Raw genomic sequence first — 72089 nt, forward strand, 5'->3', positions numbered from 1 at the left:
ATGGGTTTTGGGTTGTACCAACTTTGTATACCCGTGTTTCTCATAGTCCAGACGTCACCTTTTTTGTTCTATAATACACCCGTGAGGCTAAAACTCACCAAGTTCATGTTTTTCTTACATTTCATAACCCGATCTATCATTACATCGGTTTGCATGTCGATTCTAACCATAAAAACTTAACCCTTTGGCCGAAGCTTACCTTTTTGCTCCGAGTTCGGTTCAGATCTGGACAACCCCGAAGATCTAGATGTTTTCTTGATGTTTGAGATACTCAAACACCAAGATCTTCCTTGCTTTATCCCGGATTCGAATTCGGGTCTTGAGAGAAAATGTATGTGTTCTTGAGTGTGTGTGTGTGGTGGAAGGAAGAAAGTGGTGAAAGGAAGGAGGGGTTGGGTTTATATAGGGGACTATAGGCCCCACAACCCACTCACACTTCTAATTCCATTTATTATCCAAACATTAACACACCCAATTAAGTTAACGACACACAGTTAATTATAGAACTTTCTGTTATTTATAATTCTCAGAAAAGCGGATGTTACAATCACCTTGTACTATACCTGATCTTAGCCTTATGTGCCGTCATGTTTCAGAGCAGCGAAGAACTAAGTCAAAGTATAATATTTGGTAAATATCAAGACCTAATATGTATCTCAGGTCGGAGGTTATTATAATATTCGCCTTTACTAAAATTTACTTATGCTCAATCACAAAAATTCCATGTAGTAACTTTTGAGAGCAGGTCAGTCCAATATTTATATCCCATAAATATCTATGAACCTTGGCAGCAACCTCTTGCTCTATATTCATACCTTATGAATATCCACTAATCCAAGTTAATAATAGTCTTACATTCATACTTGTTCCCACAAAAATGAACGACTACGGACATTTAGCATAATTAACTTATTCATGGATTTAAACATGCTAAAATGGAACATAACTCAAAATGTCATAATCATAAACCATAATCATATGAATGAGTGAAAATAACAATTGTCCTACGGCACAAGTGTGACCTTCATGCTTTGGCCTTTCAAGGAGCTTCGTGAGTGGATCCGCAATGTTTTGATCAGTGTGAACTTTGAGAATACATATCTTTCCTTTCTCAGCTTCATCCCTTTTGTAGTTGAACCTCCGCTCAATGTGCCTCGTCTTTTGATGTGAACGAGGTTCCTTGATTTGAATAATCGCACCCTCGTTGTCACAAAAGATCTCTAGAGGGTCCTGAATGGTACGGACCACCCCTAGGTCAGCAATGAACTTCCTTATCCATGCAGCTTCTTGTGCTGCTAATGAGGCGGCGATGTATTCTGATTCTTTGGTGGACAATGCTACCACATCTTGTTTTGAGCCCTTCCAAGAGACTGCCCACCATTCATAACAAAAGCATATCCTGATTGTGATCGAGAATCATCTCGATCGGTTTGGAAACTTGCATCCGTGTAACACTTTACAACGAGTTCCTCCTCACCAGAACCGTATATTAGAAACATGTCCTTAGTCCTTCTAAGTTATTTCAATATGCTCTTAACCGCCATCCAATGGCTACTTCCTGGATTTTGTTGGTGTCTGCTTGTCATGCTCAAGGCGCATGACACATCCAGTCTAGTACATATCATTACATACATGATGGATCCTATAGCCGATGCATATGGGATTCCTTTCATTTTCTATTGCTCTTCCTTTGAACTTGGACATTGAGATGCACTCAATATCGTTCCTCTTTGAATAGGTACCAAACCTCTCTTAGAGTTCTCCATCTTGAACCTCTTCAAGATTTTGTCAATGTGTGTACTTTGGTTTAAACCTATCAACCGCCTTGATCTATCCCTATAGATCTTTATTCCCAAAATATAGGCGGCTTCACCAAGATCTTTGATGGAAAAACAACTCCCAAGCCAGGCTTTTACACCTTCCATGGTTGGAATGTCATTTCCAAATAGTAGTATGTCGTCAACATACAATACTAAGAAAGTGATGATGCTCCCACTAGCTTTCTTATACACACAAGCCTCATCGGTGTTTTGATAAATCCAAATTTCTTATCTTTTTCATCAAAATGGTGATTCCAACTTCTAGATTCTTGTTTCAATCCATAGATTGATTTCTTTAACTTGCATACTTTATTAGAATGTTGTGGATCAACAAAACCTTGGGCTTAACCATATAGACATCTTCTTCAAGATACCCATTTAGAAAAGCAGTTTTGACATCATTTGCCAAATCTCATAGTCATAATATGCAACTATGGCAAATAATATCCTAATCGACTTTAGCATTGCTACGGGAGAAGGTATCATCATAATCAATCCCTTGAGTTTGTGTAAAACCTTTTTCTACAAGTTTTGCTTTGTAAGTATCCAAGTTTCCACGCATATCGATTTTCTTCTTGAAAACCCACTTACTTCCAACCAGTTTGGAATTAAGAGGTGGTACAACCAAATCCCATACTTGGTTTTCATGCATGGATTGCATCTCAACGTTCATGGCTTCAAGCCGTTTGTCACAATCGGATTGTGACATTGCATCATGGTATGTGGTAGGTTCATCCGAATCTACCACATAGCATCCATCCATGAAAAATCCATATCTTTCGGGTGGATGACTAATTCTACCAGATTTGCTAACGTTTTATGTGTCTTGATCAACCATTTGATCATTCTCAACAACCTCTTGTTGATTGCTAGTATTAACCAAACGTGTATTAGCTTGGGGTTCTCGATCCTCCTCGAGTTCCACCGTTCTACTAATTTTTCCATAAGGAACTTTGTTTCCAAGAACTAGGCCTTTCAAGCAATAAACACCTTTTGTTCGGTTGGGTTGTAGAAATAATATCCCATATAGTCTTTGGGATATCATACAAAGATACACTTAGTGGATCGACTTTTAAGTTTGTTTTGGGTGTTGTTCTTAACATAAGCCACACAACCCCATACCTTTAAATATGATAATGTGCTTCTAGCCATCATAGATCGAATCATATCCAATAGAGTCTAATTCCTCCTTTCGGACACACCGTTATGTTGTGGTGTTCCTGGTGGAGTAAGTTGTGAGATGATCCCACAACTCCTAAGATGATCTTGAAAGGCATCACTTAGGTATTCACCTCCTATATCCGAATGAAGTACTTTGATGGTTTTATTGAGTTGATTTTGTACTTCATTTTGGAAGACTTTGAACATTTCAAAAGCTTCATCTTTGTGTCTTAACAAGTACACATACCCATAACGACTATAATCGTCAATAGAGGAAATGAAGTATCTTTCACCATTCTTTGTCATTGCCTTGAAAGGACCGCATACATCCGAATGTATGATACCTAATAAGTCTTTTGCTCTTTGGTTTGTTCCACTAAAGGGTTCCTCGGTCATCTTTCCTTATAAACAAAATTCACACTTATCAAATGAATAATCTTCATTTGATTCCAAAAGACCATTCTTTTGAAGTGTATGTATGCGATCCTTGTTTATGTGACCAAGGCAACAATGCCAAAGATAGGTCTTACTCAAATCCACTTTTTTGTTTCTTGGTGCTTGATTGGTACAACGTGTTATCAAAAGATGTGTTATCATGAACTAATTCATAAATGCCATTAAATGGAATTGCTTTAATATAAAAGACATCATTCATAAAAACACAAATACAATTGTCTACAAACTTTAAATCATAACCACATTGTCTTAAAAGAGAAACGGAGATAATATTCCTAGTTAAACTAGGAGTAACCAAATGTTTTTCAAAACAACTTCCAAACCATTTGGAGGCTTCAAAATGTAGTCTCCTCCTCGGGCTTCGACATCAACCTTTGCTCCATTGCCCATGAAGAGACTTATATCTTCTTTCTTGAAATTATCACTTCCTTTGAACTCCTGCAACAAATTGCAAATATGAGTTCCACATCCGGTATCCAATACCCATGTGTTAGAAGAAATAATATTAAGATCAACGTGAATCATGAAAGTTGTACCTAAGGTTTGCCCCGCATCGCTCTTGGCTTTCAACTCTTTGAGATAGGTTGGACAATTCCTCATCCTATTTCACCACAACCAAAATACGGGTCCTCCGCGCTAACCTTTAGCTTCTTTTCCTTTGGTTTGGGTGGTTCTATTTTAGCCTTCCCTTCGAACTTACCCTTGACGTGCCCCTTACCTTTGGCAACCTTTGATTTAGGTTCCGGGCGATGCCTTTTTCTATTTCCACCTTCATTGATCGTGCGAACCGGTAAAACCTTTTTACCCATTCCCACTTCAACCGTTTTGAGCATTGCATGAAGCTCACCAATGCTCTTGTCACATCCATTCATGTTATAATTCATTACAAAAGTCTCAAATTTCTTGGTTAGGCCATTTAGGATCAAATCCGTGGCTAACCCTTTTGAGAGGGGACAATTTAGCCGTTCAAGTCGATCAATGTGGCTTTTCATCTTAAGCACATAAGATGAAACCGATTGGGTTTCTTCCATACGACATGCATGAAGCGCTCGAACCGTTTCGAAGCGTTCCACCCTAGCTTGTGTAAGGAACATTTCCTTTATTTGGGTGATCATGTCGTATGCCCCATGATGTTCAAAATCCTTTTGAATCTCAGGAATCATAGTTCCCAACGTGAGGTAAGAAACTTGCATCGAATCCTCAGTGTATTTTATCCAATCGTTATAGGCATTAACATCGTCAATGTTATGTTCATCGGGAATTGGATCGTCTAATATGAAGGATTTCTTTTCTTGCTTGAGAACGATTCTCAAGTTTCGATACCAATCCATGAAATGTTATCGTTGAGACGATCCTTATCATGTATGGCTCTTAGTGATAGGTTATGAACGGGTGGGATAATTGTGTTAGGTGGATTGTTGATTGCGGCCATCTACATAATTTAACAAAGCTCAATTTTAGTATTTTCGATATCATTAATCAATTTTAATCGTTAATACCCTTTATGTCTCCTAGACAATTCATGATTAAAATCTAGAACCCAACGTTACATTCAAATAGTAGTTAGGTGACCCTTATCCTACTATTTAAATTAACAAGGTAGTCAACGTCTAACGATTGCAACCCTTTGCAACCTCTAGTTTTATGGGATTGGTTAAACATCTTATGTTTAGTTGGCATGTTTAATCCCATCAATAGCATTGTACACCATGCTTCGGTGACCCTATTCACATAGTTTCCAAATTAAGTCGTCCTATTTACACACACATGTGAGTTTACACATATAAGTGGTTAGGTGACCTTTATCCCACAAATATGGTAAACCCACCTCAAACTCACAAGTTTCCTCCAATGTGGTTAGGTGACCTTTATCCTACATTGAGTTCCCAAGTGATTCGAGTGTTGTATAAAAGGATGGTGTTTGACTTGTTTTATAAAAGGGATTTTCGTTTTATAAATTCTAGATTGGAATAAAATTTATTGTACCTTGTATTTGCATGCATTCAAATGTATGGTACTTAGTTGAAAAGTGAAAACCCATTTTCAAAATTCCTTTTAATAAAACACATTTTATTGTGAAATCATTAGCCTTTAATAAAACCAATTTTATTACCTAACGATTTCTAAGGAACCGATTTTATGCAAGTTGTTGATTTTAAGTTGTTAACTATCCATATTGCAAATAAGATAAAACAAAATGTAAATCAACCAAACAAGCATAAATTAAAACAACCACAAGTCCATAACCATAGCCACCTAATCTTGGCAACACTTGTTGACCGAAACAAGTGTGCCAAAAAAAGTCTCTCCTAAGGGACCAAAATGACACAAGGCTCGTGTCGGTGAACTCCACTTGATCCCGCATCCAAATGCTTCAAGTGTCCATTTTTGTGTTGTGACTCCTACTCTTTATTTGGGCTCCCTTTCTTGCATCTTCTTTTACAAAAATATATCATAATACATTTTTCTAAATAAAAGAAATACAACTAATCTACTTATTATTACAAACCAATATGAAATAAATAGATTACAAACCCAAATAAAAGAATATTACAACCATATTGAATAATCAAACAACCACAACACAAACATTCATCCAAACACAAGGCCATGGCTAGGTTATGAACATCCAATACACATCCAAATATGCAAGTGTAACAAGTCTAAAATGGTTCCCCTTTTAGCCTTCAAACTTTCGGCCAAGGCATAGAAAATCGAAAGTTTCGGGTTTTGTCCAAACAAATCAACCAATCATCCAAATGACTTAATTCTTCAAGATTACCACATGCATGTAAAGTATAATCTTGAAAAACCAAGGGGTAACCAAAAACCCTAAAACTTTTGGCCAAATGGTGAAACACATCATAAAACCTGAAAATTTTTAGGTCTATTGAAGCATGCATTCGTATAAGCGGCTCTTGATGCCATTGTTGGGTTTTAACAAGATTATCAAAGTCATATAATCTCTTTTTTATGAAAAAAGTAGCGGAAAGTTAGTTTTAAATCTTGTTATTTCGATGAATATAAAACCGATTTTATATGTAAACCCAAAACCCAGATCCATATACGAACTACATGCTTACCGACACAAACAACCATTAGAAGTTCGTGCATGTCAACCTTTCAAGTAGGCAAGGAAGATGAGGAAGAAGAGGATTGAACGGCTAGTCTTCAAGGTGAAAACCTCAAGCTTGTATACCCCAAGCCTCCAACAAAACACCCTTGTAGCTAGGATTTACACTTAAAAAAATCCTTCTTCTTCCCTTTGCCTTGGCTGAAAATTGTGAGTGAGAGGAAGAGAAGTTTCTTTGTTTTGGTCTTGTGTCTTTGAGAGAGAAAGAGTTTGGAGATCATAAAAGGGCACCACCCAAGTTACCCAATCAATCTTATTGCATGTCACTAACTATAAAACATGAAAGAGAAGTGGGAGAGAGAAGGGGGGGCAAATTTCGCTCCCACCCAAATTCAAATTCAACCTTTTCTTTTTTGCTTATTTTGTTTTATAAACTTATGTTATATTTTTATAAAAGGTAACATAACATAGTTCTAGTAATATGCAAATGTAATAAGTCTCACATATAGTTATTTAACCAACTTAAGTAACATTATGAAATGTCGTCTCTCAAAATATAAATCATCCATATGATTTATTTATTTCATAAGTGCAATATATTTAGAAACCCCTTTCCAAATATCGTAAGTGTTAATATTTATTTACTATGATCACATCATGTATAAACAAATATCATTGGTGTTTGTCTAGCTTGTTAGTGGGTATGACTCGACTTGGACCATAACGTACTAGCCACATCAATTGTAATATATATCTTGAGCAGACCGAGTCCAACAATTCGATCCTTACTCTGATACCAATTAATGGCCCAGATCGAATTAAACACGAGAATATTTTGATATAACTCACCAATTTTATTAATCAAGAAAATAACTCAAAACTTGATCAATTCTCCAATGACCCTTACATGAATTCTTTGGGGTTATATAGAGGCTCGATTACAACTAGAGTAAAATACAAACTCCTATTTATCTATTAAATAAAATCCCATCTCTATCTAATAAATAAAATAGATAATTATCTCTAATTTTAATAATTAATTAATTAATGAGATCGAAACATATCTCGAACCGGCCCCACCTTCCCGACCCATAACTCGGTTTGGAAATTAACTCCAACAGTTTTGGACATGGAAAATTATATAGTGTGTAACGAGTTGGATAAGACCAGTTATAAGCTGATCATTCATGTATAATTCAAAGTATACATGGTCAGTAGATGTAAATACCAATTAACCAATTCTTCAAATATCATATATGTTACTAATCGTAACCAGTTTTTAAGTGAAAAATCCTTAATATGTCTAACCGGATTCAATTATAAACCTATTTGGTTAATCTATACTCCGATTTTCTTTAAAAAAATTTAATTAACTACTAAAGAGTATACTAAACTCACTTATCAAATTCAAAAATGTAATAAACTATAAACATAGATAGATTAAAAAAATAATAAAAAGGACAAAACATAGAGAAATAAAAAACAAAAGCAATAAGCATAGATTAATAAAAAAGAAAAACGACAATATTTTTTTTATGGTATATAATCATCTTTATTCGTTATGGTCGCCTCGTCTTTAATTTTCTGCTACGGAGCCTTCGCCTTCATTTTTTAGTTTTCACCACCTTGTACTGTTTTCCCAAATGAGTTCACAAGGTGGAGCAGGACATGGCTCTGAGGAGAACTCTGCAATTTTGAAGTGATCCACTTCAATGTTATTATATATTTAAATATGAATTTTGTTTGTTACATATGCTACATGCTACAAGGCAAGGTGTTACATAATTATGTTATGTACTTTAGTACTAAAAAACAATCATTATAAATGATGTTACATATCACACTTTTATTATTAAAAAGTTATCATAAATTCTTATGGATAACTAAAAAGAACACACAAATGTTAATGTTAATATCCTATTAAAATAAACCAATCGAACATCCAAATCCGATCCCTTGCCAGCAGGAGGTGTGATGTAACTTTGACAGTCTACATGGTATCATTCTTCAACACAATTTAGAGGAGAGATTAAAATCTCATTTCTTAGGTGACACATACCCAAAAAAAAACCTTCAATTACCTTCTCTAAATACATTAAACTTTTACAAAAATGATAAACAAAGAACGAGGCGTCTATAGATGTATCAATAAACTCAGTTCCAAATCCTTCCAACAAAGGTCAACACAAATACCATAATGCTAAGAAACTCCTTAAATACTCTTCAAATGAGTTAAGGAAACAAATGGTTGACCAAAGGAATCAACTACTGGAATTGCTCCTCCTACTCCGTGGTTTAAAGAGTTGCTGGAAGCAACTATTCCAAAGGTTGCTGACACCTTAAAGTCAAGGCCTACTCATCAAAAGGCTTATGACAGTAGTTCAAAAGAAGGAAACTAATATCGCCCAAAGGAGATGAGTCACCACCATCTCTTCCTGGCAAAAAGTTTAATCCTAAAAATGTTGAAGACCTTATTTCTCATCAAGAGTAAGAGGTTTCAAGGATCATTTCTAATGAAGAAGCTACCAGAATATATCAACAAGAGCTTCTGAAAATAAGGGATATAGAACAACAAGCTTATGAAAAAAGCTTGGTTCGGTCTGAAAGACCAGTAGCTAACAAACAGCTATTGATGAATGAGAAGAAGGCTGCTCTTTTATGGCTTGAAGAGCATGCTAAGTACAAAGTCTCTATCTACAAGTTTAGAGATTGGACCTATGAAGAAATTCAAGAAGAATGTGGAAGAATTATGAAACTGATTGAAATAGAACCTTATTAGGATCATTCTAAACCTGATTATGATGTTATAAAAGAAAGAATAAATTAGGAGAAAGAAAGAGAAATCCTCAAAATGAAGATGGAATTAGCCTAGGCTAATTTCCATTCAAAAAGAGAAACCGCCAAATGGGGGATTGATAAGCTCATTTGTGCATATAGATATCTTATGCAGGAAAGAAAGAAGAATCCAAGTAAATACCCTTAACTAAAAGCTTTATCTAAAATCAAACTCCCCAAAAGGAAAAGGGAAGTACAAAGTGCTACTCTAATCCCCATAAAAACTCAAAAGGGGATTAAGGCAAAGAGACTAGCTTTTCAAGCCAAAAGAAGAAGGCTGGTTATTGAAGAAGAACTTCAAGCCATCAAGGGCATTCACAAGGATGCCAAGATGGAATTTGAATTTGATGTTCAATATTTGCCTCCTTCATCATCTTTGACAACATTTACTGCCCTATCAACTGAAGAGCAAAGTGTCAAAGTTATAGGTTATCAAATGGAGCAAACTTAAAAATAGTTTCGGCCTTTGTAACTTTGTAATGTGAAACTAGTATATCAAAAAGGGTATACTTGCAGTATGTACCCATGTTGGAAGAGTATGTGTTAAAGATGCGTATAGACCTTCCACTACTAATGGAAGAAGATGACTGGGTGCTGAATATGTAAAGTTCATCAAGGATTCAGCCATGATAAGACTATCAAGATAATACAATGGAGCAATACATTTAATGGTTTTGGATCATCATTTCATGGGGGATTGTTGAACCTAGCAAAGAACTTATGGCAAGAAACCAAACAACTGATGTCACAAACATTAGTTGTTCTCCATGTAATAGTTTGGACAAAACTGCTGCTCCAAACATCTGTCAACTTCAACCTGCTGATGCAAAGGAAAGAAAAAGTATGTTTCCAAGCCTCCATCATTAACAAGACATTTTAAAAGCAAAAGAGATCAGCCATCATCATCCAGACCATCAACCATCCACTACATTATTCCATGAGCAAGATCATCACAGCATCATGCGCCAAGTCCCAAACCATCTGAATTTAAATGAAGATGAAAAGATACTCCTCAAAGTTGGTTTTGGAATAGAACAAGGGGCTTAGCTGTGATAAGAATGACTAGCATAAGGGAATATCTTATTGAAAAAAGAGAGCCACATAGAAGTTTCTCCACTGATACCTTGAAGAGAATTGCATGGTGACCTTTGTATAACTAAGAGAAACAATGGAAGAGGGTCATAGGTCAATAGAACAAATTGGCTGCTTACTTAAGGAACCAAGTCAGAGAAGGATTTCCCATGCTTAAAAGAAAATTTTCATACAACATAAACATGGAACCATCAATAACTTTGGAACAAAGAAAAGCCAAACGGGCTAAAGAACTTTGAGAAAATGAATCAGGATTTCCTCCACCTGAGTGGTCTCTCCATGTAGCTTCAAAATTCAAGATATATACGAGAAGACCATCTTCAAAAGTGCAACCTGAAGGTAGAATCCAGGGAACAGGATATGAGCCACGATTAGGAGTAATCAAGTTGTTCAATGCAAAGAAGTTTCTTGGAAGAAAATGATAGTCAAATAAAATATATGCATAAAGATGATATGCTTGATATCATTTAGATAGTGATTATGAAAATGCATAGCTACTACGTAGAGCTCTCTATGTTTCAACAAAGAGTAGCTGCGGTTTTGGAGAAGTTGGATATTGCTGAAGTTGGAAGATACAAAAGGCAGAATGAAAGATCAGATCAATATTGTGCTTAACTGTTTATCTTTTTTTGTATTTTGATTTCAATGTAATTTTAATTAATTTCTATTTGAACTTTGATGTGTAATGCCTTAAGTGGCTGGCATTGATCATTGTAATAATTTTCTTTTAAGTAATGTAATTTACTGCTTTTAAGAATTTTGATATGTATTTTGAAAGTTTTAAATATCTCTAGCGTTTTGTTTGCATCTGAGGTGATTAAATCAAGGGGAGATTGTTGGGTCAAGAAAATGATTGAAGTATTCTCAACTTTCCCAAATATAAGAAAAGTATGGAATACGGACATCTCAATGCACTCGGAGTATGAAAAATGCTTCCTCAAGCATGTTATATGCTACCGAGCATGAGTTAGTCTTCAATATCTTCTAAGTGTTGTACATGAGCACCTGATACTTCCTTAAGCATGATTATTCCAAAGAGCCAAGTTAAGGTCTCGATCACCTTAGTTGTTGACTGCAACTTCTTAAACATGGATCACGAGCATCCATGTGGGCCGAGCATGATGTTGCCTTAATAAAACATCACGAGCAAGCTAGTAGGGAGTTATTGAATTTATCTAAGTGGCACTCCTAGCCGAAGTTTAGTCGACCGAGTATCTTATCAGTTGTTTCAATAAATCTGAGTATAAACTAAAAGTGATACGAGCATGGGGTATTTATGTTGGTGGTATCATGTCTTGCAAAGTAAGACATGCTTGTGGAGATTAAGACATGCTTGAGAAGGATAATTATCAGATGAAAATAATTTAAGTATGGACATGCTCGTCGAAGACCAAGACACGCTAGAGATCAATAAATTCATCACATGTCAAGGAGACATACTCGCAAAGATTATTATTGCTCGAAGACCTTTATACTTATGTATTTTATTGTTTTTCTATATTTTAGGGTTTATAGAAGGAATATCAGGGTCTCTATAAGTAGAATGATTGTTAGACTTGATGGGAGACCTCTGCCTACCTGACCTTTATTACAACCGATATTCTGTTTGCCAGAAAACCCTAATTTCCACGTATTAAGCTTTTATGAAATATTAATGAGACAATCTTTTGAAGTTATATTCAGATCTTTGTTTCCTACTTAGTAGCTTTCTAAATACTGTGGATTCCACCTTCTTTAATTAGCGTCCTTCAACGTTTGAGTTTCTTCTTGTCTGATTGAGTGTTACAAGCAAACCTTCGATCCTGACATGATTCAAAACAGAAAAGTAAATATGTAAGAACATTTCAAGTGTGACCTTCGTGTAATCGATCATCTCCTTGTACTCTTTGTCTCATTCACCCTATACACCATAGTGTCTAGATTATGTAGATTCCTAGACATGATTGTTTTATGGTCATATGACCATTTGATTCAAAAAATTAAAAAAAAAAGAACTTGGAAGATAATAATAATAATAATAATAATAATAATAATAATAATAAGAAGAAGAAGAAGAAGAAGAAGAAGAAGAAGAAGAAGAAGAAGAAGATGATGATGATGATGATGATGATGAAGATGATGATGCTATCATTTACATTACTATTACCTTCTAAACTTTATGATGAACAAGAAAAAATATAAGATGAAGATCGCTCTTGGTCAATTTTTCTTGAGAGGAAAAGAGCTAGAATTATTTGACTCTTAGAGTTAGCAAAGAAAGGTGAAAGGGAAAAGAATGAAGGCGCCCCTCCTATTTATACAAGAATTAAATGAGGTGAATTAAAAATGTTTTTAATGCAAAGTTAAGTAGTGAGGGGGTTATTAACCAAGTTTTAAAGAGAGTGAGAAGATATTTGTCATCTTTTAAAAACTAACTTTAAGTAAAAAAAAGGTGACATAATTAAATTATAAAAAATATACTCAGGTTATGCATAAATAACTTTATATATGTGGCATTTGAATAAGGAAAAAAAGATCATATGTCTAATAGTATGTATAATGAAAGTTCTATTAATTGAACAATAGATAGAATTACGTCGAACGCAAACGTATCATGTTATAAAATATGGAAATTGACGAATGTCACACACACTTCAAGTTTAATCTATTCCATTATTCAAGATAAATCAAACTTCAATTATTAAAAGGAGAGATTAAAGTGTAGAGTAAAAAGAAAAGTTTTTTCAAAGCTATAATCCAACCACTCTTAATTGTATTTTCAGGGGTCAAAACTAACAGTTGTTCTAATGTTTTAACAAGTGAGGAATCATGATTTTGTTGATAATTTGAGAGGAGAACACATTATCTTTTTTTTGGTAAAATAACACATTATCTTGACATGGTGTTGTTTTGTATTGGGTTGGGAACTCTAACTTGTTATAAAGTTAATTAGTTATTAGGGGAAGACTCACTATCTTGACATAGTGAGATTAAAATATTTGTAAAGTTAAGTGCTTGGTGAAGAAGGTGATCACCTATGTTGAAGAGTGAGACAATTGTATTGGTGATCCCTACTATCAAGGGATCAAGGAAAGAATGCAGGGTGGATTAGTTAATATTCACTTGAATCTCTACAAACATGGTTGTGTCACATCTAGCCGTTAACTCTTTATTGATTTGTGTTTAATTTTTACAAGTTGTAAATGAAGTTTAACAAAGTCATTAGCTCATTAAAATCATATTAAAATCTAAAAAAAATATTCATCCCTCTTCTAGTTTTCTATATAACTTATTCAAACGACTATAATACCACTTTGTTGGTCCCAAAAAGGTTAAGTTACCACCTAACAAAGTTTAGTTTTCAACAAAAATATAGTTAAACAACAAGGAAATACCTTTAGTTGTAAATATCGAAAGAAAATTCACCCTTTTTTTTAAACAGCACTAATTAGACTTACCTAAAATTAAATTAAAAGTAACACAAATAATATTCTTCGTAACCCAAAATTACATTTTGTTTTTGTCGGAAGGAAAATTGAATCTGCCTTGAAAAAAGTAAATCACGTGAATAGTTTGTAGGAGTAGTTTCTAAAATAAGTAATTCTAGTGTTAAGTCTCCTTTCTGGTCCAAAAACATCAATCTATTCCTGCCATTGAATTTCAAAATAAGATTGCATTGAAACAGATTGACTTCATAGATTTCATAAACAGAATATCTAAATTATGTTTCATATATCTAATCATTGAATTCACCCCCGAATTTAGCCATGACTGGCTCCAAATCAACGATAGTTTTTGCTATTTTGGCGATCATCATCGCTGTATCCAAGGCTCATGTTTTCGACGTTACAAAGTTTGGCGCAAGGCCTGGTGCCGAAATCAGTAAGGTAAACCTTAAGAATGCCATGAATTCATGCTAAAACGTAATTATTATCATTATTAATGTTAATATTCATTCCTTGTATGCTGCAATTGCAATCCATTTCTAGGCTTTAGATGCTGCATGGAAGGCTGCATGTCACACACCAAAACATAGCAAATTGATAATCCCAAAAGGCCATTTTTGCTTGAATGTATTCGAGTTTCGGGGACCTTGCAAAGCTCCAGTCGAGATTAGAATCGATGCATTATTGACTGGTCCCAGGGATCCTGCAGTCATTCCTAAAGGAAAGCAATGGATTACATTCAGTTACATTACAGGCATGACATTAACAGGTTAGAAAAAGGAACGACTTATTTTATTTCTTTCACTTTTTATGATAATTTGTGTTCTTATTTAGATTTTGATTCATGATATTGTTTTAGGTTTCGGTACGTTAGATGGCGTCGGAGGAGCCATGGCATGGCCATCCAACAATCCTAAGAAACTTGCCCATAGCAAAAAAGCCTGTTGCCTTCAGTATGTATGTATGTGTGTATTACAAACATTTATCATGTCAAAACCTTAAAAATGCCAAGAACGTGAAAATAGTAGCAGATGCATGATAAAACGTGTAAAATCTAGATTGTTATATAGACATTTCAAGCGTTTTATTATGCATTTCTTATCTGTTATCTCGTTCTGACTAAATAAAGGTTTTTTCACTCATATATACAAGTCCATGAACTTTATTTCATTTGGAGGCACGAGTAGGTGATTGCTTTATGTTGTAATGACACAGAATCTTAGCTTTAACTTCATCCAGCATTCCTTGATCACCGGAATAACTTCAAAGGATAGCAAGATTTTCCATGCTAACGTGATGTCGTGTACGAATGTAACATTTGATAACATCCATATACTCGCACCAGCCGAGAGCCCAAACACCGATGGACTCCATTTAGGTTGGTCAAAACACATCACAATCAGGAACTCCGAGATTAGAACCGGGGATGATTGTGTCTCAATCGGTGATGGATGCGAAAACTTGCGCATTGAGGGTGTAAAATGCGGACCAGGCCATGGTATTAGTATTGGAAGTTTGGGTAGAAACCCGGGAGAGAAACCCGTGAGGGGAGTTTACGTGAGAAACTGCCATTTCGCGTGCACGCAAAATGGTGTTCGGATCAAAACATGGCCAGATTCGCTTCCAGGAGAGGTTGCTGATATGCATTTTGAAGATCTTACCATGGAAAAAGTTGAAAATCCTATTATTATTGAACAAGATTATTGCCCCCATGGTGCATGCTCTAAACATGTACGTAATTCCTGCAATATTTTCAAATCGTTTACCTACCGACTCATGCATTTTGTGATCTCATGCATTTTGTGATCAGTCACAGCAAACATTTCTTTTATTTCTCTCTTTTATTCTTTTTTTGTTCTGCCTGTTTTACCCACAAGGAATTATTATATAGATCATCAAAGTATAGCAAAATTGATTGAATAATAAAAAAAAAATCATGAATATGCATAAATTATAAAACCCTATATTCAATTATACGAGTTGATTCAAATGTGAGTTTGACTCATTTTACTTAATAGAGGTTGAGACAAACTCGAGCTCAGCTAATAAATTTAACTTTCATGCTCGAGTTTGACTTATTTACAACATTATTAAATATTTAATTTTATTTATATATAAATTTATAATTATCTAGTTATACGAAAATGTACTTTTTAATTTTTATATATATAACATAAAATGTATTATTGGATTATTTTTAGGATAATACAATATTTAACTATTATTATGGAAACGTATAGAAGTAATATACTAAACAAAATTGTATAAATAGCTTGCTCGTTTAGGTGTACGAGCCTAAAATGTGAAGCTCGGGTTCTAGCTTGTTTATTATACTTGCTAAAGTATAAGCTCTTATGCTCGGTTAGATTCAAGATTTTAGCAATCTTTAGTAGCTTACGAGCGGCTAAGCTCTTTTGTGCCGGCCTACATATAGCATATTCTCAAGAATCTAAAATGAAATTTACGAGTTTCTAATGTTAATTTCTGAATCATGGAAATCATACAGAAACCATCACTAGTCAAGGTTCACAAAGTATTCATGAGGAACATCAAGGGAACTGCGACTACACCAGCAGTGGTGAAGCTTAGGTGTAGCAAAGCCAATAATGGTTGCCAGAATGTGAGGATTTCGGACATTAACTTGAGATACGAAGGTCACCACGGGCATGCACATCAAGAATGTTGCAACGTGAAGCCGATTTACAGCGGACTAATGGTGCCTCCTGGCTGCCGAGCTTGACTCGATTAGACGTGTTGTAAGTTAGATCACAATTTCTCTCCGTTATCGTAGTTGTATAGCACTTTGAGTCACGGAGATTGTTACAGAGTTCCGAATAATTTTACTATATGATCTTCGCGATTGTGGTTTGATCAATCATAGGGAAAAGGTTGTTTAGTTTTAACGTCATCTATTAAAATTGCGAAATATTATTGTAGATCATGTAAAATGTTTATGGAACAAATTCTATATATAGAGATTACTTTATTCACTCACATGGGAAACTAGCCTTCATAATAAAAGAAATAAAAACCATACCATACGGTAAGAAAATAAATAGATTGAACCAACGTTATAAGTCAAGATACATAAAACAAATGAAATAATAATAATAATAATAATAATAATAATAATAATAGCAATTGAAAAATAGCTGTTGATCGAGATTCTTATCTGTTTGAAATATTTATCTGTACGTAGTTCACCTCCTCAATTAAATAACATGAATTTTCCAAAAATAGGTATTTTTAAAAACAAATTTCAAATTTTAGATATCATTTATAAAAAATTCCAAAAAATATGTATTTTAAACTAGTCGTGACGATTAGATTTTTAATGTCAACGAGTAGCTTAAAAAACTAGTCGCAACAACTATTTTATGTTAAGAAAAACTCATGGACGAGTATTTTGACGTCCTAAACTTGTCGGGACGACTAGTTTAGGTAAAAAATAGTTTGAACGAGTTTTTATGAATATTTTTGTACTTTTCTTAATATTATATTATTATATTTAATTTTACTCAGTTTTTCATTTATAACCTTTTAAATAAAAAGTTTTATATAACTTTCAAAATATAAAGTTTTACTAAAATCCAAATACACCATTGAGACATATTTTTCTTTATCTATATTCAAAACCGAGCCGGTTAAATTTATATCGAGGTTTTTTTTACCGCTCGGTTTTGAATATAGATAAAGAAAAGCATGTGTCAATGGTGTATTTAGATTTTAGTAAAATTTTATATCTTAAAAGTTATAAAAAAAACTAATTATGAGTAAAATTAAATATAATAATAAATATTAAATTAAGTAAAGTATACAAAAATTTAGAAAACTCGTCCAGACTATTTTTTTACCTAAGCTAGTTATCCCAATAAATTTAGGGTGTCAAAATACTCGTCCCTGGATTTTTCTTAGCCTAAAATAGTCTTCGTGACTAGTTTTGTAAACTACTCGTTAACACCAAAAATTTAGTCGTCGTGGCTAGTTTAAAATATCTATTTTTGAAATTTTTATAAATGAAACTTAAAACTTCAAACTTATTTTTAAAAATAACTGTTTTAAAAATTTACTCTTAAATAACATGTTTGTTTCTTTAGTGTTGGTAATCAAGAAACACCCAAATATGCAATTGATATTGAACCAGCATTAATATTGCATCTGGCCTCATGATTAACAATTTTCATATTTGAATCCTCAAGTTTGGCTGTAACAAATAAAACATGCTCCAGCTCTCTAAAATGATATGGAATTAACACTAAACCATTAAGCCGTCGTCTTGCTTCATGAAAAGGGTCTAAAAAATGGTTCCTATTTATCTATTTTTGTTTGTTTGTTGTTATGGTCACATAAGCGAAGACATTGAGTGTCATCTTTATTTATTTATTTACTAGTTTGAGGCCCGTATATTAAACAGGTAATTAATGAAAAATTTAAATTTAAACATTAAGTGAAATACAGTCAACAAAATGATCATATATTATATTGTTAATACAAATTACAGAAATTACATAATTAAGATTACACACATATGTTACAAAATAAGTAAAACCTTCCTTGTACACTACATTTGTGATTCTATTGGTTAGTATACATTTTTTTTTATCAAAAATCAAAATCTTTAGTTCATGTTTGCTTGTAACTCTTGATAAGGTAACATATAGGTCTGCTTATAACTCTTCTGTACGACAAATAAGGTTCTTCAATTACATACCAACCCTGGATTAATTTAATGTATCCATGAAACTAACAAAAAAAAAATATTCATGCACGTAAAATATCATACATTTTAATCAGTTAATATGATATCATTAGAAATCATCTGCTCATGTTTATCAAAAAAAACATGATTATCCCAAAAACCAGGTTACCTGAACGTTGTTGATACAATCATCCTTAGAATCTTTAGAACATATGATAAATTTGTTGGCATTAATATTCTGTGTATGGCAAATTTTTAATTGATTTATATTTTACAATTAACAATTGTATAATTAAGCAACATGTAAAACCAATAAACTTTAATAAAATGATTTGTTTCATTTCATATGAAATGTAATTGGTAGGAAAATGACAAAAACATACCAACCTAGGAAACTATGTTCAAATAATTAGCTGATATTAGAATATTTAAAGTTGCATAAAATGAAGGTAGTTATTCTTATTTACAGTAGTTAGAAGTATTAGATTAGAAATGCTTAAACTTGAATACTAATCCCGCGTTATTAGTTAATTATGGAAAGTTGTTGTTAAAATATTTAATTAATCGATATATATATATATATATATATATATATATAAAAGGATTCAAATAAAAATAAAGAGTTTCCTAGGAATGGTAAGAACCAATAGATTTTTGACATTTGGCATTAAAAACCTATGATAAAAGAATAATTTTAGAAAACTATGTCGGTTTTTGTTAATTTTAAATCTCAACCATTGATTAACATGATCCAATGACTATGATTTATTCTCACTCTTTCTAGAAAACTACTTATTTTTAGGATAACCCTCCCCTATATATATAGGGGAAGTATATAATGAAAACTCACTTGAGTTGTGAAAACCCTAGGTAACATCGTTTTTTTTTTTACACAACTAATATATGTTGTAACATTTAATACAAAATATCAAAAGCTAAAAAAAATATTGTTTTGCTATTTTTAACATTTTTTTACTAATTTTTATATATGTTTTCAGGAGAGAGAAAAAGTTATACTTATATTTACATTTTTTATTCACTTTAATTATGAAATACAAGATTTAAACTTTAATTAAAAATATGTGGTTGAGAATGGGTTTCTAGAGTTTTCACAACTCAAATGAGTTTTTAGTTTAACATATATATATATATATATATATATATATATATATATATATATATATTGAACTGCAAACTTCATTAAACGAAAAACACCAACCCTTCCTACCGAGAAGCTAGCAAGGCTAGGTAAACAAACAACCAAATTGATTGCATAACCAAGTTTTTTCATCTATTCCAATCTATATCTAAACACTTTGATCCACTTTTCATCCACAAATAACTTAAATCCTTAATATACCCAAGCACTTCGTTGATCCTTATGGCTTTGTCTTCATAAACTAACTTGTTTCGAGCTTTCCAAATACACCAATAAGACACCATAATTATCGATTGCAGTATTCTCCTTTTATGTCCCGTAACCGACAGTTGCTTATGAAGCTCAATAATGTCTTTAACCGACCCAACATCAATTGGCGGTATATCGCACCACCTACTAATGTAACTCCAAACCACCGATGCAACATAGCAATCAATAAATAAGTGATTCACCGATTCCCCCGCAGCCATACAACAAGAACTAACATTAGGGCCTAAAAAAATCTTCCTTTATATGAGATTGTCTATATATATATATATATATATATATAGGGTTGAGTTATAATAAGAAGTGGAGTGTGTCTAAAAAGTGTAAAAAGTAATCTGGTGCGTTAGATTTGATGATCTGATGGTCTAGATGGAAAGTGTGTTTTTTAGGTTGTGTGTGTGTTTTTTTTAATTCTTGTTTTATAACACTCTAGGGGTATATTCGTCCAGTGTGTTATATTATATATGGAAACATTATCAATCTATAATTATTATTTTATTATTACAAATTTAAAATACAACCCCAAAAAAATCATAAGACATATTACAGTGTGTTTTAACTTTAATCCAAAATTTAATCCAGTTTTAAAACACAAGACCAGGAACATCAAGAACAATAACACACTATGTTAAACATGATGAACAAAAACACAATAAACATCATACTAATACATCAACTTTAAGCACTAAAAACACCACTACCACAATGCACGAATGATTAGGCTTGAACCCGCGTTCCAACATCTCATTAAACACATCCAGCCCTTCTTTTAACAACTCGATCTGTACATACCCGTTAATCATAACACTCCACGACACGTTATTCCTCTTCAGCATTTCATCAAACAGTTGGCGTGCAAGCTTCACTTTCCCCAAAATTCATGTCACACCCCGACCAAAGGCGGAATATGCCAGGGTGTAACGTATTGATTGGACATTAGCTCAAAAGACACCAATTAAAGTGACAATAATTATTTTAACTTCATTAACATTAAACAAGTACACAATTACAATAAGTAAATACATCATAACTTATAATTTGAATAAATATCCTAAGGTCAACTAACTATCTTCAATCTTGAATATATCAAATACTTGAACCTGTAACATGTATAAAAATAGAGTTTGTCAACACGAATATTGGTGAGAATACATAAGTTTTAGTTGTATGTATATATAGGTAAATCACAATTCATATGTAAATTGTGAGCATTACAACACTTATGAAAATGTAAACAACTAAATAGATGTGTACCCGTTCCTATTAATTCAAAATCAATGTACTTAGGTAAGTGTATGATCATACTAGATGAGAATAGATGAGGATGAGATACCAACCAGCAAACATAAAATAAACACTTAAGCACATAGAGAATAATCATAAAGCATGCAATAATCACACATAGACATAAATTGAATTTTTTTTTTTTGAATAGGTGAGGAAATAAAACATGAATAAAATTAATAAGGTATACATGTTACCCCCAAAACATAAAAGATGGAAAAAGGGGATATGTAAACTCACCTTGAATTTGATGGGTTGAAAGATTAAGGTCTTGGTTAAGCGTATAAATGTCCTAACGTGTAAGCCCTAAATAAAAGTAATACGACTAGTTTTAGTTTGTGTTTAACTAATAATTAACTAAGGATTATAATGATAAGATAATAAGATAACTTGTACTTGAAAAGAAAAGAAAAGAAGGATGGAAACAGAATTTGGACAGCTTGCTGTCATAGCATAGATAAATTACAAAATATAAAAAAATTCCCAAAAATTATAAAAAAACTCCAGTAAACTAAATCAATGTGTTAAGAACAACTTTCATTTTGAAAGTTTGGGCAGATTCGGACCTGAGATTGGCTAAAACAACCATTCTTCTATAAAGGTACAAATCTGCGCACTAATTTTAGTTTGACCACTATTCAGTCATAAAAATGAATTAAAGTTCAAATAAAATATCATTAGAACCACAACTCAAGGAATTTAGTCATAGGCTTTGGTCTTACACCATTTCAATTTTTTACGAGAAAGTTATGGCTCAACCTTTGTTGTCCAAGAATTCTGTCAATTCTGAATCATTACAATTAGCAATGTTCTTTACATTTTGAAATGGTCTTTGATGAAAATAAATTATAAGCCATTGATGGGGTGATGAATACATCATATAAAGAATATGCATCATTAAACCCTTATGGTTATGTTATAAGATAAAATCAAATTAAAACATAAAGTTACAAGGAATGTAAGAACTTTGTTAAGGTGTGACCATTAAAGATCATCTTACAATCTTTAGTTCTTTGTCTCCTCCACAACATACACCATAGTGTATAGATTATGTGGGATCCTTGCATGAATATATAATGGCTTTTCCACCATTTAAATGAAGACGATAACAAGAATAAAAGAAACCTTAAAGATAGTACAACTAGTGTTACAAAACAACTTGATTACCTTAACTTTTGACAAAATAGTAACAATAATAAAAATGAAGAAGATGAAGATGAGAGAGAGAGAGGAAGAAGATAAATTCTTTTTTGAATTTCAAAGAAGAATAATTATTGTGTAAGAGAATTAGAGGGGATGATAGTCTCATATAAATAACAAGATTTGGAGAGGATAATTAGGGAAAGTTTGTTTTTGTAAAAAGTTGTAAAACTTGGAGAAGGGGAAAGGGGGTGGGGTGAACGGTTTTGGGGGTGTTTTGGGTTGGATTATATTGTATTTTTAACATAAGGGAAGGAAAATTTGCGACAATAATTAATTAGATATAGTACTTAGGCTAGTTACATGTTTAAAGGTCCTTGTAACAATTTATCATGTTATAAAATGAAGGAAATACACCTATGAGTTATAACTTATTATGTATAGGGAAAATATATATATATAACTTATTAGGGACTCCAAATAGCGAGTTAGGCTATACAAGTTTCCAAACGCTTTAAATACGTAACACAATATAAATAACGATGTGAGGTAAAAATTTTCGATTCACCAAAACTTACGAATATGTTAGCATAGTAAATATGATATAACTTTAATATAAATGACTAATAACATGATTAAAACATAGACATCCAACATTTCATTGATTAAAAAGGTTCCTAATCACATCAAAAACTACAACGGGTTGAGTTTCGGGTTTGAAAATTAACGAATGTTACACTTCACATACCCATTTATCATTGTAATCCACCTAACAACATCCTTATTCAAACTTCCATCAAACAATCTCGACGGTTGAAGACGACAATGTTCTAACGGCGGTAAAATCCGACCAAGAAATATCCGACCCAGAAAAATCCGACCAAGAACTGTCCAATAACCGACGTCTTCCGCCACCGCCGTGCTCCACAATATTCCGGCCGTACACCGCCGTGTTCTGCCATATTCCGTCCGTACACCACCGTGTTCCATAATATTCCAGTGTGTAGCGTTTGGCGATCGCACTCGGACCATTCCGACGTCTAATTATAGTGTTTGGTGGTGCTGGATCGGGTTGGATGCGGGGTGGAAGTGGTCGACATGATTGGTGGCGGTGACTGGCTAAAGGACGGCTGAACGGCGGTAAATCGGATTGAATGCGGGGTGGAAGTTGCCGACCAAAACTCTGTTGATTACGAGTGTCCGATGAACACTACAACAACCACATCCGTTAACCATAGCGCCGCCATCAAATTGTGGTTCTCCTTGACCTGTCACCTTCGAAACCATTGCTTCTAACAAAAAAAACTTCGAACCTCCCCCACGTCTTATGGTATTGGTTACCGTTATCGTCCTCTTGAGTTAGGGTTACGAACCCTTCAACACTGGAGGTACCTTGATGACGACGATGGGTTTTTTATGGTGGCCACGACGACGGTGAAGGGTTTAGGGTCGACAATGGTTAGGGGTTTTGAGGGAGACGTCGTGGAAGAAAGAAGGCTGGAGAGAGATTGTGGTGTTAGGGTTTAGTATGAAGTGGTGTACTCCCCCATTGATGGAATCTGGTAATCTTAGTGGTGTGCTCATGTGTTTTAGTGTGAGGTGGTTTTGTTAGGTAACCAAATAATGTGTTTTTATATTGTGTTGTGTACAGAGAAAAATGCAGAGCCTGTAACACGAGTTTGAAGAATGATAGATGTGAGACATATGTCAACGAAGCAATTATGTTTTAGAGTGTACAATTATAAAGTTAGTTTGTTTCTATAATAGTCAATCTGTAAAGTAAGGTTTGTTATTATTTTAATATTTTTATTGTGTTGAAGAATATATTGTTTTATTTTTATTCATACAAACAAATATTGAAGAAGATATTGTATAACTGTGTAATTGTTGCAAATCATAAAATATGATCATGGCCGTATTAGATGTAAAAAATAGGGATAGAATTAATTTGATAATTAGATGCTATAATTAAAATATGTCATTGTTTACGATCTTACCCTTATGCATCTAACGGTCCATATTACTTCTTACATTTTTTAAGAAATGAACACTTCTTATTCTAACATTTCTCTCTCTCTCTCTCTCTCTCTATATATATATATATATATATATATATATATATATAACAACTTATAGAAAAAAAGAAAAGATTTATGAAAGTATAATAAATGACTTTTAATTGGATTAATTATTTTTTTTAAATTAATGTGAAAATGGAATATTAATTGGGATGCAATGAGGAGCATGATTAAGTTACAAATAATAAAAAATAAAAATAATAAATATTTCTATTAAGTTACATTATAATAAGTGTGAATCTTAATAAATTTTTATAGCATATTTTAATAATAAATGTTATGACAATAATTTTTTTTTAAATTCTATATATAGCTTTATTAGTTTGAATATAAATCATAATAAACACTTTAATTATGTACTAACCAACATGTAACATTAAGGTAAACCCAATTTGTTGTATTTGTATAAAACTAAAATTAATAAGTTAATATAATATTGAAATTATGAAAATAACTAAAAAAATGTATTCTAAGTTTTAATATGCTAAATGATTTTGGAAAGAGAAAATAGTGGAATTGGATTGAAGCATATTTTTTGGTTTAAAATTTTGAATGTTTTAATTAAGTAATTTGTCTTATAAGATATATTAAATTAACTATATATAAAAAAAAAGTATGAATCAAGTCATAAAATATATGTTTATGAAGCATTTTGGTCTGAGTTATGAAAAAAAATATTGAAAACTAAATACTGACCTTCTTATTGATAAAACATTTATACTACACAAAAAAGTCATATAAATAGATGATTAATCTCATATGTATCCTTACAAATTGACAAATAGTTCATATAGTAAATCGTGATACGCATGGATTTTAGTTATAATATTTAACTTCAATTATTTAATGCTAAACACCAAGATATATATATATATATAATAGATACTCTCTATGTTTGCAATACTTATACAAAATTTTTGGTGAAAATTAAGAAAATGCATATTTTCTTGAGTTCAAATGCATATGAGAAAATTATTAAATCTAAATTTAATACCAATCTTATATAAAAAATTATGTATTGCTGCTCAAATCTCAGTTTAAACAATTTGTAGTTTAACATACAAATCCAAATTCTTCGACAATGATGCGCATTTATTTTCTTTATTTGTAATTACCCGTGACTTTAAAATTTTATTCGAACAGACATGCAACTTCACATTTTATATTTTCTTTTTTTTTCTTATTTCACCATTAATGTTAATAAATGAATCCATTAGAATTTACATTTAATAAAAATATTAAATTCATGTATTGGAATTAAACACTATACATTAAAATTAGTTGAAAAAATGTTAGGAGGGTCATGAAATTTACAAGTACCAAAAGTGATATTTTCTTTGGATAAAGATTTTGTATTTTGCTTTTAAGATTATAAATGCAATCATGAATGTAGACGTGCACATATGTGTATAATAAATAAATAAATATATAACAAAAAGATTGACAGACGCCCAAATACAAATTACAACAAAGAATACAACCCCTGATATAATAATCAATCTCAACAAAAGCATAGATTACCTAGAAATATATTAGATCAGAAAACCTCAAAAACTGGATGTAACCACTTCATGATCAATTCTTCTCTACGCCGCCTGGCTGTGACCGTTATGGTGGCCATAGACGTCGGCGCCATAACTGTATCCTTGGTCTTTCTCTTTCCTTTTTCGCTTCAAAACAATGAACCATGTAAACGCTTCCAAGATGGCTGCAATAGCCCCCAAAGATATAATAACACCAATGTATGCATGCTTCCATTTCTTCTCAGGGTCCAAGATATCGAGCCCTTTGAACACATTAGCGATGCTGAGAGAGATCACAGTGTACCCTACACTGATGTGGTAGATGTTCCAGTATATACGGTATTTGTGATCAGGCTTCGGCCTCAAAAACAATGCAAATACCTAAATCATAATAAATTATTTTGTACATATATATTTAGGGAGTTTGTAAGAATATACATGAAATTTTGTGGTGTGTTGTACCTGTAGGGTACCGAGTGCGAAAAGGGTAATTCCTATGTTGCGGTGAGTAGTATATTTGATGCCCTCCGAGTCGCTCCCGAGCTTGAGTCCCGTGGCCCAACCGGCAATACCAACACCATAGGCAGTGACTTGGCAGGCAACATGGATGTAAAACCAGGCAGGATTAGCAACTTTAAATACCTTCAAGTATCTTGCAACCATGGCTCCCATTGGCATCAATATGCCCCAACTCACAGCATTTAATACTCCATGAGTCTGGCAAATTAACCAAATATTAGTTCAGTGTAAACAAGATAACAACAATCCATGTGCCAAAAGAAATCATGAATTTAGGTGTCCTATGACCATATCCTTCATCAATCACGTGACTTTATGCATAGCTTGTGATTCACGGAGAGTCTTATGCTATTATGTGTGTTAAGTAGGCATGAGGGTCGAACTCGACACAAACCTGGAAATTTTACACTACACAAACATGACGTGAACTTAATGTTGTGTAACCTATATGTACCCAAACACGACACTTGTATTTATATATTAATACTTCAAAATTCTAAATCCTCATATTATATTTTTTATTCTATTGATCAATCAATTACGTTTACTTGTTACAAATTTATTTTTAAATTGCAAATTTATATATAAAACATAGCTAATAGTTTAAGTTAGGTATATAAAAATATTTAAAAGAAAACTAAAAAAATAAAGAAATAAGTTAAATGTGCCAACTCGTCGGTTTGACACATTAATATAATCCATTTAGCGAAAGTATTCGCGGGTTTGACCCAAGAATGACCTTAACTAATTTTATACTAAAGCTAAAAAGGCAAATTTTAGATTAATGTCATGTTTTCTTGTCACATAAAGAAAATCCATGGTCCTAGCTGCCTAAATATTGAGAAAATAAGATAAATGAAAGATGAAAAGAATGATTAAGTATAAAATGCTTACGTTTCTCCGGTGAAGCAATGACCCACCAACGCCTCCGCCAGCCCCTGCTTGCCCCGTTACAAAATCCACTGTCCCGACCGAATTCCTATTCTCCGAACCCAAGGGATGCCCACCCGGAGCCCCATTCGAAACCGGACCCATCTGCCACACCTGGTTAAAACTCGCCCTCCCACTAGGCAACACCAAAGTAGCATAAATCACCACATCACCATTAACCCTCTCAGCCCTAATACCCAACACATCAAAGCTCAACGCACTTTGTTGCAACGTGGTCCCGTAGCTGGTAACCGAAGACGTGTAAGCCTGAACCGAACCGTTTGAGTTGGGTAGAGCCACAAGAGCTTGAGCCCCAACCATGCCCCCACCGTCAACGTTCAAGGCCCATGCAACCCATTGGGATGTTGAAACACCCGTGTGGCGGTACGCGATATCTACAGTGTTGTTGGTGGAGTGATAGTTCCAGTGGAGATGGGAGTTTTGGACGGGTAAGCTAACACATGTTGTGTATATTGCGTTGCTTGTGAAGGAATATGTGTTGCAATCTTGAGCGGATGATGATATTATTAAAGAGGAAATTAATGTGATGAAAAGAAGGTTTAAGGTTTTACCCATTGGGAAGATTGAATGATGAGTTTGATTAAAATGGAGTACTTGGATAATGAAAGAGTAAGAAGAAGGTGTATATAAAGAAAAAATGGAGTTGAATGGTTCTTTATTGGTAGGAGGCGGAACAAGGTAGGAAGGGTTGATTTGGGGTTCATTATATATGTTTTTATATGTGATCAAATATTTGAATTTATATGGAGCATTTTTGTTTTTAGTTCAACATTTTTGAATTAGTTTGATTATTAGTATTCTTATAATCAATGATTTTCTTATGTATTAGATCATTGCACTTTTTAATCTAAAAAGTTTGTTGTCTCATTTTGATAAGACTGTATTGTTTAAACAAGACCCACGTTGGTTTCAGAGTTTGGCTTAGACGTTCTCCTCGAGAAATAGTATTGTCAGCTGCTACTTGGTAGTCGTTGTGGCACCACAATAACAGAAATCTTTGGCATAAAACACGGTGGGACTAAATTTCCATGCGGGCCCGGTATTCGAACTGACAAACTCGCAAGGCCTAGCTCAAATAATTTATTGTCCATATTCACCCAAAGTACCACAAGTGTGGATCGAACTTGAGTCTCCGCTGAAGAACTCAAGGCTCTTACCACTAGGGCACAAGCAGGAGATGTTTGATTATTTAGTTGGTATATATTCTAAATATCGTTTTACTACTAATACTGCTACTGCTGCACCACCACCACCACCACCACCACTACTATATAGAAAATCATCTCTCCGTTACACCTTAACTTCTTAAAAAGTTTTCAGGATGTTGCACGCCACCCACCATTGCGATGGTGGATAATCCACACGACTCATTGATTGTGCTTCTTTTGGTCGAAAAGTTTGTTTTGTGTTTTGGTGAATCCGATTGATGGGTTGGCATTGAGTTAAGCATCTAATATTGATTCAAGCGACGGTAGGATTCTAGTGAACCCGATTGTTTGGGCCGGGTTATGACCAGACGCGTTATGAACAAAAAAGTGAATCTATTTAATATGGATGTGTGATGGATCAAAACATGAATCATTAATGTTGTAAAAGTAGATTTACAAGGTCGAGTACTCCTTGCGTATTCGCTACAAGGTATGTCGTAGATGCGGGTTTCTTTAACTCCGCCTAGTTACTAAGAATCGATCAAAGGTGGTCAACCTCGGTTATAATCACATCTAGTTGGTGACATGGGCCAACTTTGTCTTGAAAAAATAAAACATAATTTGTTTTTCTATAATATTAGAGAACAAATTTCATTTTTTTTAATTAATGATTAGTTATTTTTAGAATAATTTTTTATTTAAAAATGTATTTCTCTTATTTATATTCATCTATTTTGTTATAAATATTAGTAAACTTATGATATTTAACATAGATATAATATCTTAAAATTTATTTCTTATTATATATACCATGTCTGAGTACTACCCAAATACTACGAGTACACCAAACACCTCAATCAGTTGCCTAAGGTCCGACTAGCGACTTTTGTAGCCTCGCTTGCATGTGCCTCTTGAATCTGGTTGTGATATTCTGATGAGAATGAGATAAACAAGTTACTTTTAAAATTAAACATCAAAAAGTCGTAAGTAGAGTCTTGAAATGTGTGTGTGTAGGGGAAGTTAACGTACAAATGAAATTAACGTGCTAATTGTGAGAATCAAGTAGAGTAATTTTATATACAAGTAGAGTAATTAGGTAATTACATCATAGTGTAATTATGTAATTACTCTATAATATAATTACTTAATTATTCTACTTATATATATATATATATAATTACTTTACTTGATTCTCGTAATGTCACACCCCGACTAGCACAATGCGGAAGCGTAAAACGGGAATGTAACAGACACCTCTGGTATCAACAACATTGTTTATAAAGAAACATTACAAACTAATTTACATTATATTACATTGATATATCTTTGTGTTCAAACTAGGTGTTACAACAAAATACGTTCGTTAAACTATTCTATTCGTACTAATAACCTTGCATCTATTCACATAGCCTCGAGCATGTTCCACAATAGATAGCACGACATCACTCTATTCCGACTTTGGTAATCCTGAAAAGCAGTTTAAAACGTGTCAACTACTGGAGTTGGTGAGTTTCACGAGTTTCAAGGAACAGTTATGAATATTCACAAGTTAACACTTGTAATCATGATATAAGTATGTATATATGTAAATGATGTAATTATGCTAAGCTACAGTGAAGCCTTGACTGTATGTGCTGCGTGCATCCATTTCCCACGCTCAATCAACCACTGTGACTTCCCTTCCGCACACAACATGCCCCGGTAGCTATGTCTAACACTACATAGCCTGTATATATAAATAAGGACATGTGCAAACGGCGCTATGTGACACGGCAACCAGGCCGATTCTGTTTGGGTTTGTCAAACCAATAGTACTATTCACAAGCCACCGGCACGAAGTTAATCACTGTGATCGTGGGGACTTTCGTGTGTTAGCACTTAGATAATTCACATCATTACAAATTTCAGATATGTATACATAATCAAACATGCTTTTCACCCCAAAAGTTCGTAAAACTAATTAAAGAGTGGGGTCATGAAACTCACTGTTTAGTAGATACTCAACACTATGTCAGCTTGCGGTTTGTTCGGTTCGCTATCACTAGTTCCTATAATCAATATTATAATAATATTAATATTTTAATATTATTATAATCTCAACACTAAACTGGGCTGTATAACTAATCTGGGTATAGCTGGAACGCCCAGAACGTGGCAATAGGCTTAGGTTGTGATGATGTTCAATGTCTAATACTTAAAACCGAACTTGGCTCAGTTTTCCGTTTTCCCAGCTGGGCCAAGTTGTTCGTTTACGCGTTCTGAAAACAGTTATGGGGAAATAAGCTTGGGTAAATGTGTTGGTTAATAAAATGATTAAGTTATAAAGAAAGATCACATATTGGGGTACCGGATTAGCTACAGGGCTTGTTTCCGTTTATTCAGTTTGATTTGAGATCTAAAAACAATAATTGCCATATTAATTGTTTATTGGATTACATCGAAACAGAAGGCAAGCGGGCAACAAGCTCCGCCGCTACCCCTTTTTGAATCGCAAAACCCAATCTTTTAAAAACTATATTTGCTGATCTTGGAGTCATAACATTACTATGCATGACCTGCTGAACACGGGTTAGTAGCTCCACAGCTTCAGGCGCGAGGAAACCAAAAATGTCAAAAGCAAAAGGAATAAATACATGTTGGTTGTCAAGACACGCCTTTTCATGTTTTGCCACCTTACCTGAAGCAGCTTTTAATGCGGCTTGACCGACCGCGAAACCACTACTCCCTAAGCCCACCAAAGGAGAAACCCCTGTTAAATCCACACACACGTGTTTCCATCCTATCCATCCAAACACCAAAATATCAGCAGGTCGAAGAGATGATCTTCCCTCCGACGGGTCAGTCAGGAAATTCACAGGTGCTTCTTTCTTAACAGAAATTCCAGCTCGCCTGAATATATCAAAAAGCACATCCCTAACCAGATCCTGTCGGTACTTGAACCCCGGGAGCTCTTTACAGTGCATCGCGTGCTCCCCATATGAGTCTAAACACGCTTTACGACAAACAGGACATATCTCATCAACCGGAAAATAGAGGAATCATAAGGCGATACTTAAGGATACTACGATACTCCACTGGAGACATATGCTGGCCTAACCCATCTATAGGGATAGCAAGAAGAAAATCTTGAGCATGTGGTACTTGTAGACACTCAAAAATGGCTTTTTGTCTGCTTGTCATGTTAAAGTGTGACTCCATGTCGTGAACAATTTTACTAAAAAGAGTGCTCGGCAATGCATGCTGGCTTTAGAGGAGGCGGTCTCTTTGTTAGAGAAACTGCTAAAATCGAAGCTTGGAATCATATCACGAAGACAAGCCAGAGCACAAGAATAATCAGAATCCATCACACATATATCACTGTTTCGCAAAATGTGATCCTGAAGCACCCACGATTGGGCTCTCGAGGCCACAAACGCATAAGAGGAAGCCTCTACTGCCGAATACAACCCCAAACCCCCATTCTTAATGGGTAAGGAAGCAAGTCGCCATTGGAGGTCTCCAAAGAAAGGACCTACACAAACTACAATGTCCTCGATCGCCTCACGCAATCCCTTGTCAAAAAACACCGCTGCCTCCATCATGTGTACAGGTTGGCATGTTCTCAAACCGAAGAAACGCGCACAATCTATCCAGATTGTCCAGGTTTCTCATAGAAAGATTCGTTTTTACTTAATTAATTCAAAAATATGATTTTTGATCACTCTTGGTGTTTTGATATTCCCGCAAGTTCATTAATTGCGAACTTGCCGGTTTTATTAAAAATTGAATTTATTTAATCTTCAAATTAGCATAATTAATTAACCGTTAATCATTAAATTATGAAAATTTAGCCAGTTATCAAATAAAATATGTAGATTTTTATAAACATATTTCTAGAATTATTTACTGATTTCTTAATTTATAAAAATTCAGTTCATCAGCTATATTTCACCAGAAAATCGTCCGTTTACCCCAAACGATTTCCAAAAATTCCTGAATACTCAAATTATGTCCCAAAACAACCTGTATCAATTCTAGAATGTAAAAAGCTCGTGCAATATTCTTTTCGGCCCAAATTCGGCTATAAAAATTCATACAAAAGTTAATGCACAAAATACCCTTAGACTTCACCAAATGATCCCAAAATTCATATGTGATCAAAATACATTAAATATGAGTTCCTTGAAAAATTTCATAATTTTTGAAGTATTCTAACTATTTTTCCCCATTTAACGACCCGATTCGGTAATAAATTCGGAAAATATTCTCGAATGGTCGAAAAAATACCAAATTTGAACAGGGACTTAATGACATGGTCCCTGATGTCCCTGCAAAATTTCAAGATCTAACAATATGCACATCACAACCTTAACCTAAACAGCCCGTAAACGAGTGTTTCGGCATTACCTTAGCAGTTTTAGTTCGTTTCCGCCTTTCTAATCAACTTTTCAAGCTCTTGTGCTCCTATGTAGGATATATACAAGTCCTATATCACAAACCAAGCAATTTTTCATCAACATAACAGCCCTTGACTTAGGGTTTTTGCTAGTGTACAAAAACAAACTTTTGAATCGTAAAAATGCCGTTTCAACCATTTAAACCGTGTTTATGGCTAAAAAAGATCATGATTCTGATTTCAAACTAGGTTGAGCATCAAATTATGTTTTTGAATGATTTTTGAGGGTCTTACATGGTTAACTATGATTTTTAACAATTAAAACATGTTTATATGTTATTAATCTTAATTAAATCAAACTTAAAATGAGAAAATTGATTAAATTACCTAATTTTTCTTGAGTTCTTGCTGAAGATGAGAGTCTCCAGAAGTTATCTTCACAATTTTCTATGTTTAAAACAAATATCTCATGTGTTAATATAAAAAAAGTTTGCTTAGGGGGGGAGGGGGAGAAAAGTTTCGGCCGGGAGTTCTTTTGGGCCTATTTGGGCCCATTTTGGCCCAAGTTTCTGATTTTTACAAGCCCATATGTGAAAGCCCAAGTCTAAATTTATAGCGGGTTCGGTTTTTGGCGCGAAAAACTTATCAAGTGCATTAAATAGTGCGAAAATGAGTGTTTTTCGGCTAGTTTTGTGTAAAATTATAAAAACATACTATACGTTTGTAAAAATCAAAAATATTTTCACAGATCGCTTAAAACATTTCAAATAAGTTTTTGGTAAGTCTTTTTTGGCTTAACGAATGATACAATGCTTGGTTTGTAACTATCTTTCGCGTTTAAATCTATAGCGGGTAGTTAAACGAGCATGTTTTCGTTTAACTTGTTTGCTATCGAAATAAGGCCATAATACTAATATATTAGCTTATATTAAATTTATATCACTTATAGATGGCCCCCCGGGATATCTGGGTCATAACCCGACCCGTTCGGTTAATCATTCGTTTGTTACGCAAAAAGCGTTTATTTGCTTAATCGATAAATACGTACTGAGGTGTACCTTGTTTTGGCTCAAATGTCACATTCTCCCCCCGTTAGAAAATTTCGTCCCCGAAATTTGATTATTCAACTTTGTCTTTATATGGAAACAGGTGCGGGTATTTCTTTTTAAATTCGGACCTTCGTTCCCACGTGAATTAGGGTCCCCGTTCTGAATTCCACCGAACTTTGACTAAAGAGATTTCGTTGTGTCTTAATTGTTTTATTTCTCCCTCGAATATTTCCACCGGTTCTTCAACGAAATTCAGTTTTTCGTTTATGTTTAAGTCTTTTAGTGGCACGATTTCGGTTTCGTCAGTAAGGCACTTTTTCAGGTTTGATACGTGAAAGACATCGTGAATAGAACTCAACTCCAAAGGAAGTTGCAGTCGGTAAGCTACAAGACCGATCTTAGAAATTACTTCATACGGTCCAATGTATCGCGGAGCTAGTTTACCGGTTTTACCGAATCGAATAATGCCTTTCCACGGGGATACTTTTAGAAAAACTTTATCGCCTATTTCAAAGGATAACGGCTTTCTACGAACATCAGCGTAACTTTTCTGTCGATCTCGGGTGATTTTTAATTTGTTTGTGATTTTACGGATTTTGTCAGTGGTTTCTTGAATCAGGTCAGATCGGGTAATTTGAGTGTCTCCAATGTAACGATTCCGACGAAACCCGGTATACCCTAACCGGTAGACAATAGTTACGTCATATTTAATGTCGGGTACATGAATTACCATAGTAATTATACGAGAATACATGGTTCGCTGTATTGATTGTACGTGAATATATAATTCATCGTATTAAATATGCGATTAATCGATCGATAGTTATTGAAACCCGAACGAATCGAGGGTTCAATTATAGACGAGATATATGATATTTAGTGATGTTTACGAAGTATTAAAGCTTCGGGATAAGTGAATTAAAACACAGAAAAAGAACTTTCGATTTTATGGTACGTCGGTACGTTAAACGAAACCTTTAATACCAAACCGAGCAAGAGACAATCGATCAAGCCGAAAAAAATGCGCAATAATTAATAATATGATGTTTTAAGTTAATAAATGTCATGGTTTAAGTTTTTAAAGTTTTTTAAATCGGTTTTATATAAATTTCATTTTTTTAAGCCGAAAACGACCGTTTTAGCCTCGTTTTAAGCCGAATTAAACATTTAACCGAAAAACGAACTGAACCAGATTATCCAAAACATTATCCGGATTTCAGAAATCCAAATGAGTGGCTAGAATTGAAGAAGTGGGTCCCACCCCACCTTCCTTCTTTGTCCGATCGGAACAAGGGAATTACCCCATTCCTTTTATTATTTTTTTTCTCACAAACATTCAACAATCTTATTCTCCTCTCCACTTGATGAACCAAAAATCCATATTTTTAGCAAGAAAACCAAGGTAAAAAGTCGAGTTATTTACGTTTCCATCTTCGTTTCTTGAGTTTATTTGCAAGAAAATGAGGTTTCAAGTGAAAAAGGGTGAAAACCCGAGATGAAAACCGATTCTTGCATGATCAAATGATGTATACGGGTTATACAAGGGATCTTGGTCCAAGAAAGGAGTTAAACGAACCAAAAACGAATTTTTACGGTTTAAACTTTAGTTTTGAAACAATAACCGAAACTATAGGGTAAGAGGCTTGATGGTGAGTGTAACTTGCTTGGTATTGTGGTATGTTGATTGCAGGTTCTGTATTTAGTGGTAGATAAAGCAGAAAGACGAGTGTGTAGCTTGTAGTGGCGGAAAACAAAAGGTATATTCGGTTTATGTTCGGTTATGAGTGTTTTGGACAGATTGTGGTAGGTTTAGAGTTAGCTCATGAAATTTTACAGAGGTGTTAAATACATGAAAATATGAGTTCTGTGAAAATTTGGTAATGTTTGGACAAATGATGAATATTTGGTGAATTTAATGCTCGGTTTTGGCTAAAAATGGTGAAAAATAGTTAAATATCATGAAAAATTCTGGAAAATTTCAGATAAGCTTTTTATAACATGTAAAAGTCACACACAAAATATTAGGTCTGTTGGAGAAGTCTAAGTACGCTTTTCGGTTAAACGAGTTCTAGGGTTTTCTAGCTCGGTTTTAGTGAAAATTGCATGTAAAAAGAGATTTTGGTTCTGGAAAAATTACAGGGGACTATGTGGATGGCAGGGGTCATCCGGGAAATATTTGGGATTTTTCTAAGGTCGTTTGATATTTACGACATATTTAGTGTTTAAATGGTGTTTAAAAATAGATAAATAAATTTTAAATATAAAAATTAATTCTGGAAATATTTTTATAAAATTTCCCACTGTCAAAAAGTGATTTGTGCAAAATTTCAAGATCCGGAATTAAATGGATAATTATTTGTGTAAAAACAAACTTTTAAGGTTTAAAAACGCGTAAACCGGTAAAGTTCGCCTAAACAAGCTGACCGGTGTATAAAAACCCTAAGAATGAACTATTTTCATATAATTGAGTTAAACAAGTAAAAATAAATCATCCGAAAATAATTCGGATGATTTGAGTAATTTTATCCGACTTAACAGTTTCCGGTGCACTAAAGACGGAAACGGGTCCCGCGGCCAATCGGGGCGTCTAAACCGAGCTCTAATTTCACAACTTTAATTAAAGTATCAGTCAACAACTATTTTCGGGTCGTGTGTGACCAAACTCATTTTTGAAACGTAAAAACGGATGACTGTGCTAGGCACGTAAAACGGGGAAAACAAACTAATAGTAATTTTGACTACTGAACTCTAAACGATATCACAATCTGAGTCCGGAGAAGTGTTTCTGGGTTAGCATTGCCCCCGGAATGGGTACAGTACTGGGTTAACAGTGTTCCCAGATGTTCCGGTTAACACGGTTAAAGCTATATTAATAGTGATTGTATAGTAACGATCGTAAGGATCATATTACAGATTGGATGTGTTAACTGATAATGACTGTTGTTACCTGCTTGCATGTGCTAAGGTGAGTTTCACGAGCCCCTTTTTCTGAATTGTTTTTAAATATTTTCCCGGGGCGGAAAGCATGTTACTATTGAAATGTTTAAGTATATACTGAACGCATGGATTTGCGTGTATTTATATATGTTTTATTGTACGGGAATCGTACGGAAATGTACTAAGATGGTAATTGTCTGAGTTGCTAACATTGTAAGGCCCCGCAACACGAGTGATTAACTAAAAGCCGGTAGAGTGTGAATAGTACTATTGGTCTGACAAACCCAACTGGTCCGGCATGGATTTGCTGATGTTTCCCAGCCAGTTGCACATGTCTATTTTGTTGTTATATATTTTTGCTATGTAATGCTAGACATAGCGGTTTGGGGCAGGTCCGTGGGCGGAGTATGCCACGGGGTTGTGTGTGGATAGTCAGAGGTTTCACTTGTGGGCTCAGCATAATTACATCGATAATATTATATTATGATATTGATTTATCATGGTCTACTCAAATTGTGAAACTCACAAACTATTCGTAGTTGACCCGTTTTCTCACATGCTTTTCAGGTACGATTAAGATGAAGTGTTTGCTTACGTGCTAAGTGCTTGATGTGTGTAAGATTTGCGTGCGGGATGTTATGATACATTATATTAAATAGAATTATGTATCGTATTGTATGAGGTGTGTATCACCTAGACGGTAATGAAATATGAGATAATGTAATTTGAAGTATATTAATGTATTAAGTTTTCTTTATAAACAATGTGGTTGATATCAGAGGTGTCTGTTGCATCACGTTTACGTTTCCGCTGCGGTTACGGGGTGTTACAGAACTTGGTATCAGAGCCATTGGTTATAAAGAATTAGGATGTCTTTAAAAGATACCTAAAATATAACCAGTAGCTCAGGTATTATAGAATCTGAATATCAACTAATAATTTATAGTGACGAGATCTGGATGAACTTGGATGGACAAGTGAGTTATTATGGCCCGGAACATAATAACAGACTTGTCCGCACGAGGGAATTCAGGGGAAGTCACGGGGTACATTAATAGGTAAAAATGGCAATATATGTGTAAAGTATATAATATTGTTTATGCGTGCTAATGTGTATATATATATGTACACATCTTGTGGATACATGTATTGAGAAATAGGACCCGGATAAGGAACCGGGGGATGAAATAATAAGAGTACCGAGGATGCTGAAATTTCTAGAGCATCGATTGATGATAAGTCTGACTTATCGGGCCGTAGTTATGATAGTACCAAATTAGATCTTCCGTTTGACATTAACCAGAAATATCTAGTAACCGTCACTCCCAACCAAAATTGATAAATCTCTTACCCTACCAACACCGGTACCGTATATCCTAATAACCCCCTATGTTCACCCGAACCACCGACCCTCACGTACGGACGGACCGGTACTTGAACCCATTCTTATTCCATTAAGGTAAAAAAAATTGATAATAAATGAGCAGATAAAAATAATATATAGAAATTTATATGTGTAATTCTCACCCTCAAACATATGAGACATACCACCTCCAGATCGAGAATTACCGATTTTAGCGAACCTAGAACGCCTGAGGACATTGACTGAGCAAGTGATAGAGTTTCCCATAATAGTAATTGATAATATTTGAAGGCAACATGGGTTGCGCGATTACCTTGAACCTTGCAGCTCCCTATGTTATCCTTACATCCGTTAGATGCCTATACCCATGTATACTCGAATATAATGATTACCCGTACACAAAGAGGTGTTGGAATCATTATAGCATAGTTGGTTGTTCGTTCGTAGGTGGTATACCGTGTATGCCGGATATACAAATAGACACGGATATTATAACTCCGTGGTACGTAATCGTTTGGTGCTCACGGTGAGCATGTATCGGTTATGCTGACATGCAGAAGGATATTGAAATCAAGCATATTAAACATTAATCATTGTTGAGAAAGATCTATATGTCAGTTGGTGACAAGGGTTATGAAACATATTTAAACGTTAACCAACGTTAGGTTAAGTCCATATGTTATTATATTGTGGGACATATATACTAGATACTGGTATGTGTAATATGAATGATAATATTTGGTGTGTATGTGTACCTGCTGTTATGATTGAGCTGGTAACGAGTTATACGGTGAGATTAGTATTGATTACTGCATACGGGATGGGTACGGCAGAATGACATAAAAAGAGTAACTCCAATGAGGGAGATTGATATGATTCAGTTGATTGCTCAAAGATAGCAGATGATGATACCGAATGTCGTATCACAGATCACTGCTAGTGTTGATGCAAATGTGATCGCAGAATTATAGATCGAGCAATCACATGAATATGAATATTTCAATTCTTAGAGTTATTACTAAGAGTGATAATGTCCCACCGAATGCTATTATGACTACAAGTATTAGTTATAAACTAAACATGAATAGTAGTCGTAATGAATTAGATCCGGTATGAAGGATATGTTTGTTGGTTGTGTTAAGGAAATTATTAATAGTTTACTGATGGTAAAGGGAGGAATAGATTAGCGAATGGATAGAAAAGATCGAAATGGTTAAGGATATTGTTAAGAGTCTAGAACATTGTGTAGTGAAATATGCTACAGATATGTTGGTAGATTATGTTGTATCGTGATGGAACACGATGGTACAAAACTATAGTTAGAAAATTATTACTCAGATGATATGGTCAGAACTTAAAATTCTTGTGCTAGAGCACTTTTATTCAAGTAATTAAGTTCAGAGATTGGAAACTGAGTTATGGAAGATAGAAATGTTGTGTGCTGATCACTTAGAACACGCTAATCGTTTGAAGGAATTGTCATGTCTGGTAACATGGCTAATTACTCCTGAAACTAAGCGAAGTGAGCGCTATATTGGGGACTAACTCCATCGATAAGGAGTATAGTCAATCCTGTAAAATATACAACCTTTGGAAGGGTTGTGTCACAAGCCGGCATTGATATATTTGACTCTATGGGAAGCGGACTGGAAGGACGTTAGGTGAGACGTCGAGTGTTAAAAAAGAGAAATGATAAAGGTATAGTGCAAGATAGGCTTTTGAATAAGTAGGTATGTCCTACAACCCAGATTTATACTAAGACTAGTTCTGGTGTGAAAACATGAACCGCATGAAGGGTCCTTCCCTAAATGTGGAAAATATGGTTATCGGCAGAAAGAAGAATGTCGAGTGATAGTAGGCCACAGGTGTGGTAAAGATGGACGTAATGCACCAATTGTAGAACCAATTAAAGCCATGTGAACCGGCAACCCCAACCCATTCGTGTACAACCACTCCGAACCCAACAGCTTCAATAACAATCCATCCAAAGAAATCAAATTATGCCAAACAGTTGTACTTGCTATGAATGTGGCAGTACAGAACGTTTCAAGAGAAATTGCCCAAAGTTGAACCAAGGTGTCGCTGGAAGACGAACCTCATGACAAGCATCAACCTCTGATCAAGCAAGGAGCCGTGCTTTTGTGAGTAATTCGAATAAAGCACGTCATGATCCAAAGGTGGTATTAAGTATGTTGTAGTTTTAAATCAATATGCTTCAGTGATATTTTTACGGTCGCCGATAGAAGCTAGTTCCTATTAACATCCTACCATTTGGAAAGATACCGATTAGTGAAACCATAGAACCTTATACCGTAGAAGTCGCTAACGGTAAAACCATGATAGTTAATCAGATGGTTCGGAATTGCCCTGTTATTCTGAACGATCAATCCTTTCTGATTGACTTATTACCGGTAGAATTATGTAGTTTTGAGGTGATAGTGGGAATGGATTGGTTAGCACGTAACAAAGTGGAAATAAACTGTGAAAAGAAAATCGTCAAGATCCGGGTGTCGGATGACGAAGAGGGGTTAGTGCAAGGAGAGAAGTCGGGCACAATGATAACATTTATATCCCACCTCAAGGTGTTAAAATATTTACGCTAGGTATGCATGGCGTATCTAGCGAGCTTGACGGCCACAGATTCTGAGGAGAAACGGGTGGATGATACCCCGATGGTACGCGAATTTCCACAAGTTTTCCCAGAAGAACTTCCTGGATTACCGCCAACCCGACAGGTCGAATTCAGAATCGATTTAATAACTCAAGCTGGCCCTGTTGCTAAGGCACCCTACCGACTTGCACCGTCCGAGATGCAAGAATTATCCAATCAGTTGCAAGAATTGTTGGATAAAGGATTTATACGACCTAGTTAGTCACCATAGGGTGCACCAGTGTTATTTGGGAAATGAAGGACGGAAGTGTTAGGATATGTATTGATTAGAGAGAATTGAATAAAGTGACGATCAAGAATAGGTATTCACTTCTTCGAAGTAAATGATCTATTTAACCAACTGCGAGGGGCGATTTATTTTTAGAAAATTGATCTTAGATATAGTTATCACCAAATGAAAAATCCAAGAGGAGGACGTTGCAACAACAGCGTTTTGGACTCGTTACGGCCATTACGAGTTCTTAGTTATGCCTTTCGGGCTAACAAATGCGCCGGCAGTGTTCATGGACCTCATAAATCGAGTCTGTAAACCCTACCTCGACAAATTCGTCATCGTGTTTATTGACGATATTTTGATCTACTCGAAAAGTAAAGAAGAGCACGAGCAACACTTAAGAATAATTTTAGAGCTTCTGAATCAGGAGAAGTTGTATGTAAAATTCTCCAAGTGTAACTTCTGGTTACAAGAAGTGCAATTCCTCGGTCACGTTGTAAACCATCAAGGAATACACGTTGATCCGAGTAAGATAGAAACCATTAAAATTGGCAGTCACCCAAGGCGCCAAAGGAAATGCGCCAATTTTTAGGACTAGCCGGAGACTATCAGCGGTTTATTGAAGAATTTTTAGCATTACCCAACTCATAATCCTTTGTATGACGCAAATGTACAAATTTTATAGATGATAAAAGACCGCAGTCTCATATTCAACGAAGATGGGTCGAGTTGTTAAGCTATTATGACAGTGACATCCGTTATCACCCCGGCCAGGCTAACGTCGTAGCCGATGCCTTGAGTAGGAAAGATCGGGTTAAGCCATTGCGAGTGCGAGCGCTGGGGGTGATAGTCCAGTCGAACCTTTCAGACCTGATTCGAGTCGCTTAACGTGAGGCGTTGAAAGAGGAACAATTGGAAAAGGAGGGACTTTACGGCAATGACAAGAATTTCGAACAGCGTGTGGACGAAATTCTCTACTTCCAAAAATCGGGTTTGGATCCCGACCCTCCATAACCTTCATGAATTAATCATGGACGAAGCGCATAGATCGAAATATTCCATACATCCGGGATCAGATTAGACTATTGATGATACGAATATCTGAAAGGATTTTCTTAATGGCCGAGTTTGGAGAAAGATATGGTTACGTATGTTGGTGAATATTTAAGTTATGCAAAAGATAAGGCTGCACACCGAAAACCTTAGGGAACGCCACAACGACAGAAAATTCGCCAATGATAGTGGGAATAAATTACAATGGATTTCGGGACGCAAATTCCCAAGATATATCAAAGGCATGATGTAAATTGGGTAATCGCGGATCGATTAACCAATCCTCGCATTTCATCCCAATCCATGACGATTACCACAATGAATTCTCGCCCAAATTCATGATGGTGAAATGGTATTTCGTCGTGGAGTACCATTTTCAATTATCCCAGATCGAAATAGTCATCCTACTTCCATTATTGGAAGGCGGGGAAGGAAGCATCGAGAGCTTGAAGCCTTCTATGGGTGAAGTAATTATTACCAATTTGTTAAATTGAAAATGGGCGTCAATCAAGCCATAAGATTTGAATTAATTCTAGAAACAACCAATCGGATTTATAATATTTAAGATAAGTTGAAAGCAGCGCGAGATTGGCAAAGGATTTATGCCAACATTCAAGGGAAACCATTGTCACTGGAAAGAGGTGACGAGGCATTTTTAAGGCAGCACCTTAGAGAGGTGATATAAGGTTTGGCAAAACCGAAAATAGCTCCTTCATATATTGGACCTCATGAGACTATCTCCATGATTGGTCATTTAGTTTATCAATTAAAGTATTCCAGGGGCTAAGTACTATACATGACGTTTTGCCATGTATACGGATTGAAAAGTACCTAGGCGATGAGGCAACGAAATTTCCAGTAATGGAGGTACTCATAGAAGACATGCTTGATATCATAAATAATTCCGTAGAGATAGTAGACGGGAAAACTAATCAGTTTGGACACACCAAGCTTTATTGATTAAGATTAAGTGGAATTCACAGCGAGGACCAGATTATACCTGGTAACGCGAAGGTGAATTCTGAAGGAAAAACTCCCACCTTTCTCTCGGAAGGGGATAGTGGGCGTGTAAAATTTCGAGGACGAAATTTCTTAACGGGGGGAGAATGTAACGATTCCGACGAAACCCGGTATACCCTAATCGGTAGACAATAGTTACGTCATATTTAATGTCGGGTACATGAATTACCATAGTAATTATACGAGAATACATGGTTCTCTGTATTGATTGTACGTGAATATATAATTCATCGTATTGAATATGCGATTAATCGATCGATAGTTATTGAAACCCGAACGAATCGAGAGTTCAATTATAGACGAGATATATGATATTTAGTGATGTTTACGAAGTATTAAAGCTTCGGGATAAGTGAATTAAAGCACAGAAAAAGAACTTTCGATTTAATGGTACGTCGGTACGTTAAACGAAACCTTTAATACCAAACCGAGCAAGAGACGATCGATCAAGCCGAAAAAGATGCGCAATAATTAATAATATGATGTTTTAAGTTAATAAATGTCATGGTTTAAGTTTTTAAAGTTTTTTAAATCGGTTTTATATAAATTTCATTTTTTTAAGCCGAAAACGACCGTTTTAGCCTCGTTTTAAGCCGAATTAAACATTTAACCGAAAAACGAACTGAACCAGATTATCCAAAACATTATCCGGATTTCAGAAATCCAAATGAGTGGCTAGAATTGGATAAGTGGGTCCCACCCCACCTTCCTTCTTTGTCCGATCGGAACAAGGGGATTACCCCATTCCTTTTATTTTATTTTTCTCACAAACATTAAACAATCTTATTCTCCTCTCCACTTGATGAACCAAAAATCCAGATTTTTAGCAAGAAAACCGAGGTAAAAAGTCGAGTTATTTACGTTTCCATCTTCGTTTCTTGAGTTTATTTGCAAGAAAATGAGGTTTCAAGTGAAAAAGGGTGAAAACCCGATATGAAAACCGATTCTTGCATGATCAAGTGATGTATACGGGTTATACAAGAGATCTTGGTCCAAGAAAGGAGTTAAACGAACCAAAAACGAATTTTCACGGTTTAAACTTTAGTTTTGAAACAATAACCGAAACTATAGTGTAAGAGGCTTGATGGTGAGTGTAACTTGCTTGGTATTGTGGTATGTTGATTGTAGGTTCTGTATTTAGTGGTGGATAAGGCGGAAAGACGAGTGTGTAGCTTGTAGTGGCGGAAAATAAAAGGTATATTCGGTTTAAGTTCGGTTATGAGTGTTTTGGACAGATTGTGGTAGGTTTAGAGTTTGGTCGTGAAATTTTACAGAGGTGTTAAATACATGAAAATATGAGTTCTGTGAAAATTTGGTAATGTTTGGACAAATGATGAATATTTGGTGAATTTAATGCTCGGTTTTGGCTAAAAATGGTGAAAAATAGTTAAATATCATGAAAAATTCTGGAAAATTTCAGATAAGCTTTTTATAACATGTAAAAGTCACACACAAAATATTAGGTCTGTTGGAGAAGTCTAAGTAGGCTTTTCGGTTAAACGAGTTCTAGGGTTTTCTAGCTCGGTTTTAGTGAAAATTGCATGTAAAAAGAGATTTTGGTTCTGGAAAAATTACAGGGGACTATGTGGATGGCAGGGGTCATCCCGGAAATATTTGGGATATTTCTAAGGTCGTTTGATATTTACGACATATTTAGTGTTTAAATGGTGTTTAAAAATAGATAAATAAATTTTAAATATAAAAATTAATTCTGGAAATATTTTTATAAAATTTCCCACTGTCAAAAAGTGATTTGTGCAAAATTTCAAGATCCGGGATTAAATGGATAATTATTTGTGTAAAAACAAACTTTTAAGGTTTAAAAACGCGTAAACCGGTAAAATTCGCCTAAACAAGCTGACCGGTGTATAAAAACCCTAAGAATGAACTATTTTCATATAATTGAGTTAAACAAGTAAAAATAAATCATCCGAAAATAATTCGGATGATTTGAGTAATTTTATCCGACTTAACAGTTTCCGGTGCACTAAAGACGGAAACGGGTCCCGCGGCCAATCGGGGCGTCTAAACCGAGCTCTAATTTCACAACTTTAATTAAAGTATCAGTCAACAACTATTTTCGGGTCGTGTGTGACCAAACCCATTTTTGAAACGTAAAAACGGATGACTGTGCTAGGCACGCAAAACGGGGAAAATAAACTAATAGTAATTTTGACTACTGAACTCTAAACGATATCACAATCTGAGTCCGGAGAAGTGTTTCTAGGTTAACATTGCCCCCGGAATGGGTACAGTACTGGGTTAACAGTGTCCCCAGATGTCCCGGTTAACACGGTTAAAGCTATATTAATAGTGATTGTATAGTAACGATCGTAGGGATCATATTACAGATTGGATGTGTTAACTGATAATGACTGTTGTTACCTGCTTGCATGTGCTAAGGTGAGTTTCACGAGCCCCTTTTTCTGAATTGTTTTTAAATATTTTCCCGGGGCGGAAAGCATGTTACTATTGAAATGTTTAAGTACATACTGAACGCATGGATTTGCGTGTATTTATATATGTTTTATTTTACGGGAATCGTACGGAAATGTACTAAGATGGTAATTGTCTGAGTTGCTAACATTGTAAGGCCCCGCAACACGAGTGATTAACTGAAAGCCGGTAGAGTGTGAATAATACTATTGGTCTGACAAACCCAACTGGTCCGGCATGGATTTGCTGATGTTTCCCAGCCAGTTGCACATGTCTATTTTGTTGTTATATATTTTTGCTATGTAATGCTAGACATAGCGGTTTGGGGCAGGTCCGTGGGCGGAGTATGCCACGGGGTTGTGTGTGGATAGTCAGAGGTTTCACTTGTGGGCTCAGCATAATTACATCGATAATATTATATTATGATATCGATTTATCATGGTCTACTCAAATTGTGAAATTCACAAACTATTCGTAGTTGACCCGTTTTCTCACATGCTTTTCAGGTACGATTAAGATGAAGTGTTTGCTTACGTGCTAAGTGCTTGATGTATGTAAGATTTGCGTGCGGGATGTTATGATACATTATATTAAATAGAATTATGTATCGTATTGTATGATGTGTGTATCACCTAGACGGTAATGAAATATGAGATAATGTAATTTGAAGTATATTAATGTATTAAGTTTTCTTTATAAACAATGTGGTTGATATCAGAGGTGTCTGTTGCATCCCGTTTACGTTTCCGCTGCGGTTACGGGGTGTTACATCCAACCTCAGTCCAGCACAAGGGTGATCTACATTTCCTCCCGTACAGTGCTTCATATGGTGCCGCTTGAATGCTACCGTGATAGCTATTATTGTACAAAAATTCAACTAGTGGAAGATGTTGATCCCAGTTCCCACCGAAGTCTAGTACACAAGCGCGAAGCAAATCTTCTAAGGTTTGAATGGTTCGCTCGGATTGACCGTCGGTTTGGGGATGGTAGGCGGTGCTTAGGTCAATTCGGGTTCCCAAGGCTTTTTGTACGGCTTGCCAGAAACGAGAGGTGAAATGGATATCACGATCAGAAATCATTGAAACGCGTACGCCGTGTCGGGATACGATTTCATTTATGTAAATGTGAGCAAGTTTTTCGGTTGTGTAAGTGGTTCGGATTGGAATGAAGTGTGCAGATTTGGTCAATTGATCAACTATCACCCATATTGCATCGTTTCCTTGGGAAGTTTTAGGGAGGTGTGTTACAAAATCCATGGTAATTTGTTCCCTTTTCCATTGTGGTATTTCCGGTTGGTGCAACATTCCCGAAGGTTTTTGATATTCGGCCTTAACCCTCGCACAAGTTAAACATTTACCGACATATGTGGCTATATCTTTCTTCATACCGGGCCACCAATAATACTCCTTCAAGTCCTTGTACATCTTATCTGTCCCTGGGTGAATGGAATATTTGGACTTATGGGCTTCGTCCAAGATCAAATCACGCAGATTGCTGAAAGTGGGAATCCAAACTCGGTTTTTGTAATATAAAATTTCGTCGGTTCTTTCTTCAAAATTTTGTTCGGTCCCATGTAAGTTTTCATTCTCCAAGTGATCTCCTTTCAGAGCTTCGTTTTGAGCAATACGGATTTGTTCGGTGAGACTGGTTTGGACAATCATTCCAAATGCTCGGACCCGTAGTGGTTTGATTCTGTCTTTTCTACTTAAGGCATCTGCTACTATATTAGCCTTGCCCGGATGGTATCGAATCTCACAGTCATAATCGTTTAGCAGTTCTACCCATCTCCTCTGCCTCATGTTCAATTCTTTCTGGTAAAAAATGTGCTGTAGGCTTTTGTGGTCGGTGTATACTGTACATTTGGTGCCATACAAATAGTGCTTCCAGATCTTAAGTGCGAAAATAACCGCACCCAGTTCCAAGTCATGGGTGGTGTAATTCTTCTCATGCACCTTTAACTGTCGAGAAGCGTATGCTATGACTTTATTTCTTTGCATTAGTACGCATCCCAAGCCTTTCTGGGACGCGTCACAATAAACTACCAAGTCATCAGTTCCCTCTAGAAGACTCAGTATCGGGGATTGGCATAGTTTCTGTTTCAACAATTGAAAGGCCGCTTCTTGATCTTCTCCCCACACATAAGCGCGATCTTTTTAAGTCAAAATGGTTAAAGGTTGGGCTATGCTAAGCAATAAAGTGCCAATAATACCCAGCTAATCCCAAAAATTGGCGGATTTCTTTCGGTGACTTTGGGGCTTGCCAATTTTTGATGGCTTCAATCTTACTCGGGTCTACATGGATTCCGTGTCAATTAACAACGTGCTCTAAAAATTAAACCCCTTGTAGCCAAAATTCACATTTTGAAAATTTGGCATACAACTTTTCCTGCCTCAACAACTCCAAAATGGTTCGTAAGTGCTGATCGTGGTTCTCTTTGGTTTTCGAATATATCAAAATGTCATCAATAAACACGATAACGAATTTGTCGAGGTACGGTTTACAAACTCGATTCATGAGATCCTTGAAAAATGCGGGAGCATTCGTCAGTCCGAACGGCATAACTAATGCTCCCGCAGGTAGATTCCGTTTGGGTTTGTCAAACCAATAGTACTATTCACAAGCCACCGGCTCGAAGTTAATCACTGTGATTGTGGGGACTTTTGTGTGTTAGCACTAAGATAATTCACATCATTACAAATTTTAGATATGTATACATAATCAAACATGCTTTTCACCCAAAAAGTTCGTAAAACTGTTTAAAGAGTGGGGTTATGAAACTCACTGTTTAGTATATACTCAGCACTGTGTCAGCTTGCGGTTTGTTTGGTTCGCTATCACTAGTTCCTATAATCAATATTATAATAATATTAATATTTTAATATTATTATAATCTCAACACTAAACTGGTCTGTATAACTAATCTGGGTATAGCTGGAACGCCCAGAACGTGGAAATAGGCTTAGGTTGTGATGTTGTTCAATTTCTAATACTTAAAACCGAACTTGGCTCAGTTTCCCGTTTTCCCAGCTGGGCCATGTTGTTTTTTTACGCGTTCTGAAAATAGTTATGAGGAAATAAGCTTGGGTAAATGTGTTGGTTAATAAAATGATTAAGTTATAAAGAAAGATAACATATTGGGGTCCCGGATTAGCTACGGGACCGGTTTTCGTTTATTCAGTTTGATTTGAGATGAAACGCGCACAATCTATCCAGATTGTCCAGGTTTCTCATAGAAAGATTCGTTTTTACTTAATTAATTCAAAAATATGATTTTTGATCACTCTTGGTGTTTTGATATTCCCGCAAGTTCATTAATTGCGAACTTGCCGGTTTTATTAAAAATTGAATTTATTTAATCTTCAAATTAGCATAATTAATTAACCGTTAATCATTAAATTATGAAAATTTAGCCAGTTATCAAATAACATATGTAGATTTTTATAAACATATTTCTAGAATTATTTACTGATTTATTAATTTATAAAAATTCAGTTCATCAGCTATATTTCACTTGAAAATCGTCCGTTTACCCCAAACGATTTCCAAAAATTCCACAAAAATTTCTGAATACTCAAATTATGTCCCAAAACAACCTGTATCAATTCTAGAATGTAAAAAGCTCATGCAATATTCTTTTCGGCCCAAATTCGGCTATAAAAATTCATACAAAAGCTAATGCACAAAACACTCTTAGACTTCTCCAAATGATCCCAAAATTCATATGTGATCAAAATACATTAAATATGAGTTCCTTGAAAAATTTCATAATTTTTGAAGTACTCTAACTATTTTTCCCCATTTAACGACCCGATTCGGTAATAAATTCGGAAAATATTCTCGAATGGTCGAAAAATTACCAAATTTGAACAGAGACTTAATGACATGGTCCCTGATGTCCCTGCAAAATTTCAAGATCTAACAATATGCACATCACAACCTTAACCTAAACAGCCCGTAAACGAGTGTTTCGGCATTACCTTAGCAGTTTTGGTTCGTTTCCGCATTTCTAATCAACTTTTCAAGCTCTTGTGCTCCTATGTAGGCTATATACAAGTCCTATATCACAAACCAAGCAATTTTTCATCAACATAACAGCCCTTGACTTAGGGTTTTTGCTAGTGTACAAAAACAAACTTTTGAATCGTAAAAATGCCGTTTCAACCCTTTAAACCGTGTTTATGGCTAAAAAAGATCATGATTCTGATTTGAAACTAGGTTGAGCATCAAATTATGTTTTTGAATGATTTTTGAGGGTCTTACATGGTTAACTATGATTTTTAACAATTAAGACATGTTTATATGTTATTAATCTTTAATTAAATCAAACTTAAAATGAGAAAATTGATTAAATTACCTAATTTTTCTTGAGTTCTTGCTGAAGATGAGAGACTCCAGAAGTTATCTTCACAATTTTCTATGTTTAAAACAAATATCTCGTTTAAATCTATAGCGGGTAGTTAAACGAGCATGTTTTCGTTTAATTTGTTTGCTATCGAACTAAGGCCATAATACTAATATATTAGCTTATAATAAACGTATATAACTTATAGATGGCCCCCCGGGATATCTGGGTTATAACTCGACCCGTTCGGTAAATCGTTCGTTTGTTACGCAAAAAGCGTTTATTTGCTTAATCGTTAAATACGTACTGAGGTGTACCTTATTTTGGCTCAAATGTCACACATAATTAACACGTTAATCTCATTTTTATTTGATCCAAACCCTACTTGATTCTCATAATTAGCACGTTAATTTCATTTGTACGTTAACTATCACACACACACACGTATAACTATATAATTTCCTACAATAAAATCCTACTTGTCGCTCTCACGTTGCTTTTCTCCCCCTCTCAAAACACTAGATTGCTTCATTCCTTAATGGTGGCTTCTCATGCATTCCTTTAAAATTCCATCGGTATGGGTCTTGTAATGGGTTTGGATCGGGTCAACTGGCTTATATTCTATCAAATCCTAACCCCCCCCCCTCTCTCTCTCTCTCTCTCTCACGCCTGCACAACCCTCCCTCTCTCCAGGCCGTCTCCTCCACCTTCTCAATTCTAAGGTTTGTTTATGATGTAATATCTTCTATCTGCTTCCGTTGTTGCCTGTGTTCTCTCTAATTTCTCTAAACCGTTGTCTGATTTCAGTATCCATTGTGAATCAAGTTTCAATTTAATTGCTTCATATCCTATTTGCACATGTTTGTTTGTTTTCATTGCCTTCTAAAGCTCAAAATACAATCAAGTTCAATTTTACAAATCTGATTTACGTTTTTTGCTTATTTTTCGAGTTCGTGCATCTAATTGGTGTTTCATGTGTTTATCGATCTGGATGAAATTTTTGTGACAAGTTTATGAAGAACTAATTAGATAACTCAACTGATAAGAGTTGCTTAGTTGTGTAAATAGGATGGATAAGGGCGTTGGTGAGTGTGTAGACCTTGATTTTGTTTTATGAAGAGACAGAGACATACATTATAATATTTTTAGCATTAATTTTAGTGAGCAAGTAGGATTGGCAAGTTATTCATTACTTGGTTGCAGACTTGCAGAGGTTTAGTTCTTTTTTTTTTGCCATTTCTGGTTAATTTCTAAATTGACTAAAGCAACCACCCTCAACCAGGTTGCACATACATCAATTTATTTCTTGAGTATATACTCTATTCCATTTAGGATTGGCAAGTTATTCATTAGCTACTTAGCTAAATAGTGGAGTTGCTTTTTTTGGTAGTGCAAATGTTACTGATTTATTTGTTTTATCTCTTTGTGTTATACGCATTTGTTTTTGAATTAGAAAATGGGCATAGAAGAAGCTGCATTTAACTTCCAGATGCTAAAATTATCATTTTTACGTTTCAAATTATGGCTAAGGTTTAGGACCGAACATACCATTCCAATCTCTTTATTTACTATTTTTGGTCTACTAATTCATTATCCAGTGAACTTTTTACTAATTTACTCTGGTTGTGTACCCTGCAATTATGCTTAACTATGTTTTATTTTTCAATAATGTTGATGTTTGGGTTGATTGAAATAACTTTTTGTCTTTTGCGTTTTTGGTGACAGGATATGGTTTTTTTTATTCTTGGTTGCTGTCAAGAATCAAGATATCAAATTTTGTAGACACCTAAAAATCTTTGATGTTATTTACAGGTAATTGTTGAAGATGGTGCATGTGTATGTTGGTAATTTGGATCCAAGGGGTAATGAGCGGGACATGGAGGATCAATTCCACACCTTCGGTGTTATCAGAAGGTAATCAATAATAATTATGGATTGTTGTTATGAGTAGAAGATGTACTTTCATTTTATTTTCATTTTATGTAAATTGTCACCTTTGGTTAGTGTGGATATTAATGTTATTTGAATAGATTGGTTGATTTTGATTATTACTCTTAATTCTCACTCATGATAGTGATGATACGATGTAGATTATGTGTGGTTTTGCAAGAGTTAATGCACAATTTTTTTAGCATTTGATCCGTATTTAGTTAAAATATCATTTGATTGTTACGGGGATAGGATTTCTTGGAGGCGTCGGATTAAGGTTATGGATAAGCATTCATTAATTCAGATCGGGTGGAAATGGGTCGTGTTAATCATGTATTAGTTTGGCTGGGTCAAACGGGTCTTATTAAAAAAGTTTCAATTTTGTTCGGGTCGAAATGGGTTCTAGCCAAAATGAAGTCATGTTGAAATGAATACATATTCCAACTCCAACTTGAAGTAAGAAAGTTATAATAACTACATACATATCCATATATTAAAAAAATGTTATGATATAAAATGACAAATTTCTTTAATATAAAACAGTATGAATGATATACATTTGTCAGAATGATATACATTTACCCGGTAATCAATACTTGTATTTCATTATGTGATATATAATATGAACTTTGTTATTTGAATGAAACAACAAATGTAAAAAACCCTGTAATACGGAAGATACAAACTAGTATATATATATATATAGGTTTAAGTTTATGAGAGAAATGAAATTACTGTGAGAAATGAATATGGACCACTAGTTTTATTTTAGGTTTTAAATGTTTAAAAATAAATAAAAAAATATAAATACAACAATAAATGCATTCTCTCTTTTCAATTAATACAACTAATATAACCATAATAAATCACTCTCTAATTATGGATACGCATAACCTATACGTGTGTAGGTTATATGTTTTTCATGTGTAGGAAATATGTTTTGTTATTCTTAGAACAAGTTTATGTTATATGTTTTGTTTAGTATGCATATTTTTTATTGACATTTAATGCTAACATATGTAAGATTAAATCTTACATATGTTAGCTATGTATTTTTTTGTTAGTATGCATTAAATCTTAAATATGTTAGCATTAAATGTCAATAAAAAATATGCATACTAAACAAAAACATATAACATAAACTTGTTCTAAGAATAAGAAAACATATTTCCTACACATGAAAAACATATAACCTACACACGTATAGGTTATGCGTATCCATAATTAGAGAGTGATTTATTATGGTTATATTAGTTGTATTAATTGAAGAGAGAGAATGCATTTATTGTTATATATATAATATATATATATATATATATATATATATATATATTATATAGGGGATGGATCTTGCGAGAAGTGATATTATAGCGAGAAGTGCGAGAAGTTGATCTGAACCATTGATTCTATGTAATCAATGGTATTCAATGGATGTGGTGTTTTTGTAATTATTAAGAGTATATTACAACATTAATTTAAGTAGAAAAGGGTATAGTTGTCTTTTAGGTATGTATAAGAATTAATTTGTTTAACTCTTTCTATGCCTAAATAATAGCTCATCTCCTACCATATAGTCTACACTACATATTAAACCTTAAATACATATGATGAAACCATAAAATAAAATACTGTAATTTTTTTTGGCAAAAAAAAATACATATCTCATCTCCTACAATGCGTGTACATTATATTTGTTATGCTACACAACATTTGAAAGTGTGCATACACAATATTTGTTATGTCTACACAACATTTGAAAGTGTGCATACACAATATTTGTTATGTCTACACTACATTAGATATGTCACAACATTAGTTATGATTACACAACATTTGAAAGTGTACCTACACTACATTAGTTATGACTACACAGGTACACAACATTCGAAAAAATGCTTACACTACATTAAGTAGCTATATCTACATTACATAACACATACACAACATTAGTTTATAAAATCGAGGAAAAATAACTTTACATTGAGATCAAGTAGGAAAATAATAATACTTAATCATGTTTTAGAATAAAATAATTTTAGATCAAATGTATAATAATAACAAGGTTTTCTTTTTTCTTTCTTTCCTTTTTATTTTTTTTACAAAATAAAGTGTATCTGAATACTATATTCACAAAAACTTAGAAAATTGTATGTGCTACGGATTATTACACCTAAAAAACATAAGATATGAATTATGTAAATATGTTAATCAAGTTGTTGCCTTTCTATTATTATTATTATTATTATTATTTTTATTATTATATAAATCAGCCTTTTGTTTGATCAAATACACACGCACACATGTGCTGATTTCTATTTAATAATAATAATAATAATAATAATTTTTTGTAACTACCATTAGTTAGTAACTTATCATTAACTAAATCATTAATGAGTATGAGTTACAAAACAAAACACTTTAAATTTTACTAGTGTACCCTTATATTTGAATAATTAGAAATTAAAAAAAAATTATGTGATTGGTTAGAATTACTTCTCGTACTTCTCGCAATAAGAAACACTTCTGAAATGAACCTAATCATATATATTCTTTCAAAAAAAGTTACTTTGAAATAAAACTAAAGTTAAACACAAGTGTTAATCCATTCTAAACTATTTGAAAAGCGTAAGAAAAAATATGAATATTGATCCGAACACATTAACGATTAACCGTGCATATATGGTTTATTATAGATTTAAATAATCCCATTTATCAGCTTTTAACAGCTGTCAGTCTCAACTAACGAAATGTTTGATGACAGTCCCCTTTTAACATTTTTTCTACCAACAATTTCACACTAACGGAATACTAATGTCTCTATTTTTCTGGCATTCTTGCGTGTCAAAAACTTGATTATATGGCATATATGTGACCAACTCTGCTTATGTGGCATATTACACCACCACAACCCCCTACCTTAGCACCACCACCGCCAGCATCAGGAACAGTTCGTTACATGGGGCTGTCACCAAATATTTCGTTACGTGTAAAAGACGATGGTTGGAATTATTTAAATCCTATAAGCATACATTTAATTTAATTAAATTTATTTTGAATATAATTTTATGCATATAATACAAGTGTATGCATTCCCATTTGTAAGTGAATAGATAAATTACCCCATTTGACGCAGCCACCTGCTTCAATACCAAATCTGCATATAAATTGTTGAATCAAATGTACACGTAATTGTTAGCCTAGTTCAACTTTTCGTACTTTAATATCCCGTACGTAAGTGCAGGGGCGGACTTACATTGAAGTTTAGGGGTGTACGGGAACTCCCCGAATTCCGAAATTATAGTGTAATGTTATATATAAAATCTGGAGTGCACCCCTTATAAAATTGAAGTGCACCACTCTAAACAAGCTAGAGGATTGGTGAGGTGGTTAAGACGCTGGATGTTAACACAGATGTCTCATGTTCGATTCTACTGTTGGACGTTTTGTTTGGCTTTTAATTTGTTTTACTTTTTGTTAACATGGTCTAAGATTTGTTTTAATATTTTTAGGATTCAAACACAGCCTATAGCAGTCACCTCATCTCCTCCATTCCACAGTTTGTTCACTTCAATACTTGGTTTATAATCTTTATGTGAGGGTATGAATGTGTTGCTTTGGATAATATTGAAGGAATGAACTAAAATTAATGAAACGGATAAGAAGCTTTCTTTCACTTCTATAAAAAATGTTTCAAAAGCTACTGATTAGCTTCTAATTATTAAGTGATTACTGTTATATGCAGTTTGAGAATCATACCATCTATGTTTGAGATAATACTGCAAAGCAAAGCAATGTGAAAGAAAGTAAATTAAATGATACTTTTAAAGTTTTTTCTTTATTTGTTTTTCTAATTGATTTTCTCTTAGTCTAGGCCTTATTTAATTGTTTAGTTTAATATTTTTTTTACTTTTCATTGTTAGTTTGATGCTTTTTATATTAAAACTGAATTCGACATGCATGTATTTGTGTTTCTTAGTTTCTTACAAGGTAGTGTGGTGCACTAACTGTTGGACCGGTGCGGGACACGGTTTCCCAACGATTCACGGGGCAACGTGTTAGAGTGCGGAATCCTCTAACACGGCGATTCGGTGGTGATCAACAACGCGCGGGTAACGATTCCTAAGACGGTTTGACACCTAGGGACGGAGGAAAGGACCGACACGTGAAGAACGGGCAGAGAGTATTTCAGCAGAGTGGTGGTTCGTGACTGTGTGTAGAATGTGTGCTCTATTGTGAAATTTCCTAAGTTTCGTTTATATATCGAAAACTGGTTCGATCGAATGAGTCTCTCATTCGATCGAACGAGACCTGGTTCGATCGAATCAGTCACTGATTCGATCGAATCAGTTTCTTTTGACATTTTCAGTCCGTTAACTTAGTTTCACGATCGTTATCTTCATATCGAACCATCCTGATAGAACTGGGGACATACACATGACATTTCATGTCCTAACAAACTCCCCCTTGGAGCCAGTTCTATTTACTTACAATCAATCGAGTTCTCTTGCTCGATCGTAACTCCCCCTTGGAGTTATCTCACTCTCTCTTTTCTCAAAGCTAATGGTGCGCATGTTGCATCCACGAACTCCTTTCATCATGAAGTTCTCTCAGGATCAAATGGTCCAGTCAGTCAGACTTACCATAGGTTCCGCATATCCTGAGAAGCTGTCAATTGAAACTTTAGATAAACATTTAAGCACAATCTATCACAATGTTCCAAAACAAATTACATTCAACTCAAAAACAATTACAACCAGAAGATTAAACCTTTCATTACAACAAGAAACAAAATAAACATGACAATTAAGCTTCAGTCTCTTGTGCATACTTCTTCTGTTGCTCTTTCCAATTTGATCCTGCATGTATGTCATAGGCAAAGCAGATCCTAATGACATTTCTATACGTTAAAGCTTGCTCCATGTCTTCGGGGGCGTAGAGAATCTCTGTCTTGTACAGCGTGTAGACGTCCTCCCGTGACAAGTTTGTGAGCCACATAGGATCAAAGATACGAATTGTGCTCCAATTTCCATTGTCGTTGAGCACGATGACTGCTTCATGCAGTCTTCCGTCATAGTACCAATGCCTGAACGCTTTGTAGAAGTCCTGCTTCATCTTTCTTAGAGGAATCTTCTTCATCGTGAGTGGTGGCATGTACTTCAAAACAATCTTTGGCCTGTTGGTGATCGGATCGATCTCCCTTTTACTTGTATATCTCTTTGGCCTTTGTGGAGTGATCATCTTCCATTTTGAGCTGTATTCCATTCGCAATACACTCTGATAATACGTTGCAAATGGAGATGAACTTGCATAAAGCATATCAAGATAGTTAAGACGGTTTAGATCAAAAGTAGGAAGAGTCTTCAAGTCAGTGATACGTTGAAAGTACTCAACCCCTTTTTCTCTCTTGACAGCAATGCAATTAAGATCCTTCAGACACGCCCAAGCAATTATTTCACCTGAAGTTCTACGACCCTTCATCTTATAGGACATTGTGTGAGGATATGGTCGGCTTTGCTTGTCGTCTGGACCTTATCTTCTCAAGAATAGCGTTGAAAGCTTTCTTGCACTCTTCAGTTTTCTCAACGAAATCGGCTTGATCTGCATCAGAAGGCTGTTTCATTGTGTTTGACCTTTCGTCAGCCTTCTTCTGTATTTCCTCCTCTGTTACATTTTGAAAGAAGCTTGCCGAGTTAGGAAGATCTTCAGTTTGAGACGTGTAGTACTCTGGATATTCTTCCTGCGTCAAGTCTTCCATTTCGACTTCATCGAATTGAGAGGGATCAGCGGCCGTGGATGATGTTGAGTCAGGTGTAGCAGCCGAAGAAGATGTTTGTTCTGTTGAAGGCAAAGCCAGATACTTGCCTGTTTCTTCATTGTATAGCTCAAACATATGTTCCAGTTCTTCTTCTGTGAAATTGTGAGAAATTTCACCTTCTTCCAAGTCTCCACTTGCGAAGAATTGCTGCTCATCTGGATTGTCCAGTAAAAACGTGAAATATTCCGCTGCTGTTTTTGATTGCAGCGGTTGGACATTAAACGGATCAGCATCACCTGTTTGATTACACAAACACAAAGTAACAACAAATTTAAGTAAACATATGTAATATCATAAACATTAAATACAATATCATTACATATGAAACTAGGTTTACAAACAAATCATTAATTGAAAAGATTTAACATTTAAGTCCTTACTACATTCACTCAAAATACTCTTAACTACCTTCACCTCCATCATCAGAAGAGTCCAGTTCGTCTGTGTCCACATCGACATTGGTTGGACCTTCCAGACGAAGAACATCACCCTTCAGCTCAGTCACTCTTGCTTCAAGGCGTAGATTTGACTCTCTCAGCTCGGTGATCAAAGAACCTTGTTCATTGATCGAAGATCCCTGTTCAGCGACAGTAGCATTTAACTGACTATTTTCAAGCCTGAGCATTTCGTTCTCAGCTTGAAGTTTAGCAATCTGCTCATCTCTGAGCCGATTCTGTTCTTCTTGCTCTGCCTTGAACAGTAACATCTTCATCATCGCCTTGTGCAAATCAGCAAGTTCGGATGCAACCTTTTGAGGTATGGCCATTTCAGGTTGAGCTTGAGGAATAGGTTGTTGAGCTGACTGCGGTGTTGGTGGCTGTGCTGGTTGAGCAGGAGGAGCAGCAGAAGTCCCGACGGATGGTAACATTGAGGGACGCGGTTGATCGGGAAATAAGCTTCGATACTTCCGAGTAACCTTCTTCTTTTGCCTCTTTGCAGGCCTTTCTTCTCCTACATCTATGTCGGCCGGATTTTCCACGGCTCTGACTTCCTCACCAGTTTCCAACTCTTCTTCATTTAGAAACGAATCAGCCTCCTTTTCAGCTTCGGTCCTTGTATCTTCAGGGACCGCCACCTCCTCAGTGTCAGAGTCGTCGCTTGATTCCTGCAAAGGTAAGTTTTCGACGTCTGAGTCACTGGTATCATTTCTCCATTTCCTTTTAGGAGGGGCCCTGTAAGACGGATTCACCAAATGCCCGAAGCATCTTTTGATTGGTGGCCTGGTTGGACGTTCCTTGTAAGATTTGAGACGGTTGAGAGTCTCATTTTTCATGTGGTCCAGTTTCACCACATCACCTTCGTTTTCTTTCAGTAACCCTGGTGCTTGAGTATCGACAATCATTTGCACGAACCGTGGGAACTGTAGAAACTTCTCACTTTTCCCTTGCTTCAACGTGATGTTCTCGACCATATGACCGAAAGTCATCTGAGAGAAGTTGTATGGTCGGTTCATCACCAAAGCAGCTACAGTGAACTGCATGCTTTCCCTCAGCTTGTCAAAGCTGGTTCGTTGAGGGCCCAAGCAGTGCATCACAACGTGTGCCAAATATTTGAACTCGGGGCACAAGTTGGCCTTATGAAGCAGACCGGCATTGAGGTCGCCGTCATACTTCATACGTGCGAAACATCCTCTTGTTGCAGCAGGATGTAGGGAGGTCGGGTCTGATTCATCATCTTCAAATCCACAGACTTCTCGAATGACCTGGGCAGATATAACAATTGCATGCCCTCTAACGGTGGAGCGAATAACCGACGGCACGACTGTTTTGTCGTGCGTGGCATTCCTCCAAAACTCTTGTTGGATAGACATGATAGGCTCAATAATCCTAGAGATGGGTCCAGAGATCCTCGACCTCTTCAGAAACTTTATCACCGTTGCAAAGTCTTTCCCGTGGCTCGACTTTTCGTCTAGAAAAGCCACGATGTTGTGCTTGATGGACGTTTTGTACGGGACAACCACTTCTGCAACTTCAGCCATTTAAATCTGTAACCATAAACGTGTTAGAACAAACAGATATCGAAACGACTGAATGCGTTTAAACTTTTCAAATTTTCTGGACTGGTTCGATCGAACGAGCAACACATTCGATCGGATGAGCTATTCATTCGATCGAATGAGATCTGGTTCGATCACAGACAATCGAATGAGATAGATCTTATCGTTGACTTCTGATTCGATCGAACTAGTGGTCGAATAAGTCACATTCGATCGAATAAGAAACTCGTTCGATCGAATCAACTGATTCGACTCATTCAAGCAAAATCCAGAAATGAAGAACACCCGAACCCGGAAAACTTAAACGATCAAGAACTCGATCAAAACACGGTTAAAAACATGTAAAACTTACATTTTCGTGATCTACGTGAAAAATCGAATAATATGATCGGATCAAAAAGAGGGTTTGAGGAAAATAGATTTGAGAGCAAAAATCCGTAATATATTTCGAAATTAACTGACCGATCGAATAAGTTTGAGTATTTATACTGTTTTTGGACTTATTCGATCGAACGGACTTGTTCGTTTGGACCATTCGATCGAATGAGATTCTTATTCGGTCGAATGAGTCTCTTCGCAACTGTTTGCAATCCTCAACCACTGATTCGATCGAATCAGTTCCTTCGATCGAGTTATTCGATCGAATAGCAACCTATTCGATCGAATGGGGAAACATTTGAAAAAAAAAATTTTTAAATATCTTATTTCCCGTCCATCGATCGTGATGCCTTTGAACCTGCACGAAAACATAAACTTTTGACACTTGGTTAGTTTTCGTAGACATTTTCCAATCCTGAGAGCTTCGTTCCTACAGAACATATAGATCATAATACATTAGTAACAAATGGAAAAATATCAGGCTCAAACATCTTTGGGTTTTCTTGTCACTTCATTCTTTCTTTCATGCACAGCCTGTTGCACAGATGAACATTTAGCAACCTGCATGAAGTTTTCTTTCATTCCTACACACTGGATAAACATTTAGTAGGAACAGACAGAGATCAGACTACCTGTCATGATGATTTCTCATCGATTCTTAAACAAACAGAAAAAAATAAAATAAATTAAAATAAAACTAAAATCTTTTTGGTTTTTATCAAAATATTTACAGAGAGGGACAGGGATCAGACTACCTGTCACGAGAAATAAATAAAATGAAAAATAAATAGAAATAAAATCTTTTTGGTTTTTATCAAACTATTTACAGAGAGGGACAGGGATCAGACTACCTGTCACGAGAAATAAATAAAATGAAAAATAAATAGAAATAAAATCTTTTTGGTTTTTATCAAACTATTTACAGAGAGGGACAGGGATCAGACTACCTGTCACGATGATTTCTCATCAACATTAAAGCAGAATAAAATAAATAAAAATAAAAAGATTAATTCAGAATTAAAAATCCTTTTTTTTTTTTTTTTTTTTTTTTTTTTTTTTTTTTTTTATAATATTCAAACTGAAATAAACAACTGTACAAAAATTTTAAAACACATTATTTTTGGTTGAGAAGGATCTATAATAAGAAATCATACAGACGTATATGACTGTCTACTGAGATTTTATTTTATTTTTTTTTTTTTTTTTTTTTTTACGAATAAACGAAGTTAAACAAGACATAATGAATATTCTTTTTGTGAGAAAGATCCGAACAGGAATCATACTAATTACGTGACTGTCACACAGATCCGTGTTTAGCTGTATTATGACATAAAGAAACAGGTTGTGAGCATGTAAATAACTTAAAATGGTTTTCATCGTTTCTGTGATACGAGTTAGGTTCAATTATGTCTCAAAATTTAAGTGGGTATCAACTCAGAGATTATGATGCCTCCTATCTATTCTCAAAGCGTATTTGGCTTTCCCCAAGTCACCCCGAATTGACCTTGACCCATCGTGTCTGATTAAAGTTGTAAGTGTCTTCATCTGCTTCCCGTTTTCTTTCTTTCTTACTCCATGATTGAGAAGTCTTGACATTGTTAACTCTAGAATGTTTCAATCACTCATAATGTAAATTTTTTTTTTTTTTTTTTTTTTTTTTTTTTTTTTTTTTTTTTTTTTAACATAGACTTCAGAGTAGTAAACAATTGCAAGTCCCGAATCTGGATCACTGCAGTTTCTTCACACACTATCTTTACGGGAATCAGAACACTTATGGGCTCGTGTATGACTGGGTAATCGCTTTTCTGCCTATCATTCGGAAAGATATATATGAAGACATACAAAACTCTTAAGGAGTTTCCACGTAAAATCGAGTAGATTTAGTTTGTATCACATCTACTTTTACGCACCATAAAAAGCTACCATGACACACAATGACCGTTCTAAAGCCTTTTAAGCCTAATAACTTCACTAGTTAAGCACACAGAATCAGTGTATCTATCATTTTCCAAGGTTGGATCAATTTCTCATTTTCTGAATATATATGAATGTCTTTTAAAACATATAACGTTTAAATTATTTCGCCCCGATCAAGTCAAAGTCTTCAGGTAAACGGCTATCCTGAAGATCCAATGGATCAACTGGACCGACCACATACGAGTATGTGTCCTTCTAACTAAGTATAACCGACTATTTTTCAGCGAAAGAATAAAGACCCATCAAAACCCGCCCCGATCACTTTCAGTCATCTGGTTAATGGCTATCCTCATAATCTACTAGTAGAAGTAAGGACCAACACACATCCGAAAATGTGTCCATCAAACTGAGGTAACCGACATAATTTTAAGCGATAGTGATGTATAAAAATTTAATATTTGAAAAATGAAAATAAGCTGTACAGACATAACAAATCTTTTTGATGTCTCAGTATGATAGCGTCTGTGTACTATCACCTTTCTTGTAACAAGATCAACTTCTCAAAATTTTGAAATTTTTTTAATGTTTTTGGGTTTTTGTATTTTATATTGTTTTTGGTTTTTCTTGAAACCTTTCTCCCCCTAGAATTTATAAAAAAACAAAATCTTTTTGGACTTTTTCAAATTTTTAAGAAAAGAAAAAAATGAAAACAATTTAAATGATATCTTCAGGAACATCATCTGATATACGTTTAACGCCGTTGATCTCTAGTAAATATAAAAACCGTGGTTTATCAAATGCTTTAGTGAAGAGATCAGCGCGTTGTTCCTGAGTGGGGATTTTTATCACATCGATTAACTTCTTTTCGTAGCAATCACGAAGGAAGTGATATCGAATTTCGATGTGCTTCGTTTTGCTAAAATGGACCGGATTTTTGGTAATTGAAATTGCAGCAGAATTATCAATATATATGGGAGTAGTAGAACATTCAATACCGTAGTCACGCATTTGTTGCTGAATCCAAATAACTTGAGAACAGCAACTGGCAGCCGCAATATATTCCGCCTCAGCTGTTGAAGTGGAGACTGACGTCTGCTTTTTGCATTGCCACGTTACTAAACGACTTCCAAAGAACTGACATCCTGCTGTTGTTGATTTGTAATCGAGTTTACAACCACCATAGTCCGAATCACTGTACGCATGTAGATCAAAGTTATCATCATGAGGATACCAAAGACCCCAATCTGGAGTACCCTTCAGATAACGCAAAATTCTTTTGACTGCAATCAGATGGGAGACCTTCGGCTTTGACTGGTAACGTGCACAGAGACACGTAGCAAACATTATGTCTGGCCGAGAAGCAGTCAGGTACATTAGAGATCCGATGATCCCTCTATAGTGAGTTGGATTGATCAATTCACCCTTCTCGTCAGGATTAATCCCGTGATTAACCTCTAAAGGAGTTCCCTGTGAAGAAGAACTCAACATCTCAAACCGTTTCAAGATGTCATTGACGTATTTTGTCTGGTGAATGAAGATACCGGAATCTTTTTGATCAACTTGAAGTCCTAAGAAGAACTTCATCTCACCCATGGAGCTCATTTCAAATTTTTCTTTCATCACTTGTTCGAACTCCTTACAAAGTGTTTTATTCGTGGACCCGAAGATGATGTCGTCCACGTACACTTGTACCATAATTAGATCTCCTTCTTTTTCTTTTGAGAATAGTGTGCAGTCAATGGTTCCCCTTCTAAACCCGTTGTTCAGAAGGTGTTTGGATAGTTCTTTATACCAAGCTCTCGGGGCTTGGTGAAGACCGTACAAAGCCTTGTTGAGCAGATAGGCTTTGTCCTTGTGATATGGGTCTTCAAAACCTGGAGGTTGTGCCACATATACGGTCTCTTCGATGTGACCGTACAAAAAGGCACTCTTGACGTCCATTTGATATACTTTGAATTTCTTGAAAGATGCATACGCCAAGAACATCCGGATTGCCTCCAAACGAGCAACCGGAGCATATACCTCATTGTAGTCTAGGCCTTCGATTTGCCTAAACCCTTGGACCACCAGGCGGGCTTTGTTGCGAACAATCACTCCACGATCGTCACGTTTACATTTTAGTACCCACTTAGTGCCAATTTTCTTCTGTCCTTTGGGGAGATCCACCAGCTTCCACACACCAAGTCTTTTAAACTGCAATAATTCCTCTTGCATGGCTGAGACCCAGTTGGAATCTTTCAGCGCATCGGTGGTGCTGTGTGGTTCTTCTTGTGCTAAGAAGCATTCATGGGCATTAAGAGCAACTGATCCTGACTCCATCATTTCTGTGTAGAGACCAAAATTCAGCTGTCGCCGAGTTTTGACACCCTGTTGAAAGTCCCCTATAATGTTGTCTTGTGGATGATCACGTTCAGTCCTAACAACCGGATTGTCAGAAACGACAACATTTTGTTCCAAGTTAGTTAAGTTCGGCTCAGGAACTGGAGCGGATTGTGGTGCCTCTGAAGTAGACGTTAGAGGCTGATCTGCATTCGGCACTTCTTGATTTGACGATGAAGGTTGTGACGTAACCTGAGTTGGTGCCGATTGTACATCATCTGCTGGAGATTCATCTTCAGATTCAGATTCGGAAGATTCTTGAACTTGATCGCTAGACTCTGTGGAGGAAGATGATGACGGACCAGGATGAGTTGAAGATTGCAAAGATTCATCAGGAGGTGCATTTTGCGCCTCATACATCATTTGAATAGCAATCTCATACAGATTGAATGACTTGAACAGTTTGTCATAATCAAACAACCAGTCTTCTCCTGTCCCCTTGGCTGGTTCTGTGTAGCGTTGAACATCGACATGGTACCATTCTTCAACTAATTTTGTTGTTCTGTTGAAGACCCTTTTGAGAGGTATGCTGTAACCCAGAAAATAGCCGTTGATGATCTTCTCCTCGAACTTATTATCGACTTGCCTTTTAAGTAACGTGCAAAGAGCCCCGAATGGTTCCAGGTGCTCTAAGTTAGGCCTTCGTCGTTGAAGAAGCTCGAAACTTGTCTTGCCGTGGCGCTTGACGATGCCTACCCGATTTAATGTGAAACAGGCGTTGGCAATTGCCTCACTCCAAAACGTAACAGGTAACACTGAGTCGGCTAACATTGTTCTTGCTGTCTCGATTAACGTACGATTTTTCCTTTCAGCAACCCCGTTCATTTGTGGAACATATGGGGCACTGAACTCCTGAACGATCCCTTTTTCTTTGCAGAAATTTTCAACATTCGCATTTTTAAATTCTGTACCGTTATCTGACCGCATTCTTCGAACCTTCAGATTGTATTGAGACTCAATAGTTGTAACCAGCAGTTGTATACACCCAAACGTTTCTGATTTTACTTTCAAGAAAAACACCCAAGAGAATCTAGAATATTCATCAGTAACCACTAGACAGTATGAGTGCCCAGAGATACTTTTGACGCTTATTGGGCCAAAAAGATCCATATGAAGGAGTTCCAACGGAATATCAATTGAGTGGAAACTCTTAGACTTGTGGGACCTTTTTATCTGCTTTCCGGCTTTGCACTTCACACATGAATCAGGGAGACGAAAACTTCTCAGATTAACTCCCTCAACTAGTCTGCGGTGCACAAGCTTGTTCATGTTCCTGACATTTATGTGTCCCATCCGTCTATGCCATAAGACAGTATCACGTTCGGATGCCTTGGACACGAAACATGTCGCCGTTGGAGACGTTGACCCTGCCTTAGCCATATCCAGAATGTAAAGATCACTCTGGCGTGCAGCTGACATTAAAACCTTGTCTTCAGGAAAGTTGAAATCCTTAGGCAAGATGTGGCAATCTCGGTCGTCAAACATAACTTTGAAACCTTTGTCGCAGATTTGACTTATCGACAACAGGTTGTTCTCCAACTCTTTGATGAAATTTACTTTCTCAAACGAAATTCGCCCATTAGACACCATTCCTTGGGCCGTGATATAACCTCCTTGATTTCCTGCAAAGGAAACTGCACCTCCTTTTATTTGTCTGACACTTGAAAGGAGATTCATGTTTCCAGTCATGTGCCTGGAAGCTCCTGAGTCTATGATCCACATGTTGAATCTTGGATCATATAGAGCAACCTGCACACAAAAACAAAAGGTTTAAATATCATTGGAAACCCAAGCCCTTAAGGTCTTGGGTTTTCCATCTTCATCACGAATGAACAATTCAATCCATTTACCCTCATTAACACTGTTTTCAGATTTGACGTTGTTATCAACAGTGTTAGTTTTCTTAGGTTTCCAAAAGTCAGTCTTCTTCTCAGCATGTTTGAGATAGCTGGTTGAAGACTGAGTTTCACTTGTCGAAGTGGAAACACTTGGATCTGAGGGGTTTGGGGATTGGTGTGGTGAGGTTGGCTGAGGTTTCCGAGGAGAAACCGACCTCGGTGTGTGAAACCGTTCTTGACCTTGAATGTCAATGGTCGGTCGCCTCCTAGGAGGTGACTTGACATACCTCGGATCCGGAGTCGATATGTACTGCTTAGGATCCGTGTACTTATAGCAAAATCTTGCTATATGCCCTACCTCTCCACACGAAAAACAGTAGTTTCTCCCCCTTTGACTTGGTGGAGAGAAATAACTCTGGTTTTGTCTGTTATCATAGTACCCCCTGGATTTGACATTTTGGGGTGGAGTTTGTCTAGGAGGGTGTTTTGGGAAATTATGTTTTTCATTAACGTTACCCTCCTTTACAAACTGGGTACTATGTTCCACATAGACTTTCTCAGATTTAGGATTAAACTTCTTCTTCTGAGAACTTCTTGTTGTTGTTGCCTTTGACTTAGATGGTGGTGGGCCCGATTTAGTTGTGGAACCTAAGTCTGTGGCATCAACATTTTGGTTGGACTCAGGAGCCGGGTCAATGACTTCTTTACCCTTAGACTTAGAAATTTGGTTTGTGTCCTCGGGTATATAATCATTTGATTCATCATCCGGCACAGCTCCTGGTGTGCTTGAAAATTGATTCAGGATCGGGGGTGGGACATTGTTATATCCCACGCCTCTTTCCTTTTTGCCTCGGAACTCGGGAATGATGTGTTCTAATAAATAAGATGAATTTGAGTAACTTTTTAATTTGAAATTCAATGATTCAAAATCAGCTTTCAAGTTTTCCAATTCTTTTTTCAAAACATTATTCTTATTTATGTGAAAATTGATAGAGTCTTGTTGATTCAGAACACATATTTCAAGTTCCTTGTTCTGACGCTTAAGGCTATCAATCTTTTCTTTAAAAACAGACTCTTTCTGCTTCCAAGCCTTATTCTGTGCAAGCGCGTCAGTCAGTTCCATTAAAGATCTTGAGGCTGCTTGTTTGTAAGCCTCGAGATCTTCAATTCTCTCTTTTAGAGATTGAATTTCTTGTTCATACAATTCACATTTTAAACATTTAACATTTTCTGGTTTGGGAGTTGATGGGTTAGAACTTACCTTGGCATTTGATGTCTCTGCCATGAATGCAAAGCAAAGATTCCCAGCTTTTTCCAGAAACGATGCAGAAGTTGCTTTAGACTCTACTTCGTTGACTTCTTCAACTTTAGCAGCCTCTGCGGGAATTGTCGAACATGGAGATGTTTGAGGAACATTTGACTCTTTTTCGTGATCCTCCTTAATCTCCAAAGATACCACTTCAACCTCAGGTTCTCCTTCATGGACTTCAGCAGCTGGTTCATCGACAGTATATTCTTCATTGGTCGAGGAAACAACAGACTCTGTTTCAGAGTTTTCATCTACTACTGTGACATCAGCCATGTTGATGCTCAAGTTCCATGTCTCGCCTTCATCCCCTTGAACTGCAAGAGCAGTTTCGTTGTTGATGTCGACGTTGTTTGCTGCGGTTTGATTTTGAGGGACCAGTTGTCTCTCAAGGTTGACAGTTGCAGCTGCTGCAGCAGGAGTGGATGATGATGAAGTGGTTCGGAAGGGATATTGGTGACCTTCCCTTCTTGGCTTCGAGCACTCCTTGGCAAAGTGACCAAGTTCGCCACAGTTGTAGCATTTTACTTTGTTTTTATCAAAGCCGAACTTGGATTTGTTGTTTATTGAGAGGGCCTGACCTGTTTTCTTCGTCCACTTTCTGGCCCTTCGGAACGCACTGCCAAGAGCCCACATAATGTCTATGCGTTCCATATCATCTTCGTCAAGCTGTTCATAGTCATCGCTGTCCAGATGACTATTTCCTAGCTTACCCGCCACCATTAAACTGTAGGACTCAATTATCGTGCCTAGAGTTGCCATGTGTTCTTTGGCAACCTCCACTGTTACTGTTCCCAAGCCTTCAGTATTCAACGTTGCTTTCTCCGTTGACTTGGGTCCGGAGTTAGTACTTGAGTTTCCAGAAGTTGATAGTGGGACGGAAGATCTCGTTTCAGTCCCCTTTGATTGATTTGACGTTGAGGAGACAAAAGCAGTCTTCATCGGAGCATGATCAGTTGAATCTGACAAAGGAGGTTTTGACATGTAAAGTGATTTGTCAGAAGTTGATCTCGGTTTTCTGGAAGAGGCTCTTAGTTCAGCCTCTTCGTGTCTGATTTCTTTAATAAAATCAGACAGGAGAATCGTCTCCAGCTGATGACTTCTTCTCATTACTGTCAGGAAGGTGCTCCAGCTAGGTGGAAGTCCTTGTGCAAGACATCTAACTTTCTCAGTCCCTGTAGTTTTGACGTTATAGGACTTGAGTTCTGACATTAGATGGTAAAATCTCGACAGTAACGACTCAATATCTTCTCCCGACTCTGGACTAAACAGATCAAATTCACGCTTGAGCTCCCGTGCGTGAATTTCTCTAAGGGAATCAGATCCTTCACATCGGTCAACCAGTGCGTTCCAAAGAGTTGACGCTGTAGTAAACTGGTTAAACTGATGAAAAAGATCAGTGGAGAGTGCTTGTGATAGTAAGGAGAAGGCTTTCTTCTCAGCATCGAAGGCTATCTTTTGTTCTTCAGATAGCCTAAAGTAACTCAACGACTCACCATCATCATTCGTTGGATGCACCCAACTTGTCTGGACAGCTTCCCAAAGTCCAGGATTTACACCTGTAAGATGAATCTGGAATCGTGTCTTCCAGGTAGTAAAGTCGTTTAATGTCATCAGCTTTGGTGGCTTGTTGTAGCTTCCCGATTCAGAATCGCTTTCGAGAATCGATTGGATCCTCTTGTTGGTACTCGAACTTGAAGCCATTTTTGATCCTTTGGTTAACTTTGAACTGTTGATCGAATGAGTCTGGTTCGATCGGACGAGTGCCTTATTCGATCGAATATGTTCTGATTCGATCGAATGTCTCTCTGGAAAACCGAACTGATCTTCTGAAAGTTATTCGATCGAATGTGTAACTGGTTCGATCGAATGGGTTAACAGATTCGATCGATTGAGTGTATGGTTTGATCGAACGGGTTCTGACAGTCGAATAAGACAGTGATCGAATGGACGGATCGAATGTGTGACTTATTCGATCAACTGGAGACTGGTTCGATCGAATGAACGAATCTGGTTCGATCGAATGAACTTGGAGTATTTCTAGGCGGGAAAAACTGATTCGGTCCAAGTTCAAACTGGTTCGATCGAATAGGAGGGCTATTCGATCGAATGAGTTCCAAAAATAGACTGGTTCGATCGGAAAATCTGGAAATTCCAAAATTAGGAGATTTTGACGGATTTTCGAATTTTGAACCACAAACACGAATCTTAGAAGATCAAGGAGCAAAGTAAGATCAAAATGAGACTTTTAACACAAAAACAGATGAACACCAACCAAAAAAACACCAAAAATTCGGAATTTTCCGGCAAAAATTACGATTTTCACGAGAAAAACACGAATTTCACCACAAATCTAACGTGAATCAAGAACCAAAGGCTCTGATGCCACTTTGTCGGACCGGTGCGGGACACGGTTTCCCAACGATTCACGGGGCAACGTGTTAGAGTGCGGAATCCTCTAACACGGCGATTCGGTGGTGATCAACAACGCGCGGTAACGATTCCTAAGACGGTTTGACACCTAGGGACGGAGGAAAGGACCGACACGTGAAGAACGGGCAGAGAGTATTTCAGCAGAGTGGTGGTTCGTGACTGTGTGTAGAATGTGTGCTCTATTGTGAAATTTCCTAAGTTTCGTTTATATATCGAAAACTGGTTCGATCGAATGAGTCTCTCATTCGATCGAACGAGACCTGGTTCGATCGAATCAGTCACTGATTCGATCGAATCAGTTTCTTTTGACATTTTCAGTCCGTTAACTTAGTTTCACGATCGTTATCTTCATATCGAACCATCCTGATAGAACTGGGGACATACACATGACATTTCATGTCCTAACACTAACATCTTACACTTATGCAGTTAATCTTACACTAATATCCTCACACTACTTGAAAGAATGTTAAAAGAATGATTTGAGCTTATTTTTTCTGTCTTTCTATTGCACTATGGCACTTTGCATTTAAGAAAAGGTAGAAGTCGCAAAGTAAGCATTTATCATGTCATTTTTTTGATATTTTGTTACTTTGATTTTTGATAATTCCATCTTATCTCATGCAAACCTTTAGCATTTTGTGCAATTTTCTACATGACATGGGCACAAACAAAACGAGATTTTCTCAAGAACACAGACTGTTTTTCGGCTGTGAAGCACGACTTGACTCAACTTGTAAATATGTTTTATGTAATTGTTTTTATTATTTGCACAATTTGACCCATACCAGGATTAGACTAAGATAAAGGCGATGAATTAGTTGTTGAGAAACTATCAATAATATCATGAAAAGGCCCCGATCTTAGAGTTAGCTTTAGTATAGATACAAAAATATATAATGAATTTTTAGCATAAAAAAATAGCATGTGATGAACCTTACCTGAATCGTTAAACCGACCCGAATTTTTTTATATTCAACTATAAGAAATTAGAGCATCTAATAACTGTGCACCCCGCGGAAAAAATTTCTGGATCCGTCACTGTGTAAGTGTTTATGGTGTGATTAATTTACTAAAAGGTGAACGAGTTAGAGAAGGTTATTTAAATAACTTACTTAAATGTTAATCTGAAATTTAAATAAAGACTTTGAAAATAACCTTTGATGATCTTTTTATATAAATGCAGTACATCTCATCCATTGTACATCTCATCCATTGTTTCTCTACACCAACAATGAATTATAAAAAAGACTTATATTAAAAACTGTTATTTATCCTCTATCACAATAAAAGGTAATAAAATCATTATTTGGAAGTAAGATAAAAATACAGGCGGTGAAAGAGATGAGTTTTTATTTTTTTAAATAAGAAATGAATTTTCAAAAAATATATATTATTTTTAGTTATATTATTTGGTAGAATATGATGGTATGGGGCGAAGTGAATGTTTAGCTCGACAAATAAGATATTTTATAGTCACTTATCATTTATATATATTAAAGCATGTAAATGCAGATTGTTTGAATCCGAGAATCCGTGTAACTTTGTTAGGTTTGAAGTAATCACAAGTATGAGGTCAAGAAAGTTAAATATACCACACTATATTATTAGCGTTCACATGTAAAGCAATCTTTTTTTGACTCGGGAAATTAATGTCGTAGAAAGTTGTACGCTGTGCTTGCATGATTGTTCATTATTTCATTAAACAATTCCTTCCCATTTGTTAATTGCAGCCGTCGAAAGACCGAGTTAGGATGATCATTTGCATTAGCTTAATAATAGAGCTATCTTGTATTAGATAAACTAGGTTTCAGATGAACTGGCTCATTTGACATAGACAACGTTCTCACTTAATCTGGTATGGCCGTCCTTTAAGACATATTTTAATTTCGTAGTCAATAAATTTTGTAATGATGTAGGTCATGTTGTCACTTGATCTATTGATGTACCATTCTTAACTTCATGTAAGACTTGTGTCTCCTCTCATAAATAAATACCCATAGATTGA

General features: G+C 35.5%; 1 protein-coding gene and 1 pseudogene across 1 annotated transcript; one reads left to right on the forward strand and one right to left on the reverse strand.

Annotated features, from left to right (window-relative positions):
* The first annotated feature begins 15020 nt into the window (after positions 1 to 15020).
* LOC143580053 (exopolygalacturonase pseudogene) lies at positions 15021 to 16725 on the forward strand (annotated as a pseudogene).
* Positions 16726 to 26020: 9295 nt separating this feature from the next.
* On the reverse strand, positions 26021 to 28041 carry LOC143580054 (cytochrome b561 and DOMON domain-containing protein At5g35735-like). The gene is made up of 3 exons (XM_077063192.1): positions 27426 to 28041; positions 26475 to 26729; positions 26021 to 26393 (listed from the first exon to the last, which is right to left on the reverse strand). The coding sequence occupies exons 1-3, from the start codon at positions 28035 to 28037 to the stop codon at positions 26076 to 26078; spliced, it is 1185 nt and encodes a 394-aa protein (XP_076919307.1). The 5' UTR covers positions 28038 to 28041; the 3' UTR covers positions 26021 to 26075.
* Between the last annotated feature and the right edge of the window lie 44048 nt (positions 28042 to 72089).

This window comes from Bidens hawaiensis, unplaced genomic scaffold, assembly GCF_021521415.1.
Source record: "Bidens hawaiensis isolate Kalapana, Puna unplaced genomic scaffold, B.hawaiensis_p1.1 tig00030213_1, whole genome shotgun sequence".
Taxonomy (NCBI): Eukaryota; Viridiplantae; Streptophyta; class Magnoliopsida; order Asterales; family Asteraceae; genus Bidens; species Bidens hawaiensis.

Bases quoted from the DNA above. Each gene is read 5' to 3' on its own strand.
- LOC143580054 (XM_077063192.1), bottom strand. From the start codon at position 28,037: ATGGGTAAAACCTTAAACCTTCTTTTCATCACATTAATTTCCTCTTTA. The intron at 26,730-27,425 runs GTAAGCATTTTA...TTAATTTGCCAG, and splicing joins CATTGCTTCACCGGAGAAAC to ACTCATGGAGTATTAAATGC. The intron at 26,394-26,474 runs GTACAACACACC...ATTATGATTTAG, and splicing joins TCGCACTCGGTACCCTACAG to GTATTTGCATTGTTTTTGAG.